Here is a 72,089-nt window from a genome sequence, read left to right on the forward strand (position 1 = left end):
AAGGAGAGGTATTAGAACTCTGTAAGGGCACTATAAGCCTATAAGGAAAAATGGTAAAGCCTTGCATCCGCAGTGACTGAATGGAAGACACCTGAACAACATGAAAAGACAAGGGTAGAAAGTACCCTAAACAAATCAAGATACTACATTATTAGAATCCATGGCCAGCACAGCAGAAGAAATTACAGAGAAGGTGCTCAGGCTGTACATAATTAGAATGTTTTGAAAATTAAAATGATATAAGATATGATATAAGGTGATATAAGAGAGCAAATACAGGCAGTAAAATGTTGTTTTGATAAAGAGCTACATGAGCAAATACAGGAAGCAAAAGATTACTTGAATAGAGAGATAGAGATTCTAAAACAAACAAACAAACAAACAGAAATCCTTGAAATAAAAGAAAAAATAAACCAAATTAGAAGTTCAATTGAAAGCATCACCAATATAGTAGACCACTTGGAAGACAGGACCTCAGAAGATGAAGACAAAATATATACTCTCGAAAAGAATGTAGACCAGTGAAATAGTAAGAAACCACAACAGAACATTCATGAAATATGAGAAAGCACAGAAAGACCAAACTACATAAATACAGAAGATAATTACAAATTATTTTGAAAGCTTGTACTCCAATAAAATAGAAAAAGTATCAAAGGCACCAACAAATTTCTAGAGTTATATGATTTGCCCAAATTGAATCAGGATGATATACACAATTTAAACAGATCAATTTCAAGCAATGAAATAGAAGATGCCATCAGAAGCTTACTAACCAAGAAAAGCCCAGGACCAGATGTATACACAGCTGAGTTCTAAAAGACCTCTAAACAGGAACTAATACCAATATTCTTAAAATCATTTCATGATATAGAAAAAGAGGGAACACTTCTAAACCCATTCTATGAGGCCAATATCACCCTTATTCCAAAACCAGGCAAAGGCATATGAAGGAAAGAAAACTTCAGACCAATATCTCTAATGAACATAGAGGCAAAAATTCTCAATAAAATTCAGGCACAACAAATACAAAAACATATCAAAAAGATAGTGCACCATGATCAAGTAGTGTTCACCCCAGGGAAGCAAAGTTGGTTCAACATTAGGAAATCAATAAATGTAATTCATCACATCAACAGCTTTAAAGATAAGAGTCATATGATCGGGGCTGGGGATGTGGCTCAAGTGGTAGCGTGCTCGCCTGCATGCGTGTGGCCTGGGTTCGATCCTCAGCACCACATACCAACAAAGATGTTGTGTCTGCCGAGAACTGAAAATAAATATTAAAAAAAAAATCTCTCTCTCTCTCTCTCCCCCTCTCCTCTTTCTAAAAAAAAAGAATCATATGATCATCTCAATAGATATACAAAAAACATTTGACAAAATACAGCACAGTTTCATGTTTAAAATGCTAGAAAAACTAGGGATAAAAGGAACATATCTCAACATTGTAAAGGCTATCTATTCTAAGCCCCAGACCAACATCATTCTAAATGGAGAAAAATTGAAATCTATCCTCTAAAAACTGGAACAAGATGGGGGTGCCTTCTTTCACAACTTCTATTTATCATAGTTCTTCAAACACTAGTCAAAGCAATTAGACAGATGAAATAATTTAAAGGGATATGGATAGGAAAAGAAGAACTTCAATTAGCACTATTTGATGATAATATGATTCTATACATAGAAGACCCAAAAAATTCCACCAGAAAACTTCTAGAACTAGTAAATGAATTCAGCAAATTAGCAGGATATAAAATCAACACCTATAAATCAAAGGTGTTTCTATACATCAGTGACAAATCCTCTGAAAGGGAAACCAGAAAACTATCCAATTTAAAATAGTCTCAAAACCAAACCAAACCAAAACAAAACAAAAAACAAATCTTGGGAATCAACTTAACAAAAGACGTGAAAGACCTCTACAACAAAATGCTAAAGAAAGAAATTAAAGAAGACCTTAGAAGACGGAAAGATCTCCCTTATTCTTTAATAGGCAGAATTAATATTGTCAAAATGACCATATTAACAAAAGCCAAATACAGATTTAATGCAATTCCAATCAAAATTCCAATGACATTCTTCATAGAAATAGAAAAAGCAGTCATGAAATTCATCTGGAAAAATAGCTTAAGCAATCCGTACAAGAAAAGTGAAGCAGGTGGCATCACTATACCAGAACTTAAACTGTACTAGAGAGCTATAGAAACAAGAACAATAATGTATTGTCCCCAAAACAGACCGGTTGACCAATGGTACAGAATAGAGAACACAGAGACTAACCCACAAAATTATAATTATCTTATATTACACGAAGGCACCAAAAACATGCATTGGAGAAAAAATAGCCTCTTCAACCAATGGTGCTTGAAAAACTGGAAATCCATATGCAACAAAATGAAATTAAACCCCTATCTCTCACCATGCACAAAACTCAACTCAAAGTGGATCAAGGACCTAGGAATTAATCAGAGACAGTGCACCTAATAGAAGAAAAAGTAGGCCCATATCTCAATCATTTCAGATTAGGCCCCGACTTCCTTAATAAGACTCCTATAGCACAAGAATTAAAATCAAGAATCAATAAATGGGATGATTTCAAACTAAAAACTTCTTATCAGCAAAAAAAAAAAAAAAAACAATCAGTGAGGAAAAGAGAGAGCCTACGTTTTGGGAGCAAAGTTTTACCACTCCCACATCAATCAGATAGAGCTATAATCTCTGGGATATATAAAAAACTAGAAAATCTTAACACCAAAAAAAAAAAAACCCCAAATAACCCAATCAATAAATGGGTAAAGGAACTGAACAGACAATTCTCAGAAGATGATATACAATCAATCAACAAATATATGAAAAAATATTCAACATCTCTAACAGTTAAAGATATGCAAATCGAAAGTACTCTAAGATTTCATTTCACTCCAGTCAGAATGGCAGCTATTAAGAATACAGAGGATAGTAAGTGTTGGAGAGGATATGGTGAAAAAGGTACACTCAGACATTGCTGGTGGGACTGCAAATTGGTGAAATTGGTATAGCCAATATGAAAAGCAGTATGGTGATTCCTTGGAAAACTGGGAATGGAACCACCTTTTGACTCAGCTATCCCAGTCCAAGGTCTATACCCAAAGGACTTAAACACAGCATGCTACAGGGACACAGCCACATCAATGTTTGTAGCAGCACAATTAACAATAGCTAAACAGTGAAGCCAAACTAAATGCCATTCAGTAGATTTTGAATGGAAAAAGAAAACGTGGTTTATATACACAATGCAATACTATTCATCATTAAAAGATAATAAAATCATTTGCAGGTAAATAGATGGAGTTGGAGAATATAATGCTAAGTGAAGTTAGCTAATCCCAAAAAACCAAATGCCGAAGGTTTTTCACTGATATAAAGTTTCTGATTCACAATGGGGTTGTGGGGGATCCTGGGAGGATCGGACAAACTCTAGATAGGATAAATGGGAGGGAAAAGGAATTTTCACCTCAGAAAATTTCTATATATATCTATATATTTGGCAATATACAGAAATAATTTTTAAAACTGGCCAACTAGCAGAAACACACTATTTTTTAATAGCTTTACTAATTTATTTATTTATTTTTAAAGAGAGAGAGAGAGAGAATTTTAATATTTATTTTTTAGTTTTCGGCAGACACAACATCTTTGTTTGTATGTGGTGCTGAGGATCGAACCCGGGCCGCACACATGCCAGGCGAGCGCGCTACCGCTTGAGCCACATCCCCAGCCCAGAAACACACTATTGATAACCACTGGATTAAGGCCACACACATTCTGATGGATGCATTTCACTACCAAGAAAACCTAATCTGGCCCATATGTCAACACCACCACAGCTGAAATCCCTATGTAACATAATGCTTGCCGGAAATACTGAAGTTACCGCAGTGCACAACTAAAAGCAAGCTTATCATTTTTCCCCCCTGCCCCATAACTCTATTCCCCTACAATAAAATATTTTACCTGTTTCTAATAGTACTTGCAATATCCACTAAGATTGAAAGCCACAGAATCATTGTGAGACCTGGATATCTGCTTCCTCTGAATACAAACTCCTTTTGGATCAGATTCACCCACAATAGCTCTCATATGCATCTTTCCTGTTTCTTCCTTTCAAAGAATCATTGTGTATTAGTGAACTTTGCCATAACTTTTACACTTTTATAGTTCATGTTCCAAATACCCCCACATATATTCTTATTTTTTTTTCCTTCATGTTTATGTCTGGGAAACCTTAAAATATTGTGAAAATTGTATCAGTCACATACCCAAGATTGTTCAACAGCTATATGTTATCTACATTACAAAAGATGAATCCTGAATTTTAATATTTTCTTCCCCCTTCAGTTTCAACATTCATTAGTTCTTCATCTGTAATATTCACTTTAGCTGAAGTAAAATATACTTTATTATATTCTTACTATAATTTTGTTAATGTTTTCCTCTTTCTGGACTTCTATTCTTTTCCAATTGACAAATTTCTCCCAAATTCAAAGACCATTACTCAATTGACATGAATAAAAAGAATTTTTTCTCTCATAACACTTTTATATCACTTTCTTATTCTTAATTATATATGTATCATCTTCCTTTAAGGATAGATTTTATAGATATAGTATTTTATAGATTTTATAAATACAGTATTATTTATCTCTTTTTGGAGGGGATGTACTGGAGATTGAACTCAGGATGTTCACTGCTGAGTCATATCCCCAGGCCTATAGGGTCTCACTGAGTTGCTTAGCGCCTTGCTGTTGCTGAGCTGGCTTTGAACTCAACTGTCCTCCTGTTTCAGCCTCCCAAACCCCTGGGATTACAGGTGTGCACTACCGTGACTGGCTTATTCATTTCTTATATGTCTTTTTATAGCATAATTTCCTTGAAGCTGATATTTTTTAATTAAATACTTTTTCTTGAGAAAACTATAGATTCATATGCAACTTTAATAATAAATACAAAGTGATTTCATGTACTGTCTATACAGTTGTGCAAATGATAACACTTCACAAAACGATAGTATAATATCACAACCAGGACATTGACATTAATACAATCCACCAGACGTATTTAGCTTGCCCCAATTTTTGTTATACTCCTTTTGCATACATTTATTTGTTTGAATGTTACCAAACATTTAGCCATGAATTTGCACCATAATCAAGATACACCACCATCCCAGACCAGAGGAACCCATTTTATTGTCCTTTCTCTCAGGCTTACTTCCTTTCTGCCCTTCCCTCTCTACTTACCACCCTCAAGAACACACTGTCCCTTGTCCTGACAGCCACTATTCTCCATTTCTTCAAGTTTTTCATTTCAGGAATGCTTTTAAAAATTCAATTGTAGAATACATAATCTTTGTGATTGTCTTTTCCACTTACTTTAATTATCTGGAGACTCATCCAAATTGTTAAATGTATCAATGGTCTACTCCTTTTTATTGCCTGGTAGTTTTCCATGATATGGGTGTACCAACAGTTTCTTTAACCATCTATCCATTGAAGAAAATTTGAGTGTTTTTCCAATTTAGAAGTAATATACATAAAGTTACCCTGAAAAAGAGTAAAGCATTGGTATATTGAAAAATTTAGATGAATCGCCAAATAAAGTTAAGTGGAAAAAACAATCAGAAAAAAATATATATTCTATAGTTGCCTGGTGTCTTTGGATGAAGAGGATGTACTCAGACTCACAAGAAAATAATGAGTCTGTGCTGGAAGCTTGCTTTTGGTAAAATGTATCCAGTTATGCTCCCTGGTCACCTGCATCTTCACTCCAAGAAGTCCCTGTCTTGGAGAGGCTGCTGACGGCTTATTCTCAGCATATCTTCTGGGTGATGCTCTTTGCTGATGTTGTCAGGCTCACCTGGTGCTGTTGACAGGACTCCTGTTTGATCCAGGGAGGATCAAGCCTGAGTTGCTTTATCTTTCTAGATGGAGGTCAGGAAAGGCTGAGCCTGAGTTGCTTTACTCTGTTGAGTTAGAAGGCACTTGCTGCTCTGTTGTCACTCTAGTCCAGGGTCCTTAGCCATTCCTACCTTCCTCTTCATAGGCTTCAAAAAGTTCATTTGGTTATCTCCTATATTGTGTCCATGATTTATATCTGTACTTAATGGGAAGGAGCAGGGAAGTCATATCTAGGTCATATTGTGTGGATCAAAAGTCTTGTGTATTATTTGGATGCCATTATGATGCCTTCCTTATTACACACACTGACTGTATTTTTAGAGTAAATATCTAAAAAAGTCAAACCATAATTTGTTAATATATAACCACAAATATTTTTTAAAAGTGGCTAAAAAATACCTTTTTTCTACAATACTAGCCCCCCTTTATCCATAGTTTGGCTTCCCACAGTTTATGTACTTGATTATTAGTTATTTAGTTGCTGTCTCAGTTACTAGATCAATTGTCAGGGTATCACAATACTGGTGTTCAAGTAACCCTTATTTAATCTAATGATGGATCTCAAACCACAAGAGCCATATGCTGGCAATTAGAATATGTCACAGAGAAACTGCAAAGCGTTTCCTTTAAGTGAAAGGTGAACATTCGTGACTTAATAAGAAAAGAGCATAAGCTGAGGTTTCTAAAATCTATGGTAAGGAAAAAAAACTGTGAAATTGTAAAGTTCATGTGAATTTTACTGTCACACTTTGAGATACAAAGTTATGGTCACACCATAAGTATTTCATTAAAATGGAAAATGCATTAAATTTGTGTATGTGTGTATTTGTAGGATAAAATCATACTATAATATAGGGCTCTATACTCAATGCCTGTAGTTTCAGGCATCCACTGGGTTCCTAAAATGTATTCCTTGTGGATATGTGGGTACTACTGTAATTGCTACTGTGGCTAGGAAAAAATAGAATAGATGTCTAGTTTCCCTGCTTTTCAAAAACTCTCTTGATGGACTCTAATTTCTGGCCACTTAACATTGATATTCCTTGGTTCACTACTTGGATCTTCTTATGTCTAGTTGCTAATCAAATGGCTATATTCCATTTACAAGAGCTTGATTTTCACACAAATCACCTTATACATAGATTGTATCATATCTATGACTCTGAATCTGATAGTAGAAATAGAAATTGTTATGGATTAGACATAAGGTCTCCCCCAAAACCTCACGTGTAAGACAATGTAAGAAAGTTTAGAGGTGAAATGTTTGGGTTATGACAACTTTAACCTAGTCAGTGCATTGATCTGCTGATGAGGATTAACTGATTGTAGCTATAGGCAGGTAGGGTGTCGCTGGTGGAGTGAATCATTGTGGGCATGCCTTTGGGGTATATATTTTGTTGGAGGATAATGGAATTCTCTCTTCTTCCTGTTGTCATACTCCTAGTTGCTTTTCTCCATCACATCTATCCTCCAGAATGTCCTGCCTTACCTTGGGCTCTAAGCAATGGAGTTGGCCATCTATGAAGTGAGACCTCTGAAACTGTGAGCCCCCAAATAATTTTTCCTCCTCTAAAATTGTTCTTGTCAGGTCTTTTGGTCACAGCAGTGAAATAGCTGACTAAAATACCAATAAAAGACAAATAAATCAAAATGAAGGAGGAGATCTCCAAATACATTATTTCTTTGAACTCCATTGTGGGTCCCATGCTCATGAGCATAAAAATTAGCCCTTTCAATTTATTAACAAGTGAAACATGTCAGCAAATATTATGGCTTGTTCAACATCTCACACTTAATATTGCAAACCTGCAGTGTCTGGTTTATATGTATTTTATTTGGATTTTCATTTGTCCCTAGGGATTAGGTGATTTTCACAATTTATAACAAAAGATAATGAACAAAACATAAATAACTTTGGACTCCCTATAAAGAAGATGTTAAATGATTTTAATAAGCATTTTTATCCTATCATTAGAAAGCAGGTTTTTGCCATAAAACCAAATGTATCCTGTGGTAGATTATATTTGTTTCAACTCTAAGAAAAATGTTTCCTTCATAAATCATAGAAGTATAAGTAAAAAGATTATGCAGATATTTGCTATCAGTCTCGAAGCCATCATATGATTCAGTGATTTGGATAACAATCCTTAAATATTACCTCATATTAGTGTGTTCATTTGACTACTCAAATCAAGCATATCAATAGGATACCTTTTACAGTGCCCAGAATTAAATGTTATTCATCATTAAATGCTTTAGCAAATCCATTTGATTCTAATTATACTTTAATTGTACTCAGTAGCAGGTAAAGTGTGTGGTTTTCATTCTTCCACAGCAAGAACTACATTAAAATCTTGCTGAAAAGGCACTCTCTTTCCATTTAACTTGTGTTTCAATAAAAATGTTGACTAGATATAACAAATAAATTGCCTAATGGCAGAATTTTTTTTTTCAACTAACAGGATTAAAAGAGGCTGAATTTAGTAAGTAGTACATATACAATATAATGAGGCATTATACTTGGTCTTTTCTATTATAATTGGTTCAACCACTCACTACAGACTTATTTCTCAATTTGGGGAAAGTAATTCTGCTCTCATTATTAGCATAATGCCCACCCAATAAAAATTGTCCTGAGTCAATTTATTGGTTCAACAATATTGGAGAAAGGAAGGATCCCTATAGAATTCCATGCCTTCAAAATTAATAACGTCTCTGAAAATGCCTCCTGATGACAGGAAATTCCATTTCCATAGATTTGAATTTCCATTTACAAACATTTTTAAGATACAAATCTGGAAAATAAGGTTTTATCTTTTAGATCATGAGATGTGTCTTTGTAACCACTAGCAGGCAAGCATGAACCAACATGTCCTTAATCACAAACTATTCTACAAAAGTTTCCCAAATAGCACTCTGATGGCAATTACCCAATAGTTTAAAATGGTGGAAGTAATTTTTAACAGTGCCTGAAGGGATTTTTACTCTGAAATTTTAAAGAACACAAATATAGAACACAATTATGAAGAGAAAAAGAAAAATATTATCAAATCTGTGAAATAAACTGTATAGGATACTAAATATGTGTTCAACGTATCTTATTTTTCTTCACTTTGTCTTATTTTGTCTTAAATGTCCTTTTGATCAGTTAATGTACCAGAGTTGATCTACAAGCTACAAAGCTACAGTTTTATATTTCTACAAATAAGTTCAAACTCCAGAATTTAGGGGCATAGTTCCTGCCAATCATAATGGCAGTGATAAGCATGCAATCCTTTGCAGCCAAATAATTAGTCCAGTGACAAAATCTAAGGAAATGGACTCTCCTAACTCTGCACTCTTGATGCAAAGCTTTCTGTAGTTATGTTGCTTAGGAATAGGTTTTGGAAATTGTTAGCCTAATGTGGTAGAAGAGGATAGGTTAGGTCTATCCTGATAGTTGGGGAAGGAAGCTTATATTTTTAGTACATTCTCTCTAGAAGACTTAGAAATTCCTTTTTCTTTTACAACATTTAAATTTTTCTATACTTACTTCCCCATTCTGTCCATTTACTCTTTGCTCTCATCATTTATCTCCCTTCTCTTCTAGTCTACTTAACTCCAAACACACTAGCCTCCATGCTGATCCCTTGCCTCAGGGCCTTTACACCAGATGGACATCTGTCTGACACTCTTCCTCAGATGGCCAGATAATTTGTGCTTTCGGACCTTTCAAGGTTTTGTTTAAATGCCTCAAAGTGGACTTCCCTGAGAACCCATTTGAAAGTATAAATTCTTCCTTTACTTAACAGTGCTCTTCATCCCATCCCTAGCTTCATTTTTATCCATTGTACACAATAGCTTCCTATGAGCAATTTAATTCAGAGCTATTTGCTTATTGTCTGTCACCCCCATGGTAAGCCAAGGCAATAATAACTATATTGTTTACTGTTATGTTCCTAGAATCCATAAAAAAAATCTAGAACATAATAGATATTAAATAAACATTTCTGGAATAAATGATGAAAGTTGAGACTGGATATGGACTATAGTGAATCAAGGAAAAAAATACTATTATTAATGTAATTTTGATACGCAAATATCCACAGATAGGAATTACTTCTATTAAATCTTCAAGAGCATTTAGACCTGGTATCACATGCTTGTTGCTATGGCTTAGATGGGATGTTCCCCATCTAAAATACAAAGTTTGGAGGAGAAATGATCAGGTTTATAGCCTAACCTCATTGGAGAATTAATCCCTGATAGGATTAACTGAGTGGTGACTGGAAGCAGGTGAGGCGTGGCTGGAGGAAATGGTTAATTGGGGGCGTGGCTATGGGATGTATATTTTGCATCTACAGAGTGGAGTTCCTCTCCTTGCTTTCCAATCATCAGGTGAGCTGCATCCCTTTGCCACTGTCTTCCACCATGATGTTCTGCCTCACCTGGGACCATGAGTAATGGAGCCAGATGTCTACTGAAGGAGACCTCTGACCATGAGCCTCCAAATAAACTTCCTCCTCTACAATTGTTCTGGTCCAGTCTTTAAGTCACAGCTGTGGTGAAAGATTCCTGTTATTTTAGCTTCTTGGGAGGCTGGGGCAAAAGAATCATAAGTTCAAGGCCCATTTAGGCAACATAATGGAACTTTGTCTCATCAAAATTTAAAAAATAACCAAAAATCAAGTACTAGCAAAATTTCTGCTACCAGGATGTCACTTTTTAGTGACATTTTAACAAAGTTAAAAAAATTGGGAACATTTAGGTTTACATTTATTTTTATAATAAAGTACAAACATGAAAACTTCATGCTAATAAATCCAATCATCTGAGAACATTAAAATCAATGCCTTAATTTTTTGCCTCAAAATGGTAATTATAAGAACCACATTTCCAGCTGAAGATGAATAATCAGAAGGAAATTCTGCCTAATTTATATAATTTTATTAGAAAAAAATCACCTATTTAATATCAGGGAAATTCTCAACATCCTCAGAAATTTTCCTTCCTTTTTTCATTCTTCACTGTTATATTATGTGTTCAAAGTCAAAATAAGAAAAGTTAATTTCTTGTAGGTTTTGATTTTGCTGTTTTAAGTCATTTATTCAGATAGTGACTATTTTTCATGAATTTTGATTCTTCAGTATATTGCATTTGGAAGACTTTTTCTCATAATTCCTACTAGCATTGCTATATTAGACAGCATTTCCTATTTTCCAAAGTATAAATGCCTTGTTATTAAATAAGCAATAACAAAACACATATCATGCAGAAAGCTAATTTAGGTACTAGTATTGCATATTGAATTGTGTCCCCTTGAAAATTCATATATTGACGTCCTAACCCTCAGGATGTGAAAATTGATCCTATTTGGAGACAAGGTCCTTATAGCAAATATAAAGCTAAGATGAGATCAGTATAAAAAGAGGAAATTTGAATACGGACTCACATGCAGATAGAACACTACATGAATCTGGAACTGTGATCTGTAATCCAACTAGAGAGGCCTAGAACAGATCCTTTCCCTGTGGCACTCAGAAGAAACCAAGTCTGAGGACACCTTAATTTCAGACTATGGACTGGAAATCTGTGAGACAATGAATTCTGTTATTTAAAACACCCAGTTTGTGATATTTTGAAATGACTACTTTTAATATAAAATATTTACTTACATACAAAAATAATCATGTCATTTAGATAGGTTTATATTTAGTTCAAGGTCAAATAGTATCTGAAAGATGTATGTATTTTTGATTTGCTAAGTGAAGCTAGCCAATCCTTAAAAAACAAATGTCAAATGTCTTCTTTGATATAAGGGGAGTGACCAAGGACAGGGTAGAGACGAAGAGCTGGAGAAGAAGATTAACATTAAACAGGGATGATAGGCGGGAGGGAAAGTGAAAGTTAAGGGAAATTGCATGGAATTGGAAGGTGAGCCTCAGGGTTATACACAATTACATATAAGAGGAAAGGAGGAGTAGGAGGAAAATTATATAAGTGGAAGAAACGATTTATAGTAGAGGGGATGGAGAGAGAGAAGGGGAGGGGAGGGGAGGGGAGGGGTGAGGGGACAGTGGAGAATGGGATAGACAGCAGAATACATCAGTCACTAGAAAGGCAATTTGTAAATCAATGGAAATGTAACTGATGTGACACAGCAATCTGTATACGGGGTAAAAATGGGAGTTCATAACCCACTTGAATCAATCTGTGAAATATGGTATATTAAGAACTATGTAATGTTTTGAACAACCAACAATAAAATAATTTAAAAAAATAAAATAAATATTATCACAATTTGTATATACTAAATGTTTATATCTAAAGTGTGTACCAATAGGGCATTATGTAAAATTGTGGATGTGTAACCAACGTGACTCTGCAATCTGCATTTGGGGTAAAATTGGGGGTTCATAACCCACTTCAATCTAATGTATGAAATGTGATATGTCAAGAGCTTTGTAATGTTGTGAAATACCAATAAAAAAAGAAAAATAAAGAAAAAAAATAGAAAAAAAAGAATGGCAATTAAGTGATATTCCAAGCTTTTCTTTTTTTCTCAATAAATTGATAAAAGATCAAAAGACTACCAACCAAGAAAAGCCCAGGACTGGATGGGTATACAGCGGAGTTTTACAAAACTTTTAAAGAAGAATTAATACCAATACTTTTCAAGTTATTTCAGGAAATAGAAAAAGAGGGAGCTCTTCCAAATTCATTCTATGAGGCCAACATCACCCTGATTCCGAAACCAGACAAAGATACCTCAAAGAAAGAAAACTACAGACAATATCTCTAATGAACCTAGATGCAAAAATCCTCAATAAAATTCTGGCGAATCGAATACAAAAACACATCAAAAAAATTGTGCACCATGATCAAGTAGGATTCATCCCTGGGATGCAAGGATGATAAAAGAATTCTTAACCAGAACAATAAAAAAAGTACAGAACTTAAAAACTGTTATCATTTTAGAAAACTGATATTGCCATAGGAGGTAATCTTTTTCAGAAAGGCCTGTAACATTAGTTAATTCCCAAAACAAACACGGAAGCACTTGACTTCTGATGGTTTGCAGTTGTGAGTTGCAGTAACTGCCTTCCCTAGCAGATCAGATACTCATAAGGAACCCAACCCCATCAACATCGTAGAAATGTGCACTATGCAAAGTTGTCATTGTTCAGAAATTTAAGAGAAAATGAAAACGAAAGAGACATATAAGCACCTGTCAGTAGATCCTATGGGCTTGATGTAATGGCTGTTCTTCAGAGCATTATTCTCATCCTTCATCTTCATACTGTAGACTGACTGGTCTCCAGGGTTCTCTTTCTTCTTCCTGGTAGCCAGTGCTGAATCTGACATGGGAGCATAAACAGGAAGTTGAAGCAGGATAAAAAAAGATCATTGTGGTTTTTCCCTCATTTTTTTCTGAAGTTGGAAGGTTTCTAAGTAGATTGAGTACTTATAGTTTCTAAATGTGTGAAATAATAGAATGTGCATATAAAAGATTCAAACAGAACAGGTCAATTTCTTACCCTCTTTGTGAGACAGTCTAACACATTTATTTACAAATTGTAAGTAAAATAATTCCTTTCTCCACATATTTGTTTTGAGATTCATATCATATCTTTATAAAGTGACATAGCTGTAAAAAGCTCAGTAAATATTACTTACGAACATACAGATTTCACTAAAATTCTATTTGGCATCAAATTTAATTCTAATTAGAGTATCATATTTAATTATAATTGAGTTGATTTTCTTAGGGCTTATTGTAGGCCACTCATATTGCCATAACAAAATATGATAGACTGAGAGGCTTTTTTAAAAAATACACAACAGCGGAATGCATTACAATATTTATTACGCATATAGAGCACAATTTTCCATATCCTTGTAAATAAAGTATGTTCATGCTATTTCATGTCTTTATACATGTACATTTTTTTGCATTACAATTCTATGACACATATGTACCACAATTTTTCATATCTCTTATATAAAGTATTTTTACACCCAATTCAAGTCTTCCTACATGTACTTTGGATAATGATGTCCATCGCATTCTACCATCCTTGCTAATTCCCTGCCCACTCCCTTTCCCTCCCACCCCTCTTCCCTATCTAGAATTCATCTAATCCTCCCATGCTCCCCCTCCCTACTCCACTATGAGTCAGCCTCTTTATAGCAGAGAAAACATTCAGCATTTGGTTTTTTTTTTTGGGGGGGGGGATTGGCTAACTTCACTTAGCATTATCTTCTCCAGTGCCATCCACTTACCTGCAAATGCCATGATTTTATTCTCTTCTAATGCTGAGTAAAATTTCATTGTGTATATATGCCACTTTTTTTTTTATCCATTCATCCACTAAAGGCAGCTAGGTTGGTTCCACAGTTTAGCTATTGTGAATTGTGCTGCTATAAACATTGATGTGGCTGTGTCCCTGTAGTATGCTGTTTTTAAGTCCTTTGGGTATATTCTGAGGAGAGGGATAGCTGGGTCAAATGGTGGTTCTATTCCCAGATTTCTAAGGAATCTCCATACTGCTTTCCATATTGGCTGAACCAATTTGCAGTCCCACCAGCAATGTATGAGTGTGCCTTTTCCCCCACATACTCACCAACACTTATTGTTTTGTCTTCATAATAGCTGCCATTCTGACTGGATGGAGTGAGATGATATCTTAGAGTAGTTTTGATTTGCATTTCTCTGATTGCTAGAGATGATGAGCATGTTTTCATGTTTTTGTTGGTTGATTATATATCCTCTTCTGAGAAATATCTGTTCAGGTTCTTAGTCCATTTGTTGATTGGGTTATTTAATTTTTTGGGTGCTTAGCTTTTTGAGTTCTTTATATACCCTAGAGATTAGTGCTCTATCTGATGTGTGAGGGGTAAAAATTTGCTCCCAGGATGTAGGCTTTCTGTTCACCTCACAGATTGTTTCTTCTGCTGAGAAGAAACTTTTTAGTTTGATTCCATCCCATTTATTGATTCTTCATTTTAATTCTTGTGTTATAGGAGTCTTATTAAGGAAGTTGGAGCCTAATCCCACATGATGAATATTAGGGCCTACTTTTTCTACTATTAGATGCAAAGTCTCTGGTTTAATTCCTGGGTCCTTGATCCATTAAGAACAGAAATTTATTTCTTACAGTTCTTGAGGCTAGGAAGTCCAAAAGCAAGTTTTGACAAGTGTACTGTATCCTCACAAGGCAGAGAGGACTAGGGGCCACCATGGGGCTACTTTTATAAAGGCACTCATCCCAAGAAGCACCCTCATGACCTAATCACTTCCTAAAGGTCTTATGTGCTAATGCCATAACTCTGGATGTTAGAATTACACATATGAATTTTGAGAGACCACAATCATTTGGTCTATGGTGCGGTTCTTCATTGAATTTGTCTAAATTACATTAATAATAATCAGCACTGCCCTGATGGTCCAAAATGTGAACAATGGTTCATACAATTTTACTGATGTAGTAGAGAGAAGGCTCTGGATATAGACTCTTGGTTCAAATACCATATCTTCTACCTATCACTTGAGTGAACTTTCTCATCAGAATGGAGATGTCATGTATGACAAGTGAAGGTTAAATGAGGCAGTAAATCTGATATTTTGCAGTAGAATATGTTGGATAATAAAGACTAAATATACTTGTCAGTTTATTATGATGTTATCATCATGTCCTCAAATGAATTTTATCACAAAATAAAATGTCCCTATCAAAATGTTAGAGTTGCCTTTTAAACCAAGCCCTTAATATAATGAGACCTACTACTTTCTCATTTCGTGGAACAAATATAGGTAAGCTTATATAAGTATTAGGAGGATGAATGTTTCTGAGGTATTAAAGTAAGAATATGACTTAAAGGAAAGTTGGCCAGGCATAGGAAAGGTCCAGGGGTGTTGGTTAGGCATCCAAGAAAGAGAGAAGAGTTTATGAACATGAATAGAGAACTACTAGATTTTTGTTTTCAATGAAGCACTAAACAAGAAAGATGCATCAATGGAAGACAGTATATCCAAGTCAGACACCTTACCACAAATCCAAACTGGCCTTTCATGCAACAAAAACACATTGAAACTTTATTTTGATGCTAAAATTAAGAAGCTGTAAACAACACCACATATTCATTATACCTGAACTTTAAAAAGGCGGGGACCTCTGGAAGCAATAAGAATATAACATTTGCATACTGTATGGAAAACAGTGTTGGAAGAAGGAGGGTGAAGACAGAAATGGAAGAGGCTGAAAACATGAAAAACAATAAAGATACTGTACCTAAGGTAGAGACTGGGCATAGTGGATTGAATGGTGCCACCATCAATTCCTAATCCTGGGACCTATGAAGATTACCTTTTGTGATGAAGGTTTATAGATTTAAGTTAAAGATTTCAAGATGAGATTATCTTGAGTATTCTGGATGAACACCCGAGATCTCGCAAATGCATTCATATGCAAGAAAGACAGAGGATATGATGAACTCAGAAGAAGCAGAGGCAGAGAGACCATGGAGGCAAAGATTGTAGCGACCGGGCCAAAAGACAAGGAATGCTGGCAGACATGCGAAGCTGGAGGAGGGCAAGAGCACATTCTCTTCTAGAGCTTCTGGAAAGAGTACAGCCCACTGACACCATAATTTTAGCTGAAACTTGTCAGATATTTGGATTCCATTCCTATGAGAGAATAAGTTTCAGTTGTTGTAAACTACCAAGTTTGAGGTGATTTATGGCAGTGGCCATAGAAAAGTAATGCAAATACACAAACAGAAATTAATACAAATATACATGTTGTCTGATGACATGGTTTTGGCTCTTTCATTTCCTGAGTTGAGAAAGTTTTGGAGTCTGAGAAAACTAAACAAACTATGTGTGATTTTAATACTCATTTCAAATAAAATTTGAAAACTGAATGAGGTGAGTTGAATATGTGGACTATGAGTCAATTTAATTTACCATGATGCAAATTACTATAATACTGGTAAATGAAGAATACCATCAGTCAGTCATTTTTCTTCACTATTAAAGGATTTTGCTGACTAGCTTCTTATGGCGATCGAAGAAATTGTCTAGTAAATTATTCATTCAGTTCACACATAAGAAGAAACAATCAATTTCATATCAAAAAGGTGTATATGCTGGAGTGCTCTGCAAAATATTTACGCCTCCTCTTTTGGAATTATTCTGCCCTTTTCCCTTTAGCAATGACCCTTACAGAGTTGTTTACTTGTTTTTGATCATCCTGTGTATCTACATATCTATATGCTTAGGAAGCTGAATTCTGAGATACTGACAGGTATAGACAGATATTTAGTGGCAACACTCTTCAAACATCAAAAAGAGAGATTTCAACACAACTGTCTTTCACCAACCCCCAGCTAGCTATGAAGAGGAACTGTCTGTCTAGTAATGGAAGTAGTGCAATTTAAGGCCAATCCCTAACCTATGTTCTAAATTAAATCATCTCATCTTTCTCAGGGATTATCCAGTGTACATTATGGTTTACATATCATGAATCTTCAGTGTAAATATCTCTATAGGATTCTTTCAATTAACAGTTAACCTTGCTGAAATTTTCCCAATTTAAAGACATTTGTTCCATCCTGACATATCTAATTAAAATCATAACTAACATCAGCAAAGAAATCTCACTGTCACCATCATTGCGTTCTCTCATGCACATACTACTCAGTGAATTCCAATAATACCTTTTCCACCATTATTGCCACTCATTGAAGGAATAATGACTATTTAGTTACTCAGTACAAGAGACATATTTTTTACCACATCCTGTGTGACTCTTAAATTCATCCAAAATTATTTACACATACTCTTTCTTAAAATGTTCTTTATTGGATTCCTTAAACCATAACTCCATATATTCTGGGGTTTTTTTTGTTTTGTTTTTCATGTTGCATAACTGTTCCTCGATTTCTCAAACTGAATTTCTCTCATCTATTTGCCCTCCTATATTAGTATATTTTAAAGTTGGGTCCTTATCTTATTATATTTCCTCAATCCTACTCACAACCTCCATTATAATGTATTCACAAATTAATCCAAATAAATTTTTACATAAAAGACTTTTCTCTAAATCCCAATTGTTGAAATGCTCACAGGTCCCTCAATTTTTCAATATCTTTATTAAGATATGATTTACATATCATATAATTTACTTAGTCACAGGGCTTTAGTATATTCATGATAAGTGCAACCGTCACCACAAACTAATTTTAGAATATTTTTCATCTTAAAAAAATCATATACCCTGCTATCATTTAGATTTGAAATGCCCCCCCCCCACAAAGCCCCATGTGTTAAAGAATAGCCCATAGCACTACTGGGAGATGGTAGAACCTTGAAGAGATGGGGCCTCGTGAGAGGAAGTTGGTTCAATGGGAGTGCAACTTTAAAAGGGATTTGGGGATCCCAGCTTCTTCCCTCTCTGTTTCCTGGCCATCTTTAGTTGAACAGCTTCTTTTGCCATATAGTCCCACTATGATATTCCATGATGCCACTGGCTCAAAAGCAATAACCAATGGATGATGGACTAAAACCAACAAAACTGTGAACATCATATCCCTTTATTCCTTCTCCAATGATTATCTCAAGATTTTATTATAGTAACAGAAAGCTGACTAACTCATACTTTAGCCATTTAGCTGTCATTTCACTACCTACCATTCACATTCTATGCTGTACAAAATTATTGATCTTTCCATTTCTATAAATTTCACTGTTCTGGATATTTCATATGTTTGTAATCACATAGTATGTGATTTTAGTGACTGGGTTCTTTAATCAGTTACATTAAGCCCAAGTAATATTATATTGCATAGACAAACCATATTTGTTTCCCATTTGTCACTTTATGGACACTTAGTTGTTTCTATCTTTGGACTTTTATGAATGATGCTGCCATCAACATTATTATGCTTTTGTATGGACATGAGTTTTAATTACTGTGGGGTATATACCTTGGAGAATTGTTGTTGACAAATAATAACACCATGTGAAATCATTTGAGCAACTGCCAGACTACTTCCAAAACTGGTTTTACCATTTTACCTTCCCACCAACAGTGTATGAATGTTCTGATTTCCCCACATCTTCACTACCATTTGTTAATATCTAACTTTTAAATTTTACCCATCCTAGAGGACATGAAGCACTCCCTCTAATTTATTATGCCTCATTCCAAATTCATCATCTTCCACATTTATAGCTCATCTATTGAATTCACTTTTCTCCTTCTCTCCTGTGTGTAACTTAGTTCAAGCTACCATCATGATTTACCCGTAATAGCAATGACTGTCTTAATATGTCTTCTTTGTTCCATTATTGCCTTCTTTTAATCCATTTTCTGCTATAAAGATATATTTTTCAAAGAAAATATGAGTATGATACTCTGCTGTAAAAAGTTTTCATCATCCCCCATTGTTTCTTAAATAATGAATAAAATACTTATATCAACCTATAAGTATTAGCATGATCTAACCAGCTAATCAGATGGTCTCAAATCAACCTACTAGCCCCTAACCACATGATTCTGGATTGATATTTTTCATCATACCATGCTCGTATCTATCTCAGGGCATTTGTATAAGTCAGTTTCCTGTGACTTACAAGTTTTCGTCTGCTACTCATTCTTTTTTACAATTTCAGTTAAATCCTGATTTCCCCCCAAACAGCTTCCCATTCTATACATTTATAGCAATATTTTCTTATGTGGAGCAATTACCATAATTGAAATCACATGATTAATTGTACCACAAATGCTTGTTAATTTTAGGACTGGAATATAAGTTCCATGAGGGCAAATGTGGGAGGAGGATATTTATCTTATTCCAGTTGCTAATTTAGAATGTGTGTTTAAGTCTGTGTGTGTTGAATGATTTAGTAAATAAATGAATAATGTTTTATATAAAACAAACATACTTTTATAAGTTTACATGCTGCAAAGAAGCATGTTGTATGCTTGACAGTATGCTCAGTAATATTCTAAGTACGGAAATCAAGGCTATCTGTGTAATTCACTGTAATCACATGGTTAAATATGATTCTGCACGCTGATAATTGTATCTAGGCTTTTATTTTAATTTACTTAAAACCAAGAGTTTTTAAAACAGCTCAGCATTTTCTCAATAAATATATATTTATCTAAGCTATGTACCTAAGAATGGAGATTATACATTCATGAATACTTTTTTACCAATAGTTTTAAGTCCAATTCATTCCAGAAGCAACTATCTGTATTTATGAATCACTGAAATAACTGAAGAGGTTATTTAATTTATTTAACCTGAACACATTTTCATTTTAGCTATTTTATTAACAATTATTCATTTAAATTACAAAGAAACCATTTTAATAAAAAAAGTTCAATATATTATCCCATCCCTCAAGGGTCATTATAATCAAATTTCCCAATTAATTTAGACTTGCATCTTGACTAAGCCATTCAGACCACTCTGATTTTGAATGTCAAAGCTTTCTGGGTCAAACCAGAATATAGTTCATGATTCCAAGCTTTTTATTAGAAATCATGCTGTGAGGGGTTGAAAGGCTGTCTTGGCTATATGAAAATGTAGGGCAACACTGTGAAAAGATTCTCATAAAGAATCTTAGAAAAAGATAATAAACATTCAGAGTAAAAAGGAAAAGATTTTCTATCTATCTATCTATCTATACACACACATTTACACATGTATGTATATATAAAAGGTTTTTTTAATTTCAAACATCAACACAAAACTGATCTCCCTCTCTGACTGTAACACACACACACACACATACACACACATTAGATATGGAAAACATTCTAAATCAATACACAATTAATGTAAAAAATCCTTTTGCATTCAAAGTACGGACATAATGCTTAACTTTCCCCCCCCCCCCTGTGTGTGTGTGAGTGTGTGTGTGTGTGTATGTGTGTGTGTGTTTGTCATAGAACATTAGATATTTGTGGAAAAGGAATTTCCAAAATACAGTGTTTGGGGCCAGTAAAATATATTGAATTAAATGACAAATAATAGTCCATCAATTCAGGTATTTTGCCATGAAGCAAAACATTTTATCACCACAATTTAAAAGAAAAAATTCATTTAATTCCTAAATGAATTATTTTAAGTTTTATGGTGTACTTTGGAGAACAGAACAACTATTGATATTGACATCTTTAAATATTTTTGATTCATTAGGCATTTCTTCTACCATATATGTAATAGGACCAGTAGAAAAAAGGTAGAGAGAATAGAAAAGATAATTTTTGGAGATGCAGTTACTAACTGAAGAAAGGGCAGAATTTTCTATACCAGGTAGTATACACAAAACTGTCCAAATATATAACAATCACACAATCCTTGCCTAGACTTACATAATGAAATTGTAGAATATTGAAAACAGAGTATGCTAAAAGTAACTAAGGAGAAAAAACCCAATAACTTACAAAGTGATAGTAATGAAATTTCTAAGAAACAGAGTGCGTGCAAAACTATCTTCAAATACAGAAAGATAGAGTTTTATACCTTGCTCATTTTTTTTTTCTCCTCACTGTTTACATAACTACGTAACTTATGATGGGAACTTCTGAATAATGTGCTTTAGAAAGAAGAAAATGAGTCCATAAGGATTTCTGTGTATATTTTTAAAGGAAGAGTAACCAAAGAAATCACTCTTCCAAAATGTCCTGTCTAATCTATTTTACAAAAATAGATTTCCCTTTCCTTTTTCATCACTTAAAATGCTATGAAGCCCTGGAAGACTGCAGCAACACTTACTAGACTCCACATGTAAAATGAAATTTGCCAGGTGCACTGTATAACCCCATCAGTTCAATGATTCATATACCATACTTACTAAATCCACACCCACACCGTTTTTATCCTGTTACCTCTCCCTTTGTGTCAGCATCCTTCTCTACACCATTGTCTAACGTACCTAGTCTCATCTGAGGAACATAGCTCATGTACCTGTTGAGTTCCTTTCTTTCTCGTGTGCCAAAATTCACTTTGATTCCTACTACCAGACATTTTCCCCCTCAGCTTTACCATTTAAGCCTTCTCCTAAGATTCTTTTCCCAAATTCCTTTAAAAAATATTGTTTTATTCTTGATTCTTTTTATTACTTTCTTAATTTTACTTATTTATTATTATTATTTTTGCAGCCAAACTTCTCAAATGTTTCTTATTCCTTACTTCACTTTTCTACACACTAACGTTCACACACATGCACACACATACATACACACACACACTCACATGTGCACAAGCATGCATACACACATACACAAGCACAAGTACTGCTTCAATCCTTGTAAGACATCCTTTGTTCCTGCCACAAACGTGTAACTGTTCAAGGTCACCACCCAAGCCTGTTCACCAAATCTAATAACACTTAAAGTGGCATTCCTTGTTCTCTATTTCATTCAGTTGGTGACCCTTCCCTGTCATAAAAGCAAAACAAAACACTTTTATTACTTTTCTCAGTGGGGTCTATTCTTGGTGTTTTACCTCCTCTTTCTGCAGGTTCTCAACTATCTGTTTATGGTGAGGGTTTTAAAAGAGTGCCTTCACCTTGAGGAACACTGGATTAAGTAATCCATTAAATTCTTTTTAGAATCCTGACTTCTCTCTCTCTTTGTGTTCCTCTACATGTCTGAGACTAGGAAATACTTGATAACTTCATCGGCATGTCATGTCTGCTTTCAGAGAGATAAGATGCATTCAAAGCACCTGGCTCATCTTAAGCACTCAATAAATGCCAGGTGAGATTGTTGTTGTGGCTGTCAGATTTACAAATGGATATAAACTAGCTCCTTTTTTTGGTTGTTTATCACTTCTATCATGCCAAAATGTCATGTGACCACTTTTCAGAACACTAATTATCTTTATCCACTGTTGTGTTACCCAATAAACCCAATTAATTGTGTCATTTTCCAATGTATAAAATGGCATCATTTAAAGATCTTTTGAAATAAATAAATCCCAGCAGCAAAGTAAAATATTTATGGATAGTTATTTATGTTAATGCTGGTATGTAATATTGGTAGGGCAGACATTGATCCTCATTTGCTTTCTATTTTATTCATGTATATTTATATTGTGGCATTGGCTGCCTATGAGTTCATGTATTCTATAACTCCAAACATATTGAGCTATTATTAGCAATATTCTGAGTGCCTTTCTCTGATGGATGAGATGGACCAGATGTTGATCCACTTAATAGCAGTGAGGCCTTCAGCACACTTTTGCCCATTTCTTGATTAATACTTCATACCAGACAGAATCAAACTCTCTCTGAAGTCAAGATAAATTGCAACTAATGCTTTTCGATGATTTACTATCCCATTATTCTGTCAATAGAAAGATATCTGCCACTACTGTGACAGAACTTGCTCTTCATAAAATCCTGTGTATTTCCTAGTACATCATTCCAGTCTGCTTGAAAACATGATTTTTAACTCATTTCTTTCAGATGGTGTTAGGAGTTGTAGTTTTCAGTGTGATACCATTTTGCTTTTTGATGAATTGGCATCATATTAACCCCAAAAGCTCTCAGAAATCTAAAGACTAAATTTATACCAGACTTACTTTTGATCCTCAGTAGTTTAAATATTAACAACTTAATTGCCTGATTTCTCTAAATTCCTCCTTTGTGTACATTTTTTTTCTTTTGCCTTTACAAATTCTGTCACACTTTCAAATTGGCTTTTTCTGGAAAAACATAATAAAAGTATTATTTTTAAAAAACATTTTTAAGTAAGCATAGTCATACTTTTCTCTGCCTAAGTGACACTACCTTTCATGGTTAATATGGTAACAGAACTTCTTCCACACATGACACTTCTTTCCTTTTGTGAATTTTTAATTTTTTACCTGTAAAATACCCTTGATATTTTTGTATATTGTGACTTGGGCTTTCCAGGAAAATTCCATTTCATACCTGGCATATTAAAGAGGTTAAATTTCTTCCATGCCATCCATTTTTGGCAAAAATTCTTTCACTACAGTGATTCAAATTTTACTATCAAAAGATAATGAAGTAGTGAATTTTGTCACGGGAAACACCAGAAAATGATCTTTCAATTGAATTGAATCCATGCAATGTCAATTCCTACCCTGGCCTTCATTTTCTCCCTTTTTATTTATGTGTGTTATACACTTGATATTTACATATATTTTGTTTTGGCTTTTTTTCCAAGATGACTCACAGAAGTGCATAAATTATGAAGAAAGTTTTTAAAAAAATGCTTAAAAGTGAGACAAAAGGAAAAACAAGATGAAAATGAGTAATAGTGACAGAATAGCCTGAGAGTAAAATGCTGCACTGATGTAAGTCTCAGATCTGAAGACGAGCTTCTTTCTAAGCAGCAAACTGAGAAGTCCAATCGATCACAAAATATAAAAGCACATATTGATTTTTCGGGACAATGCTAATATTGTTAAAGTAGTATCAGAGAAGAACTTCTATTGTTCAATGTCAACCTCAGGGCCTGGACTCTTCAACTTTTCAAAGATATGAAATGAATGGATGCATGGATAGATAAATAAATGATTAATTATTGATATATTTGTACAATGATTACAATAAATGCAGAAATGAGTTTTAAAGAGCTATTTCTTCTAGAGACTTCAACATGAGCTAACACTCTTACCCCAAACTCTAATAGCATTTCCACAGGGAGATCAGCTCATTCCGTGTAGTACCTCCCCAGGGAAGGCAAGACACATCCTTCAGGTGTATCTTCCTAACTATTGACTTAGTGAGTGTAAGATCACTGCTCACCTCCAGCTGGTAAAAGCCATGTGGCAAACAGCCAGATAGAAATGGGAAAACTGACCCTTCTTGAAACTAATCAAGGAATCTGCCACAAACATAAATGTGAAGAAAGAAGAAAGACCACTTCATTCAAAAGGACAATGAAATATGAACTGTGATGTGTTAGTGTGCCAGGCTGCCATGAGAAAATACCTTAGATGGAATGGCTTAAGCAACAGACATTTTTTCTCATACTTCTAGAGGCTAGGAAGTCCAAAGTCAAGGTGTTGGCATGTTTGATTTCTAAGACGAGCACTCTTCCTGGCTTGCAAACAGCTATGTTCTCACTCTGTCCACACATAGTGGAGAGACAGCAAGTCTGATTTCTCTTTCAATTCTTACAGAATACTAATCCACCCTCATGACATCATCTAACTATTGTTACTTTCTCAGTGCTTTATCTTCAAATAATATCACATTGGTGGTTAGAGCTCCAACATATGGATTTGGGGGTTGGGAGGAAGATAAAAACATTGTCTATAATGCATACCAAGTTTGTGTTCTCCACAGCTTTGACAAAAGTAATTGAAATGGTATTTCCTCTGTTTAAGTACTATTGGTTGGATATTTTCTCTACTTCAGCTATCAAATTACCAATTTTGATCTTGCTATCATGATCACCATAGAGAGTACACATTCAATTGGTATGTAGCATTGTGAAACTTGAAATTTTATTTTCAAACATCCTGAAATTTCAGTATTCTTGCTCACCTGACATCCATAGGCTACCAGAAATCACTAGGTGGTCTCTGATAATCTAGAACTGAAGAATAAGCATTTGACTAAACAATTGAGTGGTCCAGAACTCTTGTGTAGAGTAATAATTGGCTATTATTATTATTATCCTCTTTTGTAATTAGGATTACAATAAAAATATTTCACAACAAGCAAGGAAGCACAAATCTGACCTTAGCTATCAGGTCAATAAATAACATTAATTCTTCTCAATTATGCCCATAATCATCATCACTATCTTCAATATCATCATCAATTATTTATCTTACTTTATGCTGTATCATTCCTTAAGACCTTCACAATTGATTATCTAAACTTTGCAAAAACATTTGTAAAGTAGATATTATTATTCTTGTTTTACAAATAAGTTGAAACAGATATTAACTATATGCTAATATGATAGAACTTGGATTAGAATTTGAATCTTTCTTGTTCAAAGGATGGGACTCTTTACCATGTACCTTGAATACATCTGAAATGAGAATCCAGTGAAAAAGAGGCTAACACCTCTTTCTTCTTCACACATTGGTGGAAAATGCCCACAAGTCCATTTGGGTTAGTATTTGAGACAACAAGAAACTGACCAGCTCTTCCTCTAAAATTATGAAAAACAGCAAATTCTTGAAATATTTACTTGGTTTAGAATAACTGAAAGAAATTATCTGAACAGCTGAATGGGATTGATGGGTATGAAATTTTATCCTCATGTAGGCATATATGTGAAAATGATAGGTGTAGAAAGCCACTTAGTGGCAGATTTTGGAGAAAACAGCAGTGTTATGTAGCATACTTCAAAAAAATAGTCCCATGCAATCAACAGAGGATAGGAGTTACTGTTAAAGTAACATTATTTCTGGGTATAACCAAGTCATTCAGACACCAGTGTTGTAAATCTGGCCCTTGTCAGGTACAATAAATTTACCTTCAAATATCGTTTCAACAGGGAAAAATCTGAACTTACGGTGCATTGATATTAAATGTAAAATCTTTATCTTAAAAGAGGACACATTGAGAATCACTACTGAAAATGCTTATCCTGGAGATAGCTATAAATTTCAGAAAAATTCCATAAGTTAAAATGTAGACCTCGTAATAGTATTTTGTGGCACTCACATATCTTGTGATAGCAGCTTTTAACCCAACTATCAAGCCTTTTATGACCATTACAAATCTCTGCCTTTCTATTTGCTTGGTTAAGGTTTTAATCTTGTCAACTTCCTATCCTTCATCTTCAGTGAAAGATTTTGCTTTTGAGTATGTTCAAGTTATAGATTTATTGTGCCAGATGTTGACACAAAGAATGTTTCAGTGGCCTCTTTCTGAGTTCAGAACAATTCATTCATGCATTCTTTATATAGCAATATTTAATGAGCATCGAAAGCTTCAATTACTCTATGAAGTGGCTCCATAAATAAAAAGAAAAACACATGGGTATATAAGTTGCTTCTCTTTAGTATTCTTTTGGTTCACTTTCTTCTGTTTCAATTATGTTCATAGGAATTCATTCATAATTTGCAAATTGAGCAAATTTTATTTTTCTATTAATCAAATTCTCTTTCCCCCCATTGTTAAGAAAAATATTAAAAACAAGTAAATTTGTCTGATAATATTTATTTCCAGAGGAGGAAGATGCCATTGATAACATGTTTCACCAAAATCCAGAAGGAAGAGAGAGAGAGAGAGAGAGAAAGAGCTTAGCTCAAATATAATCTGAATAACCATCTTCAGTTAATGTGTTTATTGCTATCTCTATATTCATGAAATTTCTTTGGAATTATACTTTAACATAGAAATAATAGTCTTCTTCTGAATTTGATCACTGAATGACAAGGGTTTAGGAATAGAAATTAAATGTTTGTGCTGTTTGAATTTTTTATCATTATCTTGACTTACTACTCAAAATACGAGAGTATTGATTACATAATTTTATTTCCTATTTAAATTGACAGAAATTTTCCTCTAAAATCTTCAACAAACTAATCAAATTTTTTGCATAATCCAAATACAAAATTTTATTTTCAAATTTTAATAGTTTGTAATCAGAATAAGATAAAAATCTGCTAATCCTAACAACATATGAAAATGAAGATCACTTAAAATGACTTTTGTAACCACAGGTAACTATTTATTTAAATTTTCAAATATTATATTTTTATTTAGAAATTTTGATAGTTTTTCTTTTTTAAAACTATGCTCTAATTCCATTGATGTAAAGAGATTGAACATAGCATAGGCAAGTCCTCTACAGCTTGACAACCGGACTATGTAAAGATTTGGAAAGCAATAAATGTTGCCTAGATCTTAAATATATATATTACAGATGAGGTGAGTAATTACAGATTTATAAAAAGAAACAGTTTTGATATTTTTTCAGAATGTCAAAATAAGTAAACTCATTTAAATTTAAAATTTTTCTTTTGGAAGTCTATTTGAAATTACACACATTCATGCCATATGTCCATTGTTATTCAATTGTTTTGAAACATGATGCATATGATTTGTTATGTTACCTGTGGGTCTTTAATCTGAGGGAAGTATCTAGCATTTAAATGGCAGACCAGCAATTATTTCCCAGTACCTAATTTGCTCTATAAAGAAGCAGCTAATAGTGTTTCAAGTACCAAACACTAGATGATATCTAGTACACTGTGTTGCTATTGGGAACTCAGATAACATAAGAGGAACGTTTGAGTTTATAGGCAACTTGTTTTGTTTGTTTCCTTGTTTGGGCTGTATCCACAAGATCACACTTGCCAACAGATACAGAATTTGAGCAGTGTCCCTCACTCATTGATATTTTTCTCACTAGCACTATATTCTATATTAACGGAACAGGATTTTCTCCACCAATCTTTTATATTATTTTTAAGGTGGCAGAAACTTACTTTCAGTTAATAATAGATATACAGGATTACCTTTACTCTAACTGGAGTAATATGATGTGCTTCCTCTTTCTCCTTAGTGTTATTTTTTAAATTTCTAGTCATATCTTTTTTTTCTGTCATGATCATTAGGCCAACACTGCTGACATGGGCAAGGGCAGGTGGGAAGAACCCTAGATGTCTGTATTGTTCAGGACAGTGCCATGTAGTGACAAATTTCAGGTGGTTTATCAAGGTGCACCCGAGTCACTCTTAAAATATCAAAATCTCTCTTACAGATGCATAAATATCAGCTTCTTTGAGCTTACTAAGTGCAGTCCCCTATCTGGTGCCAAGATCCTGCAGCATGTAACAGTCTAGCTATGTAATAAAATTACATGACCTTACAGATACCTCTTGTCTCCAGGTCCAATAATTTCTAAAAGATACTAAACAAATATGTGTGTTAGAATTCTGGCACTATAGTAAATACCAGAGATAATCAACTTGTAAAATGGAAAGGTTTATTTTGTTCCACACTTTTGGAGTTTCCAGTTGATGATCAGTTGGTCTCATTACATTTAGGGGTCTATAGTGAGGTGGCACATCATTGTAGGGGTGCATGATGAAGGAAATTAACTTACTTCGTGGCCAGAGGACAAAAGAGAAAATGAGGAAGGGGCTGGGTTCCACCATCCCCATCAAATGCATGTCCTCAAAAACTTGAAGACCTTCTGATAGGCCCTATCTCTTAAAGGTTCCAACACCACCCAATTTCAAAGCTGGAGATCAAGACTTTGGGGGATTCTTCAGAAACAAACTGCAACAACATACACATACTGCCTGGCACATTTTCACAAGTATAGTACCTCATTATTGTTTTCTGTTTCAATAGTAATATGTCTTTGAAATGTAAGTTCTGCTTTGATTAGAATTATGCTTATCTTCTGTAATAATGTACAATGTCATTACTAGCTTTATTCCAATATCATATGCCACCACATTTTTTCTTACTCTGTATTCATTAATGAAGAGAGTTTGATCCTCTTCTTTTAAGCCCAGAAATACCCTCTGTAAGTATATGAGAACATCTGACTGTACTTTTTTTTTCATGTACTCATGCCAAATTACATTTATATTGAAATTCACATTAATTTATCACAAATCACTTCTCTTTTATTTTATATTTGTATTTAATTTAGAGTATTATAACTTTTTTCTATGATTGCATTTAGATGTAAATTATATTATTTATGTATTTCATTTCAAGTGAGTAAATGGGTCGTTAAAATTGATTCCTACAAGAGTGGGGACAGCAAGTCTAATATGGTTAAAAACTATCAGGAAAATCTAATTTATTAAAATCAAAAGCTCTTTCAAATTAGTATATTAAATAAAAATAATTAGGTATGCACAAGAACAATCTGATTTCCCATCTTGTGAAGTCATCAGTAATAATTGAAAATAGCTCTTGACCTTTCTTTACTACATACAAAGCACTAGTGTGAACATTTCATATATATCCCTTCCAATTCTCCCCAATAGTTTTATGAGTCAGGTATTCTAATTAGCCTTATGTAATATATATATATATATATATATATATATATATATATATATATACACACACACACACACACACACACACACACACAGAGATATCCATTTAATTTACATATATATTTAATCATATATATATATATATATATATATATATATAAAAACAAACTAAGCTATAGAGACAATCAAAATACTTGGCCAAAATACATCTCTGTTAACTTAAAACAATTAAATTTAGTAGATTGGTTAGAGTTGGTAGGCAGATGCTCTAAGAACAACAGAGGCCATGGAAAGAATAACTAGAGGAAGTAACATTGCAGAGAAGCACTTACCTGAGGACTCCTAGCTTTCCCATGGGTCATTTTCTAATTCTAAGCCAGGATAACAACTGAGAATCTAGATTTCCAGGGAAGACAGGGTTTCAAGCAGCAAAACCATTGGCTAACCCAGCCAAGTGGGTGACAGTGGGGAAATTGATGGCATTCAGAAGCATGACTGTGTTCCCCCTCAGGACATTTGATGAATTCTGAAAGTGCATAGAGCAGGAGACTTGAGAGGTAGAATAAAAATCACAGAGAAGCAGAATGGAATTTCCTAAAGTTATTGGGGAAACAAATTCTGCCAGGAAGACCTGAAAGGACACTGAAATAAATAACCATCACAGAAATGGTGAATCACTACTGAGCGTTTGCAGTGACTCTCACCTGGGCATACTTGCCAGCCAAGCCACAGATAGAAGCTACAAATCCCAACTTTGTCCTGGTAGAGAACCACTTCTGGAAGATAAGGACACTTTGAAAAAAGAAACAATTATTCAGCAACAACAGCAGCAAATTTACAAGTGGCATGTGTACTGATGGTAGCATTTATATAGCCTGTGCAAGGCCCTGGGCTTCATCCACAGCACCAGCAAAAAAATAAATAAAATCTGTGGCTTTGTGGTCCCCCTGAAGGATTGTATTTTTCTGTTACAACTTCCTGTTCAATTTTTGCTTATTCTTTTCCTTTTTCATTCTCCATCTTTTCTTTCTCCCACACAGCTATACATAGTTAAAAATAGGACTTGGTTATTTGGGGATAAAAACAAAAAAGAGTTTAGATTTGTTGAATTTTTTAATGGCAATGTTATAAGGGTTTTACATGTAGAAACTAAATTAATCTCAAAAAATTACAAGGTGGATAATACTGTTACTCTTTTTACATAGATATGGGTAACGAGGCATACACAGGTAAAGCAACTTGCCCAAAGACAAAAGTTAATGTCTAGCAAAATAGAGATACAAGCCAGGAGGAAATCTCACTCCATGATCCATATTTATAGTTAATAGCAACTAAAATAAAACCCTATAAAAGTATTAAGAGAGATGTGACCAAAGGGAAAATGTTTAATATGTAGAATAAATAAGAAAATGCATACATAATATTACAACCTTATCAATGACTTACTTAAAACTTTCATCCCATGCAACTAAAATAAAGATTTTCACTCCACATACTACAGATTTGGTCTATTAACCATAGTTCATTCAGCAGTGCCCTTAAGTCTGAATGTGTGCTGGACATTCATTCAAAGTATTTTAGACAAATGCAGAGTTGTCTGTAAAGGTATTTGAATTTGACATTGTGCATTTGGAACCCTTGTTTTACTATTTTATTTATCCTTGTGGCATTGGGTAACTTGTTCTCTCTGCACTTTGACTTTCTCATCTATAAAATGAGAAAAGAAACAATTCTACTTGATAGATTTGTATTGGGAATCTGATGGAGTCATATAAAAACCATTTAGCCTAGTGTCTATTGTAAGTACTCAATATGGAGAAGCTATTACATGCATGTAAAGATAGATACATAGATAAAACAATAAAATGTATTTTGCATGTTTATTCCTCTGGAAAAATAAGGAAAAATCTCTAGAGGTATGCATTATAGCAATTCCTGTATGAACAGTAAAATTCAGAACTACGATGTCCTTATAACATGATAATCATACTTTCCAAGAGGAGTGGGGACCCTTTTATGTTGGCTAATCAAGCTGCCACTAACAATTTAATGAGTTTGAAAGAAGCAAAACTGCTAAGTAGAAATATAATGGTGAAAGCATAATTTCTTAAATAATGAATTTAGAATTCTCTCCTAAATACTCCTGCTTTGTTTATAATTGCCTCTTTTTACATGCTTTTTCTTAAGAAGTGGAAAAATGCATTTCAAGAGGTTAGATGACTATTTTGAGAGAATGCTAATGACTGAAAATAAAATTTATTCCATGCTTACAGTATTTCAAAATTTGCTTTTATAGTTTTAATATATTTATTTTGTCAGATAGAGAAATTAAGGAATCGAGGGCTTGCTCTATGTCAAATCTGTGCTAGGGAAGATAAAAGAAGCAAACTTGAATTTGCCAAAACTCGGTCTTCAAGAAGATCTTATTTTAGCAAGGTAGCAATAAAGACAGGCACATACATGAAATGATAATAAAGCCAAGCATCTGATGAGAATAAAGACACAAGCAGACAGGTCTTAGATATTCCAAAGAAAAGGCTCTAAAGTTATTGCTGTGGCTTGAATAGGGTAGTGCCCCATGTGTGAGTCAGCATTGCACTTTGTAAACAAAATACCTGAGAAAAACAACTTAAAGGAGGAAAGATTTATTTTGGCTTATGGTTCTAGATATTTCAGTTCATGGTCTCCTGGATCCATTGTTTCTGGGTCTGTGGTGAGGCAGAACCATGGCAGAGGAAATGGCAGGGGAAAACTGGTCAGTTTATGAGAGCTGGGAAGCAGACAGAGAGAGGGAGGAAGTGGCAGGGAACAAAATATAGTCACCAAAGACCTGCCTCCAGGGACTCACCTCCTACAGTTTCTACCACTTCACAATAAAGCTAACAACTGACTTCCCCAGTGGATTAATCCATTGAAGAGGGCATTTTCTTTGTGATCCACTCATTTCCTCATATTCCCACTTCTGAACATTGCTTTACTGGGGACCAAGACTTCAACACATGAGTCTTTAGGGAATACTTCATATGCAAAGCTAAGAATATAAATATAAAGCTTTGGTCTCTGGGTTGGTGGTAGTAAGAGATCCTGGGGAACTAGAAAAGAGGAGTTTAATGGGAAGTCCTTAGGTTATGAGGATCCTCAGTGCCCTTGGAGAAGACTGGGGGCTCCTTTTCTCTTCATTTCTCTTTCTCTGGTTGCTGGCTTGAGATGTGACCAGTCACTATAGCATATGCCCCCACCATTGCTGTCTGATATCCTCATTAAGAGAACCTAAGCAATAGATCTCTCCAATCTTGGACTTGAACCTTGAGAACCTTGAAGCAAAATATTTTTTTTTTTATTTCATAAGTAGCTTATGTTAGATATTTTGTTACAGTAACACAAAGCTGACTAAAGCAGTCATCATGGCAAGATCAGAAAATGTAAGTTAGTAGACAGGAAAAGCACTTTTTATTTTACATCCTCCCTGGAAGAAATTTTCAGAAGCCTTTAACCCTGAATATCTTTATATACAGCATTACTGCTATTATAAAAAAACTCTTTTGGATTTTTTTTAGTCAGTGTGGCTCAGAAGACTGAATCAAAGTTTCTTCTAAGATATTTCTTCCTTCTTGGTTCTCAAAGACATACTTTGAAGATTATAACCAGTTCTTTTCTCAAGCTGTTTATTTTCTAATTAGGGAACTTATGTTAATAAATAAATAGGATAAAATTATTTTGTATCTGTTGGGATGTCTTATTAAATTTAACTATTCAGTATATGAAAAAAACTCTTACATAGTATATTTCATCATATAAAATATTGAATATTTCATATTCCAAATAAAAGTATAAACAAAATAAAATGGAGAAAGGCCAATATCTAGTCTAGAGTCCTCTGTTCTACCTGCTGAGAAACCAAAGTTTAGAGGCGAGGAAAAGGAAAGCGATGAATAGGTGGAACACAGGGGATTTTCCACGCTGTGAAACTATTCGGTATGGTATGATAGTAGTGAACACATGACATTAAGTAGTTGGCAAAACTTATTGAGCCCCAAGGTAAACTACACACCTTAGTTGATAATGATGTTTTTATAGTGGTTCATCAATTGAAACAAATGTGCCACATCAATGCAAAATGATAAAATACGGAAAACTGAGGGTGGCAGGGATGAGGGAATACAAGGGAATTCTGTATGTTTTCTGCTAAAATTTTCTATAAACTTAAAACTGCTCTAAAATAAAATCTATTCAAAAAAATAAAAATAAGCTGTGTGAAATTTTCTTAAGAAATTGATAATGAAAAGATGATAATCTTAACAAGTAGACATAAAATCATTTGATGATTAAAATTTCAAACACACTATGGACATAAACAGATAAATTAATAACAAGCATATGAAAAATATCAATACCATTAATGATAAAGGAAATTGAGAATGTAGATGTTTTTAACTTATCTTAAGCTATATCAAATTCAATTGATTCCATAAATAAAAATTCTATAAGAATATAAACATAGTCAATGAAGTTAAGTGTACAAGTTAATGGAGATTTCCAATTATGTAAGCAAAGTATAAATCGAGTTTTAAGAAGTTTAGAAAGCAAAGTGGCAATACACATCAAGAATATTTTAATCAGTCTTCTCCACATCCATTCATTCCTTTATTCATTCAACCACTGCTTATAAATACCCAAAGGGTAGATAGGACAAAAAGAATGTGTCTGTGAGTATGGTAAATGTTTATCCCTTATCAGTAAGAAGTTTAAAATTAAGTGGAGAAGACAAATGTTTTAGAAATGTAGAAACAGCAATTCTTAGGATTGTTGTGAGGATGCAGGAAAGGGCTCCCCTTGTCTGGTTTGTGAAAGAAAGGGAAGTCATGTTCAAGCTAAGACCAGAAAGATAAGCAGGAGTTCACTTGATGAAGAAAGCCACTCATTCTGTAAAAAGCAAGAGCATCATGCATCATTGAAATCACAGAGCCCAGGAGAACTTGGTGAGCTCAAGGAAGGGGCAGAACCACAGGAGGAAAAACAGGTGCCCTGGGGAGCTGGCCACTGTGAAACTGTCCTGCACCAAGGCAAAGAGGGCACTGGAATGAGAGAAGGTAAGGAACTGTGGAAACAGGGGTGCTTGGCAGGTATAGAACCATGTGGCTCTCACAACAAAAAGTCGGGGTGGGGGGGACATTGAGGACTATTTCAAAGAAATTTTATAATGTTGGGCTCCGCATTGTAAACAGCAGTGATTTGGAATTGGGATGCACAAATTGATGGCAATGAGGCCAGTCATGAGCTGTTTGTACAATATTATTAAAGAGGGTTTATAGGTAACTGGGCCTTACTAAATGTCTCCGAAAAGTACAGTAGGAGCCTGGGGAAATGGTGCTGTGACCCAGACTCACCCTGCTGGAGGACTTTTTTCCTCTTTATCTTATGATGCAGTCTGTGTCTTGATCCTGTAAATAATTTAGTGGAAAAATCATCGTAGAAAATGCTCCATACCTGTAATTAACAAATTAAGATTTAACTGGGTCAAGGGCTTCTAAAATGGGAAATAGGAGAGGGTGGTAGAATGTTTATGTGCTGCCAACTGTTCCTTCTTAGAGCTATTGTACTTTTTTAGAGATATTGTACTTTCCCCTAATATATTATCTTGAAAAGGAAACATTCTGAACTACTTTGCTTATTCGTGTCCAGATGGCCTGTTACCTCGCATCTATTGGCTACAAGCAATGTCTGATTCACGAATGTTCTATTTTTGCTCTATCATGAGGGCATTTGTAGATAAGTTCAGATCCAAATTACCATTTATAATATTTCCCAACTAATCTTTACTTCAACTCATGAGAAAAAGATCTGGAGGCTCTAATCCCAGGTTCTAAATATGTAGTTGAGGATGGAGACTGCCTAGGGTTGACTGCTTTCCTAGGCTCACTGATGAGTAATGAAGAAAGAAAGAAGGAAGAAAGAAAGGTAGAGAAAAGTATAAAGAAGTCAAAATCACACAATCTAATACAAAGAAAATGTACAGCAAAAAGTTTTAAAATATAATAATTAACAGTGTACAGTCCATCATACATACAACTTAATTTCTTCAAAAATATAGCTGCATACTTCTTACAAAAATCTGGCAACTTTTTTTTTGGAAGTTTGCTCTCAAATCATTTAGGGAAGAGTGATCCATATTACTCAGTGTGCAGATAAGTTTTTAACAAAGTAAGTTCTCTATTCAAGGTCAGTAATGAAAGTGTAGATATTTTCACATGATGGTTGTACAATACAATATACTTTGTTTGAATTGAGTGGTATTTTTTTATCTCAGAATATGTGTGTGTGTGTGTGTGTGTGTGTGTAGTTTTTTGTACTTATTTTTAAAATGTGTTTTCCTAATTGTTAGAGATGGTGAACATTAGACAAAGGGGAATAAAGGGAAGGGAGTGGAGATAGAAAAAGGAAAGATAATGGAATGAATTTGATATAACTTGCCTAGGTACATATATGAATATACCACAGTAAAGCTTACCATTGTGTACAGCCACAGAAATTAATTTTAAAAAATAACTGGGTAAATGGCAGAAAGATCAATAGAGGGAGTGGGGCATGGAGTGAGTGGCAGCGGGGAGGCGAGGTACTGGGGACTGAATGAGAACAAGATATATTCCATGCTTTTATAATCATGTCCAAATGGATTTTACTGTCATGTATAACTAAAAAGAACCAATAAATTTTAAAAATGTGTTTTCCTTATAATTATACATAAAAAGAAATCTAGAACTGTGGGCATTTAATGACTAAGATAAAGTCAGTATTTATTTGTTAGGTAAGTTTGATATCAATTGTCACAGAGCAATTAACTCCCTCCTTTTATCCTCGTCTGCTTGTAGTGTAGTAGTGGGCTGCCAGCATTCTACACAAAAGGATGCCAGGATGGATGTAAGGCAATTATTCCTTTCAAGCAAAGCCAACCTCCAGACCTTCTTGAACTGAAATCACAAACTCCATCTTCGATTTCCAGACCCACTCTCATTGTTTGCTGAAGCGACACAGCTGAGTTCTCTCAACCCATTGCATTCAGGCTTCTAGCTTGCATTCCAGCCGAGAAAATCAGAGATGTGAAGGTGTGACAGTTCATTTAAATAGTAGTCCTGAAAGTAACATTTTTGACATAGTATTCAGATATGGCCTTAAGAAATTATTGAAAAGACAAAATGCTAAAGGTCTTGAGGTTAACAGTCCCATCTAAATGGGAGCAGATACTGAATGTAAGAGCTTTCACTTGAAAGGAATTGATGGTTCAGAAATATGATCTGTATGCCTCCTAAGTGACAACTTAAACAAAGAAAGCTGCTGTGCTTAATTTGAATAGATTCCATGAATGTGTTGTGGTATTATGAACTGTTTATAGTAATAACACTGATGCACCTGCTCTGTCTTTGTGCCATTACCTGTATTACATTGTTTGACACCATCTTTCTGTATTAACCTCCATCTGCTGGGCTATGTCTATCATTTTTTTTCACTATAACATAATGTGACTGAAGCTTCATTTACCTAAACTTATTTTGGCAACTTGTACTTCATTAAAGAGAATCCAGCAAGCATCAGTTAAAGCTTTCTTATCTGGCGATGCATAGCCAAGCTTCATAAATCATTCTTTCACTTTCCATTTTGCAGCTTCTAGAAAGGTAACATTATTGAATTCAGATCACTGGAAAAGAGCAGTACTAAAATGTTTATTGACCAGCTTTTAGACACTGAGTTCTGCTTTGAATATAGACAGTTATATTAACCAAAGCTTTTGGATTTTAAAACTAAATTCACTAATATGCCTATATGGTGCTATAAATACTCTTGATAAGGGCCACTTTAGAAATCTATTGAAGACTATTTTTGGCCCATGGGTGCCCATATCATGCAGCTTAACATTTTTTTATGTTTTATTTATGCTACTTTAAGGAGATATTTCCATTATTACACTCATATCAGTACCTACTCTGAACGCTCTATTAGGTAGGTAATAGAAACCACATATGAAGTATCTTTAGTGTACTTTGCATTCTACTTTACAGATCTTCATGCATCCACTTGGTTCAAGTGAGAATCAGCATCTGAAGTTGCCTTGGCAGCACATTCTGGACAAATTGGCCTTTGACTAAAAACCTTTTCTCATAGGCTTGCAGACACACTGTGGAAGCATTAACGTGTTTCTGTTCACAAATTTATGAACTTGTTAGCACTTAAGATTTGACATCATAGAAACAGGAAAGAACTTTGACATCTGAAATCATGTGTGGCTTGGGGAAAATAATTATTGAATGTGTTTAATATATGACTCTGGCCAGACAAGAAGTGCTTTTTCACAGCTTTCACTTCTTGCCCAAAATCTCCTGATATCAATTGTTTTAGATGAGTACATAACAAGTGACTATGGCTTATTTACTTTAGGTAACATAGGTGGAATTATTTTCTTTTCTTTTTTTTTTTTTTTTGAGAGACAGAGAGAGAGAGAGAGAGAGAGAATTTTATTATTATTTATTTTTTAGGTTTTTTTCGGCGGACACAACATCTTTGTTTGTATGTGGTGCTGAGGATCGAACCCGGGCCACACACATGCCAGGCGAGCACGCTATCGCTTGAGCCACATCCCCAGCCCGGTGGAATTATTTTCTGCTTCATATGTGTCAGGTGAGCTATAATAGAAACATTTTTATTGACAAAATGAATGATATGTAATTTTTACTGTTCATTCTTCTTAAACCAAATGATTCTAATATGATTCTAAAGGAAATTCTTAAAATGATAGACTGGAACCACTTAATATTTTTATCTAAATAATGTAATTTTTAAATCAGAGAACTCTTTTTAAATAAAAGAACTGGATATTTTTTAAATAAAAAAACTGTATCAGTTGAATCACTTAATTAATATCAAATAAGTCCTTAGGTTTGTTGTTGTTGTTGTTGTTATTGTTTGTTTATTATTAGGTCCTTTGTTTTAAATAATTTTTCCAATCTCTTAGAGCCAGAGAATAAGAAAAAAAATGTAAACTTATAGAGTTCCAATGACAATGGCAGTCCTGATCTAGCTTATTTCTAGGTGCAATCATATCACTATAAATAATAATTTTCATTGCTTACAATAAGGCTTTATAGTGAATATCAACTGTATACATGTGTATTTATGATAGAAGGTTTATTATATATTGATGGAATCTCAATTGTTACAGCAAAACGAAGTCAGCATTCATGAAGAAAATTATTCTTCTTTTCCTATATTTGGAGACATTTGATTTTTATCATGATAGAGAAGACATGAGTTCTTATGTTGTTTGATGCAGTGGAAATACAAGAAATGAGGAAATACAGTAAAAAGTCTTATCTAAGTTGATCCTATATATGCTTCCTACTGACAGTAAAAACACAACCCTTAGGTCTATCAGACAAATAGATTTAGAAAAAGAAAATATTGAAAGTTACCTAGGCCAACATTCTCAATCTACGGAATTGAAAATAGGGGTTCAGTTAAATGACTCACACATTATAGCATTTTCTCCTTTCTAAAACACTACCTCTTTGGTCTGTATAAATGAGAGGTATTTGTCACCTACGTATTAACACACCCACCATGAGCAACAATTGTTAAAGGCACTGAGGAGCTCCTAAAGGAACTCACATTCCAGTAGGGAAAATGAACATTTAAATAAGGAACAATAATGTATTGATTTTCTAACAGATACAACTTCAAGGAGAACATAATAGGAACATTTAAGTATTCAAGCATTAAAAGAAAGAGTGAAGAAACAAACAAACAAACAAACAAAAATGTGGGAGTTTACCAGGAAAAGAAGGGAAAGCATTTCAGATAAGAAAATACACAAGCAAAGTCATTGCATGGGAAAAGTTGGTAGTGTTACCAAATAAGGAATGATACAAAGGAATGCTTTAGATTGCTCAGTTCTTAACATCAAAGAGTTTGATTCTCAGCCCTCAATAAGTAGAACCATGTTTGTTTGACTTCAACTTCTTTGTTGCTTCTAATATTTTAAGTTGGTGGTAATATCTTTTTGTTTTGTTGGTATGTTAGACTGAGAAAGAAATGTGGAGTGAGACAGACATGGAATTTAACCCCTTTCTGATTAATTTATTTTTTGGACGTTAGCAAATAGATTTTCAGTTCCTCATTTCTCATAAAGTTGAACTAAATAGTCCTTAATCCCTAAGGTTATCTGTGCCTAGTTTTTGGTACTGTGCTTACTTGCAGTTCTCAAAACATGGTAGCTGCAAACATTAACTTCAATGACATGTTAATCTATAGTTAGAAACATGCTGTTTTTAATATAGAGTATAACCAGATCCTAGGCTATACATCTATTCCTAAAATCAATATTCAAGAGTGTAGAACAGAAAGAATTTCCAGAGGCTAGAGAGAACATCTATGCCTGTGTCCTACAAAAAAATTATTAAGCAACTGATTACTATTAGCAAATGACTTGAAATATCTCAAATGAAATCTCTAAGTTCTATATGAGTTTTAAATAAAATATTTATCGTATCTTATTTTGTAATTAAATCTCATCACTAGTATTTCTAATTATAACAATCTGAAGACATATTACTAAAATTATAAGATGAACTGCTCCCTCTAGCCATCATTGCCTAAAGAGATATGCCAAAGGTGATTTTTTTTCGAAATGGATCTGTGCACTGTATTTAAAATTAATATGGATCCTAGGCAAATAGCAATTCACAGAGAATACCCTCACATTTCCTTACAAGCATTCCTGAATTCTTTAACTGTAACCTCAAGATATGTTTTAGTATACTCAGTGACAATCGAAGCCCTGTCCCTTCTGTAGCAAAGTCTGTTACAATCAAAAGAGAGCAAATACTAGAGAATACCCATTTTCTTATCACTTCCCTACAGGAAGATGATTCTCACACTGTCTTTGAAACCAGATAAAGTTTTTCATATAGCATTACTCAAATAACATTTATTAAATACAGTGTTCCCATATTCTGATGCTCATTCATTAGAAATGAAATAAAAGCTTTGTTCCTGCTTTGCTGAGATTACAAAAGTCTAGAGAACTATTTAACAAAATGGCTTTCCTATTTATCTGCATTCTCACCCTCTGCACAAAGGGAACATATATTGCTTTTTCCCTTAAAATTAATATTCTCCTTCTGAGTCAAAAAGTCTTCTGTAGTAGACAATGAAGTTTACTTAAAATGAAAATAGAATACTTCAGGAAACAAAAGAATGTTCTTTTTTTGCACATACTTGGGTTATCAGGCAGATTTGGAGCTGAGAGAGAAAATACTTTTCAATGGATTCAAAAACAATAAGCTGATAATTCACTTTTAGCTAATTCATGTTGACTTCTTAAACAGAAGGTTGAGAGTTTTATTTGATTTTTCTAGAGGAAATGGCCAATGACCCGTTTGTCTCTATTAAAAACCTACATTTATGAATTCAGAAGGAAATTATTGTTAGGTGTTTTGCTGAGGGACTTTAAAGAATGGGACTCTTCCAATCTGCAAATGGTAAACTCAAACTGTTTATTGTTTCTCCCTGGACACAATTGGAGAATTTTCTCATCCTGTATTAGATGTAACCAAATGACTACACATTAGCAAGTGGAAAATAAGTGGAAGAGATTCTAGCAGAAGAGATATTAACACTTCCAAAAGTAGGCCACAGATCTTTCTAAGTGTGATTTTTGTACTTTCTCCTGATCCAACACCTGAGTGAAGATTTTGCAGTACGATGGAGACAATAGTTACCAAAGGACTGAGTTCACAAATGATGATGTACAATGAATAACTCCAGAACACACACACACGCATACACACACAGGCACACACACACACACGCATACATATACATGCACACACACATACAGACCCATGCACATCATGTGCTTCCAAACCTATCTTCTATAGTCACTGAAATATTAGAGTTGCTTCTAGGAAACATCATACTGCTGCTTACAAATATTTCTATTCTTTTCCTGGTCACACAGGGAAAATGTTCTTCTCGTTCTCCTTGAAGTTTGTTAAATTCTGGGAAGACACAATTTAATCTATCACAGGGATCAACACATTGAGTCTAATGGAACATTAGTAAACTTTTTATCAAGTGATACTTAAGTCAGGTATGTATTAGATACTGTTGTATATCACAAAAGTTAACATAAAAACTCTGATACCAGAATACAAGACTTTAGACAATGAAGAAAATAGTCTTTAGCAGGTGTTTTTAGCTTTTGTTTTGTTTTTTTTTCTTTTTTTTTATTGGTTGTTCACAACATTACAAAGCTCTTGACATCTCATATTTCATACATTAGATTTGAAGTGGGTTATGAACCCCAAATTTTACCCCAAATGCAGATTGCAGAATCACATCGGTTACACATCCACAATTTTACATAATGCCCTATTAGTAATTGTTGTATTCTGCTACCTTTCCTATCCCCTACTATCCCCTCTCCCCTCCCCTCCCATCTTCTCTCTCTACCCCATCTACTGTAATTCATTTCTCTCCTTGTTTATTTTCCCATTCCCCTCACAACCTCTTATATGTAATTTTGTATAGCAATGACTATCTCCCTTCATTTCCATGCAATTTCCCTTTTCTCTCCCTTTCCCTCCCATCTCATGTCTCTGTTTAATGTTACTCTTTTCTTCCTACTCTTCCTCCCTGCTCTGTTCGTAGTTGCTCTCATTATATCAAAGAAGACATTTGGTATTTGTATTTTAGGGATTGGCTAGCTTCATTAAGCATAATCTGCTCTAGTGCCATCCATTTCCCTGCAAATTCTATGATTTTGTCATTTTTTATTGCTGCATAGTACTCCATTGTGTATAGATGCCACATTTTTTGTATCCATTCATCAATTGAAGGGCATCTGGGTTGGTTCCATAGTCTAGCCATTGTGAATTGTGCTGCTATGAACATCGATGTGGCAGTATCCCTGTAGCATGCTCTTTTAAGGTCTTTAGGGAATAGTCCGAGAAGGGCAATAGCAGGATCAAATGGTGGTTCCATTCCCAGCTTTCCCAGGAATCTCCAAACTGCTTTCCAAATTGGCTGCACCAATTTGCAGTCCCACCAGCAATGTACAAGTGTACCCTTTTCTCCACATCCTCGCCAGCACTTGTTGTTGTTTGACTTCATAGTGGCTGCCAATCTTACTGGAGTGAAATGGTATCTTAGCGTGGTTTTGATTTGCATTTCTCTGACTGCTAGAGATGGTGAGCATTTTTTCATGTACTTGTTGATTGATTGTATATCCTCCTCTGAGAAGTGTCTGTTCAGGTCCTTGGCCCATTTGTTGATTGGGTTATTTGTTATCTTATTGTCTAATTTTTTGAGGTCTTTGTATACTCTGGATATTAGGTCTCTATCTGAAGTGTGAGGAGTAAAAATTTGTTCCCAGGATGTAGGCTCCCTATTTACCTCTCTTATTGTTTCTCTTGCTGAGAAAAAACTTTTAAGTTTAAGTCCCATTTGTTGATTCTTGTTATTAACTCTTGTGCTATGGGTGTCCTATTAAGGAATTTGGAGCCGGACCCCACAATCTGTAGATCGGAGCCAACTTTTTCTTCTATCAGACACAGAGTCTCTGATTTGATATCAAGCTCCTTGATCCATTTTGAGTTAACTTTTGTGCATGGCGAGAGAAAGGGATTCAGTTTCATTTTGTTGCATATGGATTTCCAGTTTTCCCAACACCATTTGTTGAAGATGCTATCCTTCCTCCATTGCATGCTTTTAGCCCCTTTATCAAATATAAGATAGTTGTAACTTTGTGGATTAGTCTCTGTGTCCTCTATTCTATACCATTGGTCCACCTGCCTGTTTTGGTACCAGTACCATGCTGTTTTTGTCACTATTGCTCCGTAATATAGTTTGAAATCTGGTATCGCTATACTGCCTGATTCACACTTCCTGCTTAGAATTGCTTTTGCTATTCTGGGTCTTTTATTTTTCCATATGAATTTTATGATTGCTTTATCTATTTCTACAAGAAATGCCATTGGGATTTTGATTGGCATTGCATTAAACCTATAGAGAACTTTTGGTAATATCGCCATTTTGATGATGTTAGTTCTGCCTATCCATGAACAGGGTATATTTTTCCATCTTCTAAGATCTTCTTCTACTTCTCTCTTTAGGGTTCTGTAGTTTTCATTGTATAAATCTTTCACCTCTTTTGTTAGGTTGATTCCCAAGTATTTTATTTTTTTTGAGGATATTGTGAATGGAGTGTTTTTCCTCATTTCCGTTTCAGAAGTTTTGTCGCTGATATACAGAAATGCCTTTGATTTATGCATGTTGATTTTATATCCTGCCACTTTGCTGAATTCATTTATTAGTTCTAGTAGTTTCTTTGTAGACCCTTTTGGGTCTTCTAGGTATAGAATCATGTCATCTGCAAATAGTGATAATTTAAGTTCTTCTTTTCCAATTTTTATGCCTTTAATTTCTTTCGTCTGTCTAACTGCTCTGGCCAATGTTTCGAGAACTATATTGAATAGAAGTGGTGATAGAGGGCATCCCTGTCTTGTTCCGGATTTTAGAGGGAATGCCTTCAAATTTTGTCCATTCAGAATGATGCTAGCCTGAGGCTGAGCATAGATAGCTTTTACAATGTCAAGGTAAGTTCCTGTTATCCCTAGTTTTTCTAATGTTTTGAACATAAAGGGATGCTGTACTTTGTCAAATGCTTTCTCTGCATCTATCGAGATGATCATATGGTTCTTATCTTTAAGTCTATTGATGTGGTGAATAACATTTATTGATTTCCGTATGTTGAACCATCCTTGCATCCCAGGGATGAATCCTACTTGATCATGGTGCACAATTTTTTTGATGTGTTTTTGTATTCGATTCGCCAGAATTTTATTGAGGATTTTTGCATCTAGGTTCATTAGAGATATTAGTCTGTAGTTTTCTTTCTCTGAGGTGTCTTTGTCTGGTTTCAGAATCAGGGTGATGTTGGCCTCATAGAATGAATTTGGAAGAGCTCCCTCTTTTTCTATTTCCTGAAATAACTTGAAAAGTATTGGTATTAATTCTTCTTTAAAGGTTTTGTAAAACTCCGCTGTATACCCATCCAGTCCTGGGCTTTTCTTGGTTGGTAGTTTTTGATGGCTTCTTCAATTTCATCCATTGATATTGGCCTGTTCAAATTGTGTGTATCCTCCTGACTCAGTCTGGGCAAATCATATGACTTAAGAAATTTATCGATGTCTTCACTATCTTCTATTTTGTTGGAATATATGTTTTCAAAATAATTTCTAATTGTCTTCTGTATTTCTGTAGCATCTGTTGTGATATTGCCTTTTTCATCCCGTATGTTAGTAATTTGAGTTATCTCTCTTCTTCTCTTCGTTAGCATGGCTAAAGGTCTGTCGATCTTATTTATTTTTTCGAAGAACCAACTTTTAGTTTTGTTAATTTTTTCAATAGTTTCTTTTGTTTCAATTTCATTGATTTCCGCTCTGATTTTAATTATTTCTTGCCTTCTGCTACATTGGCTGTTGTTTTGCTCTTCCTTTTCTAGGGCTTTGAGATGAAGTGTGAGCCCATTTATTTGTTGGTTTTTTCTTTTTTTGAGGAATGACCACCAGGCGATGAATTTTCTCTTAAAACTGCTTTCATTGTGTCCCATAGATTCCAATATGTTGTGTCTGTATTTTCATTTATCTCTAAAAATTTTTTGATTTCCTCCTTTATGTCTTCTGTAACCCATTGATCATTCAGTAACATATTGTTCATTTTCCATGTGATGTAGGATTTTTCCTTCCTTCTTTTATCATTGATTTCCAGTTTCATTCCATTATGATCAGATAAAATGCATGGTATTATCTCCACCCCTTTATATTTACTGAGGGTTGCCCTATGGCATAATATATGGTCTATTTTTGAGAAGGATCCATGTGCTGCTGAGAAAAAAGTATATCCATTTGATGACGGTTGATATATTTTATATATGTCAGTTAAGTCTAGGTTATTGATTGTGATATTGAGTTCTATAGTTTCTTTATTCAATTTTTGTTTGGAGGATCTGTCCAATGGTGAGAGAGGTGTGTTGAAGTCACCCATAATTATTGTGTTGTGGTCTATTTGATTCTTGAACTTGAGGAGAATTTGTTTTATGAATGTCGCAGCACCATTATTTGATGCATAAATATTGATAATTGTTATGTCTTGTTGGTGAATGGTTCCTTTTAACAGTATATAATGACCTTCTTTATCCCTTTTGATTAACTTAGTCTTGAAGTTGATTTTATTCGATATGAGGATGGCCACCCCTGCTTGCTTACGAGGACCGTGTGCGTGGTATATTTTTTCCCATCCTTTCACCTTCAGCCTGTGTATGTCTTTTCCAATCAGATGTGTCTCCTGGAGGCAGCATATTGTTGGATTTGTTTTTTAAATCCATGTTACCAGCCTATGTCACTTTATTGGAGAGTTTAAGCCATTAACATTCAGAGTTACTATTGATATATGGTTTGTACTTCCATCCATGTTTGATTGTTTATCCTTTTAAAAAAAAAAATTTAGTTTGTTTCTCCATGATTATCTTTCCCCTCACCCTCTGTCTTAACTGAGGCACTTCCCACTGATGGTTTTGGTTATTGTTTTTCATTTCTTCCTCTTGTAGTGTTTTGCTCAAAATACTTTGCAATGCAGGTTTTCTGGCTGCAAATTCTTTTAACTTTTGTTTATCATGAAAGATTTTTATTTCGTTGTCATACCTGAAGCTTAATTTTGCTGGATACAGAATTCTTGGTTGGCATCCATTGTCTTTCAGTGTTTGAAATACATTGTTCCATGACCTTCTTGCTTTCAGTGTCTGTGATGAAAAATCCGTTGTTAACCTTATTGGTTTACCCCTGAATGTAATCTGTCTCCTTTCTCTTGTAGCTTTTAATAATTTCTCTTTGTTCTGTATATTGGATATCTTCATAACAATGTGTCTTGGCGTTGGTCTACTGTGATTTTGTGTGCTCGGTGTCCTGTATGCATCTTCAATTTGTATATCTGTTTCCTTTTTTATTTCTGGAAAGTTTTCTGTCATTATTTCATTCAGCAGGTTACTCATTCCCTTGGTTTGAAACTCTGTACCTTCTTCTATCCCGATGACTCGTAAGTTTGGTTTTTTTATGTTATCCCATAACTCTTGGATGTTTTTCTCGTGATTTTTTACCAGCCTTTCTGAGTTGGCTAGACTCTTTTCAAGATGGTATATTTTGTCTTCATTATCTGACGTTCTGGCTTCTACTTGCTCCACTCTGTTAGTGATACTCTCAATTGAGTTTTTAATTTGGTTTATCGTTTCCTTCATTTCTAGAATTATTGTTTGATTATTTTTTATAATCTCTATCTCCTGATAAAGATGCTTAACTTCTTCTTTTATCTGTTTATGTAATTCATTCTCAATGTGTTCTTTCGCTGCTTGAATTTGCTGTCTTGTATCCTCTTTAAGGTTCCATTCCATCTGTCTAAGGTGTTCCTTGAGGTCTTTATATGACCATTTTTCTGATGACACTAGGTCCTCCTGAATATTAGGGTGTCCTGCATTGTTTGTACTCCTTTTCTTCCTTGCTTTTTGAAGCTGCTCATGGTACTTCTTGTTCTGTTTGACTGCTGAGTTACTGTTTACTCCTATAAATTTATTTGATGCTTGGGAGGAAAGGTATTAGAAGGGAAGGGAAGAAGTCAATAAAGAGAATGAGAGTAAGCAGGTAGAATTCTAGGAAGGGGGATAAGAAAAATGAAAAGACAAAAGAAGAAAAAAATAGGAAATGAAAAAAGAAAAAAATTTTAAAAAATAATAATAATAATTTTAAAAATTATAATTAAAATTAGAAGAAAAAAAATTAAAAAATTGTAAAAAAAATAAAAAAACAACAAGAAAGAACAATGAAAATGAAAGAAAAACCCAAATCAAAAAAAAAAGAGAGAAAAGAAAAAAGAAAAAAAACTAATAAATGCAGTCTTAGAGTTTGATTAACTTCTCTTCCAGTAGGTGGCGCTGTGCCCACCAGGTCAAGTTTTTCCTGTCAATACGCGGGAACCAATCACTGTGCAGCAGCTCCTCCCAGACTGGGTGAGTCTCCAATCCTGAGTGTCTAGGGCCTCCTCTTGTGTCTAGTCACTTCCCACTTTTCCTCTAGCCAGGCCTCTCTCACGGGTGCCGCTCATCACAATACTGGCTACACGCCAGGTCTGCTGCTCCCGGGAGCCCTGTTTTCATGAACGACTGGGCACACTCTTCCAGTTTGCCATTCCCTCAGACCCTAAGTTTGTAGAGCTTGGGGCTGAGAATCCTCAGCGAATTTTACTTGCCCTCCAGTAGCCACTCCCCCGTAGGTGGTGCAAGAGACCTCAATAGTCAGCCCTGGTGGGCGCGGTAGTCCCGCACCGCGGGTCCCAAGCCACCTCTGATTCCCTCGGGCTGGCTGTAGCACTCACGGGAGAGCTGGGAGGGGCCCTTACGGGAGAGCTGGGAGGGGCCCTTAAGGTTTCCCCATGTGTGGAGAGGGAAGGCTAGGGGATTACACACCTGTAGCCGCAGGTTTCAATGAAGTTATCTCCTCCTCCACAGTCTGATGACATCAGTTCTCTGCCATAGTGGTGTCTCTTTCAAATGGCGACAGTTCGTTTCCCTTTGCCGGGCGACCAATGCAACGGGTGGGTCCTTACTGTCTCTCCCAAGCCCCGTTTCAAACCTGTGGCCACTACTTATGAAGGCTCGGTAGGCATTTACCTCCGTAGGATGAGAAGGGCTGACCAGTTGTTTCAGCCGGATGGATTAATGCTGAGTCACAGCTGTTTGTCTGTGGGAAGCAGGCAAACGGGAGCTTGAATTCAGCCGATCAGGGCTCAGTGTGTGTTCTGAGAGGCCCAGACTGTTCGCCCCAGATCCACGTCAGCTCAGCATTGCCTAGTGATCCTGAGCAAACAGATTTAGGTTGTTTACGACTCCCTATGCCCGCACAGCTGAAGAGGTCAGAGACTTGATCTCTCCGCGCCCGCCGCCATGTTGGAATCCTGTTTTTAGCTTTTGGATATAACCTCTTAGGCTGCATAGATCCAGTTTATGAAACTATTTATTTCTCCCTCATCTAGGGCTTCTGTACCCTGTTAATGTTTATCCTATTCTTCATTTAGTCGACATTTTAGTTTTTGAAACTACACTGGATTGTTAGTACACCACAGAGAAGAAAATTCAATACTCTGTCCACTCAGCAAGCCCATCTCTATGGAATAATGGTATTCATATAAGAAAACAACACTTAGACAAATTATGGTTTGCCATAGGTTTGCAAAACTCATGAAGCCTCTGGGAATCAAGATATATTGAAAAATCCATCCTGCCAGCTACATAAAAACACTTAAAAGCATTGAGATTCTATGTGCCAAGTGGAGAAATTGCAAGTAAACGTGAAAGGATATTACTATCTACTAAGGTATTTGCCTTCACAGGTTTTCCTTTATTTTTATTAAATGTCTATGGTTCCAGCATAGCGGTTTTACTTTGTATAAAAGCCTAATGTGTCACAGCATTATATATAAGAAAATCATTACTGGATTTTGAGACAGGATTCAATTTTGCTGCACATTTCCCTTCTCATCTAATAGGTTACAAATAATTTAAGACTAGATCATTACATTAAAGATATATATGAATATTATTAGAATTTTGAGTTGAAAATGCAATATATGGTGGGTCTTAAACACTTGAGAAAAGCATTTGAGTAGTATAATCATTTGTTTCCTTTGATGTAGATTATGGGAAAAAATATCAACACTTGTGGTATTAAGTACATTAAAATGCTCTTATTTCATTGTCAAAAATGCAAGTGGGGTGGTGGATTTAATTGTTTAATATGTGAGCACATTTATAGTGCATAACTATGTTTTTAGATATGAATTCAAAAACACAGATTAAATATGTTAGAGGTCTGAGGAAATCAAGTTAGAATGACTTTAAGAGTATTCCATAAGAGGGCCAATCACCCTAACTGTTTTTTTTTTGTTTGTTTGTTTGTTTTTTTTAGGCTGGAATTTCACATGGAAGGAAGGAGAAAACCGTGTCCAGGATGAATAGGGTATAAATGTAAGACCAATGACATCACTCCTACTGCCACCTAAGTGCTACCATGATACCCAACAGGTTTTCTATTCATGCACAGAAACAAATACATTTTGAAAGTCTACAAGAATGATGATCATGCTTAACCAGCATAAGCAAGGAAAGAATTAGTCTATGCAACACACTGCATAGCCGCAAAATGTGTGATAGCAATAAGCTAATCAAACTCAGGTCTTCTCTGCATTTGGCTCCAGAAGTCCAGATTGTCCCTTGTCAAAATGTGTAAGTGTTTGCAAGAAAAAAGTAATAAATTTACCATTTATTACAAGTAAAATTGCTCAAGCAATTAAGTAAAGTGTAGAAGAGGTGTGAGTGTATTTGTTTGAACTTTGAGAGTCCATGACAGTTGTACATGTATTCACAAGTCACACTCAAGTAGTTATATACTCACACATATTTTCCCACAATCTGGCTTTTTTCTGCCCTAGATAGTCAGTCACCCAAACCTAAAACAAGAAAAAAAAAAAACCTCAAGTCTAAACAAGAATTAGAAACATAAACAATATAATTAGCATCAGATGGTGGTATACAATGTAAAAAATTAGAGTAGATCCCCAGCATCAGCAGAATAGTCTCTGCTTGCACTTTAGTCAGAGAGACAGGTGGATATTTTGAGCTCTGTTAAGCAGTAAAGTTTTTACATGCCTCTCTGGAAATGAATTTGGATTGATGACTGGTCAGTCATCAGCTGTTTGGAAATACTGAACCATTTGGTAAATAATGTGGACAGATTCCCACTCACCTTTTCTTCTACTTTGCTGTCTCTGTTGCTCATCTACCACAAAGACTTGTCTCTAATTAACCTAGAGTTTTGGAAGAAGACAAGTTGAGGAGTGGATATAAATTACTGTAATCATGGAGTGGGAATACCAACCAAATAGAAAAGCTTCCAATGTCAGGAGACAAAGAACAGAACATAACCCATATTAGGAAGAATTGCCCTGTATAGTGCCATAAGGAAGCAGAAAAGAAAGCTGTATTCTTTGGCCATTTCTAGAGCAAAGTGGAATATAATCTATGTTTAAAAGGAGTTTCCCTTTCTTCTGCACAGTCCAATTTGGCAAATCCAGATGGGATCATTTGAATCTGAACTGGCCGAATTGTTACAATTAATGTAAGAATTGCTTTTAGCAAATTTCAACATTTTGCAAGCTAAGGAGGACTGACTCACCAGAGTAATGTGCTGTCGTTAATGTACTGACCTTGAAATAGAGGACATGCCTTGGTAAAGGGACTCCCTGAAGAAACAGAAATATATTGATACTAGTTATAGTATAATTTACTTTAGTGGACATTAGCAGAAAGTAGAGACTGGAAATATAAAATGTGACTGTAGACAAACGTGACTTCTTCATTTGACAAACGATCTCAAGATTTAACCTAAATAGTAGCAAAAAAGCACAGCCCCATACCTATATGTCTTTGTATAAATAATAAAGAGGTTCATGATTTGCTTATGAATTTAATAACTTGTATCAATTTCCTGCAAGTTATTATCAAACTGGGAAAGAATTAGCATTGCTTTTCTAGCATTACTTACTATTAGTATGCTAATTTTATGACAATTCTAGAAGGTAATAAAGAGAGCACCACTTGTATAGTACATTTTTATTCTAAAAGTCCACAATATATTATAAATTACACTTTGAAAAGAGTGACAATCACATTTTCCAACGTCCATGTAAAATCATATATGAGTATTTAATTTAAATTCTTTCCTTTTATTTATGTAGTATACTTATCAAAATAAAGAGATTTGAAGAAGGGGATAAAGGATATACTCTGAAGTTACTATTTTATTGCTTTAGGAAAATTCTAAGATATCCATAATTACCAGTACTTAGAGATAAAGGAAAATGGGATCTAGTAGCAATAATGCTTGATCCCTCCTTCCCAATGTCCCCATGGGTATTCCTGTCCTTCCATGACACTTTCAATCTGAAAAAATGAATAAAAAGGACAGAGCTTTGAGACAGCAATAAATATGGCAATATTGGCTAATCTATGATAGACTCTAGGAAGTTGGTGATTTCTCACGTCTTCTTTTCAAAAATTAGGAAAAATTCATGAGGGGGTCAAATCCTCTTATTTAGCACTGTGGTTTTCCATTTGTAAAAGCATAAACTTATTTTAATAATGAAAAATTATAGGTCCACTACCTTCAGGCATTGTTCTCTTAGAACTCACTGTTTAAGACAATTTATAATGATATGATACTCTATAAAATCAGTATGCATCTAAAGAATATAGATATTGTTAATATCTATGCATCCATATTCATTATTCATGCTGCATGTTTTATTATAGCTAAATTAAGACCATGCTGACAGTGCTTTGTGTGCATATGAATTGTTGGACGCTTTTCTTCTGGGACTATACCCCAGGCATTGGGATCTTTTGCTCCAGCCCTTTTACTTTGCGGTAAGATTTCTTCCCTTCTAGAATTGCCTCCACTGACTACCTTTCTCTCTGCTCATCATAATCCATCCTAAAACAGAAATGTCCTATTCAACTGTAAGCCCAATCTTGGCACTCCTCATGACCTTCCAGTTCCTTCTATTTACTAATAATTGAGCCTTAATATTTTCCATGGTCTGCAAAGCCTATACGATCCTGTTATCCACTTTATGGCATTTCCTAGTGCTCTCTCCCTCTGTCACTTACAACCATGGACACTGCCTTCATTGCTCCTGCCTGGACAACTAGTCGGGCCACATATACCTCAAAGCTATAATATTTGCTGTCTCATGGTCTAAAATATTCTTTCCTTGACATCTAATATAATATAACTGTGATTGATCTGTATTTTACTGTTCAACTTTCCCCACTTCAATTAATTCTCCATAAGGCAGAGAGGCATGAATTTATGTGTATTTTTTTACTACTGAACCTCTCCTGCTTAGAACAGTGTTCGGCACATGCTAGGCAAATGCTGTACTACTGAACTACATTCCCAGCCCAGAAAAGACATTTTCTAAGGCCATTTCTCTTCTGTTAAAGATAACTACAACTCTGAATTAAGAAATATTTTATAATTTTTGGACTTGAATAGAGAACTATATTAAGAATAAAAAGTATAGTCTTGCATTTAATAATAATAATTACAATGATATCTAATGATACTATAATCCAGACATATTGTAACTGCTTTTTCTATGTTAACACATTTAATAAAAAATTTATTCTCTGAGACAAAACATTTTAAACAAAAATTATTATATGATGCATGACTATTATTTTTACCTAAATTTTAAAGAAGAGGAAACAGAGGCATGAATTTGACTTTCTCAAATTCACAGTGATTATAAGACTTGACACTGCAAAGACACAGTATGGCTCCTGGATTTTACTCTTGTATTAGTCAGGATTCTCTAAAGAAACAGAAGAAAAAAAAGATGTACAGACGTTTACAGGAGAAAACTTACTATGGGAATAGGCTAATATGATTGCAAACGTCCAGAAGTCTCAAAATATGTCATCTGTAAATTGGAGACTCAAGGAATCAGTCTAAGTCCAAAAACCTTTAAAACAGAGTTGGGGTGGCGGCCCCTGGTCTCAGAGAACCAGGACTTCCAATGTCTCAGCTAAATTAGAAAGAATTTATCCTTTCTCTGCCTTTCTCTGTTGCCTTTCTCTGCCAACAAATTAGATGATGCCCCCACACATTAGTGAGAGGGCGTTTTCTTAACTTCGTCTACTGATTCAAATATTAATCTCTTCTGGAAATAGTCACGTCCACACAGCCAGAAATAATGTTTTGCCAGGTATTTTGACATCCCTAAGCCCAGTCAAGTTGACACATAAAAGCAAACTTCACAATTCTTAACCACCACTTTACAATGCTGATCTTTTTAGTTTTAATATGTTGGCCTTCCTTCCTTTCTTTCTCTCTCTCTTCTTTTCCTCCCTCCTTCCTTGTCTTTATTTCTTTCTATTTCTCCAAGTTCCATTGTACATATTTAGGCAAAGCACAATGTATTTTATTAGAACTCTCTGTATATTTATAAATCTATAGAATAAACTTTGGGAATCATTATTTTTATAAAGTTGAATATTACATTTACAATTCTAAGTTACTTATAAATTTAATTCTAAAAACAAACTGTAAGAGGAAAAAAACTATGTATCAAGTGTAGATATCCTATAATCAGTGTCTTTCACTAAAGGTATAAGTTTGCCGCAGTCTGACTGGGCACAAAATCACGAGCCACTCAAGCAGGAACAAACTTTATTTTTTGAAACTGCCGCCAATGCCCTGTACGCCCCGGGAAGAATCCAGATCCACCCACGCGGGGTTCTCCTGGAACCCCAGAGGAAGTTCCTCCCCCGGAATTCCCTCCTACTGTACTTCCCCAACCAATGGGAACTCTCCAGGAGTCCAGTAGCAGGCCGAGGTGAACAGCAGGAGTCCAATATCCATATGAATGCAAATCTTAACATAATCATATCATTTCAATGGCTAGCTGGCGTCACCTTTCAACCAAAAGTGCCATGCATCATATTACTTGGCTGTGGCTCTTAGCATAAGTTGTGCTTTGTCTCGTATTTTTACTGGTGCATTATAATTGTACAGAATGGTGGGATTTATTGTTACATATTCATTCATGCACACAACGTAACAACATAATTTGACCAGATCCACTTCCCAATAATTGCACTTTTAAAATTTCTTATTATGGTAGTGTATAACAATATTTAAATGTAAGGTTTCATTTCCTTGTACCATTTAATTTTATATTTACCAATAAATAAGTACTATATTTTCTACTACTTCCAAATAGGTTAAATATTGAAATATGTCTATTTTTTCAAGTCCAACAAAAAATATACATCTCTGAACAATAAGAATACCACATTGAGTAAAATTAAAATGGAAATCAGGATGGTATTTCACCATGAGAAAGGAGGCAGCACAAAAATATCTAATGAGATGGAATGAAGATAAAGTCTGAGAGAGCACCTAAGATGGGCAGTCTTCACCAAATGGTCAAATCCATCTGAATTAGAAAACCTGGAACAGATTAACTGTGGATCATTCTACTCTAATCACTATAGGAAAGCATGGTAGGATATAAGAAAGGAGATAAGTAGATGAATATAAGTGTGTGTGTGTGTGTGTGTGTGTGTGTGTGTGTGTGTGTGTATCTTGTAGAATGATTACAACTGAAATGGTTACAACTGAAAGGGGGATAGCACAGTGCTTTAAAATCATACTCTAATGATCCCCCAATGATAACTTTTCCTTTTTGTCTCCTAAAATACTGTCATCTATCATTAACATTTACCTATTATTCCCAAATAAATTATACTTTTGTTGTGATTTTTCTTATTTATTAGATCCATAAACCTTGTTTAATATCAAAAATAGAAATATGTTGTTGTTCTATGAGTTCAGAGAGACTGATACCAGTGCCTGAATGTACTGGTCAATAAACAAGTATATATGTATCTTGCAGAGGGATAGAGGTTGTTTGTACATTAATGTGAAAGATATCATTTGCAAAGATTTCCTGAGCAAGCCAATGACTAATTTGGACTTCAAAGACCCAAGAATACCAGGATATTCTATATCCTAAGTAAGAAAGGTTAAAAACAATCTGAAAAGACGTGGGAAATACTGAAAAAATATGAAAGTGTAAAAGGAACATAATGGATGAGACACTTGAAAAAATGCACATTTTTCTGAAGTGCAAGTAGGGTATGAAGCATTGAGGTTATACCCAAGCTGCAGATGTCATAACAGGATGAAGTTTTCTCCAGCAGTCAGGAGGTAGAAGCTAGATGTAGGTTTTATAGAGGTTTGTATGGAAAGAGGATGAATTAAAGAGATTTCTCAGTAAAGAAATTGCAGAGTGAATAGGATGTAACAGCATGCAATTGTATGTAGTAGAGATTTGCTGAACAGTTAGCCATGAGGTGGGAAGAATAGAATAGTTCTCAGTTTTCTTGTTTGAGAACTAGACTATATCTACATACCATCTGCCAGCAAAGTGAAATGAGATTAAAATACTGTAAGAAGAAAGGCTATTCGTAGTGAAGACATTTTGAATTTGTAAGACATCCATGTGACAATTCATTTGGATATACAATTCATTTTTTAAAAATTGTGTTTTAAAAAATCTTCAATTTTGAGGGTAAAAGAGTAATTCAAACTAAAGAGTTTTAAGTCTTGACAGTAATTTTACTTTTTGAAGTAGTAATTTTAAATATGAAAACCTTTTGTTCATTTCTTTAGAGTTTTTATTATTTAATGGTTATAAGTACATTAGCTCTAAAATGTAAACTTCCTTATGCAAATCTTGTTTTGGAGACTTTCAAGTTGGCAAAATCTTTTTTCTTTTGTCTCTAGGATTGTCATGAATAAATAGCACAATTTCTTTCATGTTCTTCACCTTTGTTACAGATGATCATGAAAAATAAAAGTCTCTCAAAAATTCAGCCGACTGTCAGCACAAAGGCATTTGTATTTTTAGAAAAAAGTGCTAGTTTCTAATTTTCTGACAAAAATTATAAAACGTAATGTCATCTGTTGAATTTTGGGATATCTAATGTATCTGTCTGAGTGGCTGCATCCTTGCAAATACCTGAATGGAACTGAAACCTGGAAAGAAGGTATGGATTCAGGACATAGATTCATGTGGGATCAGATTCACAAACATCTTTGCAGGCAGAAGGAGACAATAATGCATATTGAATTAGCCCAAGGCAAGTCAGCAAAAAAAAAAAAAAAAAAAAAAAAAAAAAAAGCAGAGATGTGTGAGAAAAGCCTAGAATAATAAAACGCTGGTATTGTTGCATGTTTCTTAAATACAGTAAATTTTTAAAATGAGGAAGAGAACAAAAGATAAAATCACCCACTATGTGTGTCTCTGGGTTTTATGAATACCAATATTATTTATGAATAAAATCAGAAAATTATTTGCTTTTATTGAACCCTTTTGGTGTCTCCTGATATTCTCTTTTAAGTTTGGCTTCAGTTTTCTTTTGTATTTTAATATCCCTCTTCCCTGTGGATGCATGATTCTGAGTTTGATATGTGGGAGGAAGAATCATGCAGATGTCGAGAATTCTTATCTCTTCTCCCAGTAGGTTTGTTTTTAATTCACTCTCCCACACTTGTACCTCTAACCTTCTTAATAAAAATGAAATCCCTTTATATTCATTAGCATTTTAATAGAAAAAGCAGACTACAATAATTGTATATACTATGTCCATATGCTATGTTAAATAGGACAGAGCATTCTGTGATTCCCAGAAGAAAGTTGCATGCAGCCTAAATACAGCATTTTGATTGTATCAGACCTGGATATAGTATTATTTTCTTTTCCCACATAGCAATTATGGTTAAAAGCACCTAAATGTCTAGACATTTAGGAATTTTCCCCATGTTATGAGACTGTACGGTATTTCCAAAATTCTGCACAATTATGAGACATGATTAAAGTAAAACAATTTTAGATCTCATAAAATCCTCAGGTAAAACAATCATTTTCATTCTCCATCAGGCTGTACAGGACTGTGTCAGCTATCTGAACAATGCTCCAAATTTATTACTTTGGAAACATGAATATATTAACGTATTTCAAAATTTTTCTTTCGGAAAAGTATATTTATTGGAAGCTTCTTGTCAAACACATTATAGTTTACAATGGCCACCATCAGTCAAAGAAATTGCTCAACTATGATCCTATCAGTGGTTCTCCAAGTATGAAAGTGGGATATTCTTGGCATTGCAATGGGTGAATCATCAATGAAAATATAGATAAGAGATAAAGAATAATTTCTGTAATTTACAGGCTCTATTAACATGAAAAAGTTAAACAAATAGGAAATGAAAAAAAATTAGGTCTGTTGCTCAGTCTATTTTTATTTCATATTTTAACTTATTATTTTAAATCATGTTAGGGATTGCAAGAGTTTTCAGGTCTTAGTCAATATGATAACTGCCTTATGATTAATATTTGAAGCAGCCAGGCATGTATTCCCAATTTAGAAATACCTCTCCATCTTTAAAATATCAGCATCTCATATTTTCATGGGTCTCTATAGACCAGCTTAAAATAAGTGAAGGGGACAAGTATGTATGCAAAGACAGGTGTCTCTTTAATTAGACTTTTCTTATTTTCAAGATATCTTTATCTGTTGCCCTATAATTACCTCTTAACAACAATGATAAACACAAAAATAATTTTCTTCTTAGTAATGTTTTATAGTTAATAATGGGCCACATAAATTTTGCCATTTTGATCTCTGGCAAGTAGATGGCACACATTTAATTATTGTCATATTATAGATAATTAAACGGAGGCTCAATTACCTGTCTACATTTTCTCAGCAATTAATGGCAAAGGTCAAAGATGAATCCAAATCTTCCAATTTCTAATTCATATCTTTTCTCTCTATTTGTCACATTTTAAATGTCACAGACATCTACAAAGAATCAACTGAAAGCTTACTAGTTGAATGGAGTTGATCTTCTTGAAAAAGATTCTCACCTTTTTTCCTTTTCTCCTGAGGTCATTTTTAGTTACAATTCTTCCTATGACTCCTCAACTTTTATCTGAGTCTCTTGTTCACATAATAGGCATCCATAATCCCCCCCACCCCCAATTAGGTGCTGTAGAAATTTCTAAACTATAATATGCATGTTCTGTGTCATTCATTTTGTTTTTCTCTTAGGGACAAATTCCCCATATGTGTTATAAAATATGTATTCTTTGGGATGCTATATATCAGAAGAATATATCTTGTAATTGTTTAGATTTGGGGTGTCCTATAAAGACAATGCAAGAAAATTTAGACGTTAAGTGCTTAGGTGATGAGAGCCTTAACCTAATCAGTACATTAATCCATTTGAATAGATTCACTCAGTGGTCATAGGCAAGTGGGATATGGCAGGAGGAGGTGGGTTGTTGGGGGTATGATTTTGGGGTATGTATTGTCTCTCTGCTTCTTAGTGTCATGTTCTGAGCTGCATTCCTTCACCACACTCTCCCACCATGATGTTCTGCCTCACCTCAGGCCCAGAGCAATGGAGTTGGCCATCTATTAACTGAGACCTCTGAAACCATGATCCCCCAAATAAACTTTTTCTTCTCTAATTGTTTTTGTCAGTTATTTTGGTTACAGCAGCAAAAAAAGCTGATTAAACATATCTGTACCAAAAATAACAGGTCAGGTGACATAGAAAGTAGATACTTAATGAATATTCAGTGATGAACTAGGTCATAATCTTTCAGGTAACCTTCACCAACGATATTTTTAGAAAAGGCAAATTTCAGCCTCTTCTGTTATTTGATTTTGGCTTTTCTATTGGATATGGATTATTATGGTTACTATGATAAAAAGGAAATTTGCAGACAAGGGTCAAGAAAACTAAGGAGAGTTCCTGAGATGCCTTGTGAAGTTCTTTAAATGAAGCTTGAGAAGTGGCAGGCTTTGTCTTTTGGGGAGCACAGGTATCATGTGGTAAACAACATCAATAACAAAACTCAAAAGGCAGTATTGTCTAGTTAGACTCATTAATATCTGCCAAATGTTACCCACACTCTAGTTACTACAAACTGGGAAGGAAGGGAAAACATTGCAGAAGGAATGCTGAGGTATCAGAAGAATATAAAAATGCCCAAAGGTGTTGGCTGCAACTGTGATACTTTGATGTAAGTCCTAAGTAGTTATCCAGTAAAGTCGAATGCTGATCTTCCTTTCCCAGTCATGATCTATCAACTTTGAACCTGGCATTGCAAATCCCCAACAGGTCTTTAGGGTACATAAATCCTCACTCCCTGCTGACACCATCTTCCATAACACAAAGCTGAGAATCACCTCTCTCTGGCATCTGCCACTGCATCTTCTGCAGAAACTTTTTACCAATCTGCCCCCAGTGACCTTGCAGTTCCCAATATCCAACCCCTGCTCTGTCTCATACAGGAGTCTGGCCGTTTGACTTTCCTTTCTTTCTAGTTCTCTGCTCACTTATCTCCTCTCTTTATATCTTCAAGCTTTTCTATCTGTTTCTTTCTCTCAGCACTGAAATATAGTAAATCTTTCCATCTGAAGTTAACACCCAGCACTACAAATTCCCTTTCAGCTTTCACTCTTTTCCCTTTCATAGCCAAATTTATGAAATAATTGCCCTTGCTCTCTTGCTGTGTTGCTTCACAATCCTCTTTCAACTGACAACCACTAATATGCATTCAATAACTGTAGATTTGATTACCCTTTCTAAAATTTTATATAAACTGAATAATACAATATGTTCTTTTTGCCATCTGGCTACATTCGAACATCATAATTAACTTGTGATTTGCCCTTATTGTTGCATGTATCAATAATTCATTCTTGCTAAAGGACCACATTTGTTTATCTTTTTTTTTTAACCTGTCAAGTAACAGTTGGGTTGTTTCCATTTTTGAGCTATTACAGATAAGTCTATTAAGAATATAGGGGCTGGGGATGTGGCTCAAGCGGTAGCGTGCTCGCCTGGCATGCGTGCGGCCCGGGTTCGATCCTCAGCACCACATACCAACAAAGATGTTGTGTCCGCCGAGAACTAAAAAATAAATATTAAAAAAAAATTCTCTCTCTCTCTCTCACTCTCTCTCCTCTCTCACTCTCTCTTTAAAAAAAAAAGAATATATGTGGGCAGACTTGGGTTGTGGCTCAGTGGTAGAGTGCTTGCCTAATATATCTGAGGCACCAGGTTCAATTCTCAGTACCACATATAAATAAATGAATAAAATAAAGGTCCATCAACATCTTTTAAAACATTTTTAAAAGAATATTTGTGTGCAAATTTTTGTATATATCTGTGATTTCATTTCTACTATGTAAATACTAAGAAATGAAATGGGTGAAATTGTGGATTATGTCTTGTTTATATATTTAAAATTCACAGAAGTTGCTAAACTTTTTTTTAAGTTGCTGTACTATTTTAAATTTCCAACAGGAATATATCACCATTCCTTTGTTTCCTACCCACACTTGGTATGATCAGCCTTTAATTTTAGACATTTTAATAAGTATGTAGGCATAGCTTAATTATTATTGCATTTCACTAAAGGTGAATAATGTTATGATATTAAAACTTTTCATGAATATTCAGGATCAAAACAGAAAAAAAACATATTATGTACTTACTCGAATCTGGATGTCATGTTTTGTGAAGCACGTGTTCAAGTCAGTAGTTCTTTTAATTTATGTTGTTTTCTTGTTATTAATTTGTGAGAAAACTTTATTTCTATAATACAAATCATTCATCAGATGTTTGATTTGCAATTATTTTCTCCCAACCAATATTTTGTGTTTTCATTCTTCAAACAGTATCTTTCAAAAAGCAGAAGTTTTAAATATTGAAATACAATTTATGAATCCTTTGTCTTATGGATTATTCTTTTGGTGCTATATATAAGAAATCTTAGTCTGAGTCAATATTGTAAAATTTTTCTCTAATGCTTTTTCCTAGAAAGTATAGTCTGTTAGGTTTAAATTTCAGGTCCATGATTCACTTTGATATTTTTCTCTATAGTGTGTTAGGTGTGGATTGAAGTTTGCTTTGTTGTTGTTGATATCTTTCATGTCCTTTTTTAAATAGTTTTGGCAATGTGCACTGAAAAAACAATCTGTCCATTTCCTTGGATCTTTTTTTATTTATCTCAATGATGTTTTGTAGTTCTCAATCGATAGCAGTTAGACTTCTTTTTTTTTTTTTCGGTCTAAGTCCTTCATATAGGTTGATAGCTTTTAAAATTATATTCTTTTTCAAAATTGTTTTCCATTATGAATATATATAAATACAGTTGAATTTTGCACCTTGATACTGTATGCAACAATCTTGTTAATCTCATTCATTTATTCCAGTAGCTATTTTCATAGGACTTTCAACAAAGATGATTGTGTCTTCTGCAAGCAAAGACAATTTTACTTCTTTCCAACCAGAATTCTATCTACCTTTATCTATACCTATCTATGCATATGTCTAATTTTCATGCACTGGCTAGGACTTTACATACAATGGTGAATAAAAATGGTAAAGCAAAGATCTATTATTTGTTTTAATATAAGGTAAAAACACTTTCAACATTAAGTAGAATGTCTCTTAGAATGTCCTGTTGGGTTGAAGAAGTTCCATTCTATTCATAGTTCACTGAAAGTTTTTGTCATGAATAGATGTTGAGTAAGTATCTTCAAATGTTTTTTTTCCCTCTCTATGGAGATAATCATAGAGTTTTTATTGTTAAGTCTATTAATATGACTGTGGTAGTATGGTTCCCCTCAGGAGACAGAAGTCACAGATAGGTTAAAGAAGGGGTTTAAAATAAAATTAATTATGATAAGAAAGAATACCAAAAAGATGCAAAGAAACTGGATATTGTATTATGGGTCTGATAGGGAGCACTAGAAGGTAGACAAATTCAGAAGGTATTTAGACAATAAGAAGGTATATTAGCACACCAGAGAATAGAGAAGTTTCCTCCTAAGGCCAAGTTTCTGGGACTGGTCTTCAGTTATGAAGCAAGCAACCAGAGAGGTTCTACATATAGGTTGGAAGCAGGAAATAAGTAACAAGTTATGAGCATGCAGAGAACACATAGAAGAAATAGGATCCTTTTAAACCACAGGTGGGCTGTGCAGGGGCCTAAAGAAGGAGCAGTATTTTTGACTGATGTCAATCTTTTGATGCAGGCTACATGGGGGCCATACAGGGACTAGAAAAGGGAGTCAGGATAGACAAGTGGACTGAAGATCTTTGGTTGTCAATGTCCATGGCTGAAAGGTAGCAGAGGGACAAAAATCTGGGCTCATGACTCATAAGGTTTATCAGATATTCTCATACCCACACAGCTGATGCTCAGGTTGTTGCCAAAAACAACGGAAAGCTTCTTCCTCCTACAGTGTCCCTCCAGTGCCCTTTACCAAGCTTAATATTTTGTTCACTTTCAAAAATACTAAAACAAATTTCCTTGATCATCACAGAGGATGTATTGAAAGGTTCACTGAGAGCCAAAAAGCAATAAATTGATAATTCACACAGTCCACCTGTTCACTCTTCATTTAACTCTTTTGCAATAGTAAAGCAACATAAGCTATTCCAACCTAACAAGATATGTATGTCCTTCTTATAGGTAAATTCCTTACTCTGCTACAAAATGAGAAAGCATAAAGTCTCTACTATAAAATGAGAAAAAAAAGTCCCAACAGATTTTGTTACCATTGCAAATAATAAATATTTAATTACCCTTCATATTCAGTTATGTTCTTGCTAAATGTTCTCTTACATAAAGACTAAATTGTAAAGTTAATCTCTAATAACTCGTGCAGAAGATAAAGATTTTTTAAAAGAAATAGAGAGTAGGGAATGATTAAGGTGTAAAAATAAGATATATATGGCAGACATAGAGAATATGCATAAAGTGTCCAACTCCTAATGTTTCTAATTGGCCACATGGTTGTAGTTGATCTCTATGGCTTTCTTCTTTAACTACTCATTCAATATTTTTTTCTCATTTTAGCCAGAACCTCAGCTCCTTTAGTTTGTTTTACACAATAGAGTAACCTAAATATAAACTCTCAAACAAATGGTTGAAATCTTCAGTCAGCTACAGATTTTTATCTGTTTACTTATTTACTTATTCATTTTGGTGGTTGAATACATGGCAGTCTAGAGGCATCCTAGAGAATCTCCTTCACTCCGACAAAATCTTCTTTTCCTTCATCAACTTCAATTCCCTTCCATAACTGGTGTCAATCATTTCAATCATTTCAGCTACTAAATTATCTCCATCTTTTTTAACTCCTGAAATAACTGAAAGATACCAAAATTGTGAAATGGAAATCTCAACTTTGATTCAGTGAAACCATTTTTGTTTCCGTATTGGAAGTATCTTACTCTTGGAAACAAACATCTTCAAGTCAGCAGAAGTCAAAACTGCTTAAGTAAAGAAGCAAAATTCCATTCCTTGGGGGTAATTAGTTTTAATAGTAAAAGTAGCAATATCCACATTCATTGCTTGATTCCTGGACTTACAGATTCTGTTCATGAGGGGAGAAGCACCATACAATGATCTCTGATTCAAAGCATGAAATACATCCTATGAAAGAGAAGGCAACATTTCAGAGTGCTATTGTTCAAATGGAGCATAACTGTGTCTCTAATAAGTCATTATACCCTCCAATAGGACAGCTACTTCTAAATTTTGACTTAAATAATAAGATAGTTGATTCCATGGACTTGAGCCCATTTCTGCACTTTTTCTTAGCAAGAAGTTATTTTATTTGACATAATGATAGATGGAATGCTATGATGATAAACAAGGCATTCTATGACTCTGTGTGATGGGGCTTGTAAAAGCATTATGGGTTTGAGAGAAAAGTCCATGTCCAGAATATGTATCCACTCCACTGAGGTTAAATCTTTGCCTTCTTAATGATGGAAGAATGAAAATCTAATCAATCTTCTATCAGAAGATAACTTTAAACTCTCTTCATCCCTCAAAATGGCATTGTGTCAGAGATTCACCGTTGGATTCTGCTGTTGGCAGATAAATCACTTGGCAATTAACAGCAGCCAGGTCAGTCTTGTTCAGGAGAAACCCATGTTGTTTGGCCCATGCATAGACCCTGTTCATACCACTATGATCACTTTGTTTATGAGTACATTGACCAAGAGCTTCAGAGGCAGGGGAGAAAAGCTGATTGAGTTCAATAGAAGTGTAATTTCACCCCTAATTATTTTGTCCATTTGATTACATTTCCTCAATAAAGAATGCCCTTTGATGAGCACTCACCCAAGGCACAAATATTTTTTTGTCTATGTCTATCCTGAGTAGTCTGTCCACATACTTTTTTTTGCCAAACTTTCTGTCCATCAATTTTCTAATCTTATTCCTCAAGTCCCTTATCATTCCACCCAAACCACCATCAACCCATAAATAATTATACATCTATCCTCAGGACAATTCTCACTCAATACATAGTGGACAATAAAATTTATCATTCCATATTTTCTCTATAGGGAATATTTTCCTCTCCCAATGATCTTAGGGTTATTCCTGATACAGGCAATAGTGCTGTAGCATTTCCTTTTAAGGGAGTAGCAACATATAATATGACCCACTTCTAAATAAGATTCGGGATTGTTCTTCATCAGTTATTTGTTTATGAAAAACACTCCAAATTCCAAAGGCTTGGACTGAGAAGAAAATGAGCATGAATTGGTATTAATGAAATCATAACCACCTGTTCATGTAAATTACTTATACCTCACTCATCAAATACAGTCAATAACATGTTTATGTATATACATATGCACATATATATATATATACACATATAATATCAGACAAGTAAAAATGGTTTGTGAAATGTGAGGATGGTCAAGTTCTCATGAGATAATATTGTGAACAGTAATCTAATTGATGTAGCTCTGAAGCAATACTGATAGACAAAAGTATATTGCTTTTAATCATACATAAAAATTGATAAGAAGAAAAAGGCATGAGTTAGCTTCATAGCACCATAAGTACCAAGGCTGTCTTGATTTGCTCCAGCAAATCTGGTACAGCAGAAGCTACTATTGTAATCGCCATCTGATTAAGTTTATGATAATCCATTAATTCTTCATTTGATTTCTATACAAGTCAAACTAGGAAATTAAATGGGTATGTGATAGGTAGGACCATCCCTATATCTTTGGACCATTCCTATACCTATAATTTAGGACATCCCTAAGTCTTCATGATGGCATTAATCTCTGTAATCCTCCCCAAGGTCTGGTATTGCTTCTGATTTATAATTCTAATTTGGCATAGAGAAAGTCCAAAGAGCTTCAATTCAGCCCTTCCCACTATTATGGACGTTGCCACAAGTTAAATGACCTGTGCAAGTACTCTAAAAATTATTGATTTTGTCTACTGAAGTTATATGTTGAAGGGCTGGGAAATATCCAGGATTTGTCTAAAAACCTACTAAAATGGCTATAATTCAGATTTAAGATTCCACCTGACATTCATAATCCCCTACTTTGATTGGTGGGCCACTATGGCATTTCAAGTTACCAGAAATAAATTTTATTCGAAGCCAGTATCTAGCAATTCCTGAAATGTCTGGGAATATCATTTTTCCCAATGCATAGGCACTTTGGTAAACAGATGATTTAGAAAAAGATTTACAATTTAAACCTGCTGCAGTAGTGCTCTGTCCTTCCTTGAAGACCTGGGACTTCTCTATGGCCAATGGGCTCTGAGTCGTCTATGAGTCTCACATATTGAAACTGGCTGAGAGGCTATAATTCTGTACCTTGGAAACCCAAGTCAGGTTTCTTGCTACCAAGCTTAGAGTATGTTTTTCTTATGTAAATCCAGCAATATGCTAGTAACCTGTCCATCTATTTCATTCCTAGGGACACTGTGATCAATTATCCTCTACTAAAGATCTCTGCAGGTCAATGCATTCTAATTACTGGCATATCCCTGCTTCCCTTTATGGCTGATTTGCCCACCTTGACTTTGATGATTAAGTACTGCTGCTTGGCCTCTGCTATGCTGGACTCTTGTCATTTGTTTTTGAAATACAGAATCCCATCTTAATGGTGGCATTCCCCATGGTCATATCTGGCTTAAAATTGAGTCAATCATAGAGATGCTCTCGTCACTGATGTATTTATGAACACCTTAGGAAAAGAGCATTTTCTAGATCTTTTTTTATAAAACATAATTGTGGGATTGGTGTGCATATAACATATGATCAATTCAGTCAAACATTACTACCTCCCTAAGCCTTTGGGTTTTCTTTTAATACAATGCCAAGGAAACTCTGGAATCCCACTATCAATCAGTTGATATTGAATTCATATACACTCAAACATCCAAGTAATGTTTAGTGATATATGTTCAGCTGCAAAAGTTAATAGGCTCTAGAAAGACTATTAACTATATCTTTATCAATACATTTAGCCCAATATAATATAAATATTTTGTTTTTCATGATCTAACATCCTTACACATATTCCTACACATTTCCCCTATTTCTGGTGATACATATATTAGCATAAGCTATTTCTATTTCCTCCTGGAGTATTGCAGACCAGAGTAATCATCCTCCTAGAGTATGCTTGAGATTTGACCCTATTTTTTATTTTGTTGGCAACTTGGTGATTACAGTGGATCTTAAAGAAATTGTGCCTTCCCTTTTTATGGTAACCACAGAATTTTCAGTCGGAGGGAATCTGGGTTTTTTTGGTCCTTAAAGGGCTTCTTCTACTTCTAAAGGAGTCTAAGAATGACAAAGAGATTAAACATTGTCGTTTTTGTTTGAGTCCAATAAAATGTCTACATTTGGAATATCAGTATTTAATTCTTTCTTCATTAATGCCTTAACTTTCATATGAGAAACTAGGAGAGATGAAATTCAATTATCATTGTAACATAGCAACTTATCCTTAAAAAGATTGTTTGATTTTCAGCAATATCCACCCTGCGGCTACTAGAAATAAGAGATCTTTTAAGGACTGCCATGGATGCTGTCTGGTTACCACAGTCACAATTCAAATTGTATTATATCAATTTCAGTATAACACAAGAATGTCACTATAGTAGACATTCATTTCTTCTGTATTGGCCTTTGTGCTATTTTTGCCTTATAACATCTTTCTGAATAGTTATTTTTGTCTGTAGAATGGTGTTATTAATTTCATTTAAGTAAATGTAAAGAAAAATAATATAGACAGAGAGACAAAGTGCAGAGGCAGGAAAGGTGGCAGAGTGGCTCTTTGTCCAAGGGGCCACGTTTATTTATAACAATAGGTTACATTAGGTCATTAGTCCATAACCACATTATTGTTTAGAGTATCAGTAAGGTTGCTTATTCTGCAGTTACAGTTCATAGTTACAATATGCAATGTTAGGAGATTTGTGCAGTTCTCAAGAAAGTCTGTTGTCTGAAGTTACTGTTAGGTGGGCAGCTCCAGGAGCAAAGGAGCTTGGTGAAACATTGTAGTTATCAAGCAAGCCAGTTCCTTTATTCCCAGGAGTTTTGTGCCTAAGAATAAGGTCGAAGCTGATAAGATTCTAGCATGGAGGGCATTAACATAGCAACCGGGCATCCTATGCCTTTGCACAAAAACTATCCCAGGCATCAAGCATGTCACATCCATGAAGTCATCATGGATCCCAATCCCAAACACAGAACCCCTACAAGTAAACATTACATTTTCAAAAATTCAGATAAAAATTAGTGTTCATATTTATGCACATAAATACCATGTCCAATAGTCATTTCTTCATGCCAATCCCATTTCCATCAGATATTGTTTTCCTTCTTGAAAGACTTCATTCATTTGTTTTTTAGCAGTGCTCATTGGGTATTAATGAATTCTTTAAGCTTTGGTGTGTCTAAAGATATCTCTATTTCTCCTTCAGATTTTGAAAATAATTTTCTCTAGGTATACATTTATATATAGTCAGTTTTGTTTTGATTTGACTTTTCTTTTAGCAGTTTAAATACCTGATGGCTTTTGGCTTGCTTTACTTCTGATTCAAATTCTGCCCTGATTTTAAATTTTGCTTCTAAGTATGCAATGTGGCCTTTTGTTCTGAATGTTTTAGGATTTTATTGTTGGCTTAAAGCACTTTAGCTATAATGTCCCTTAGTATAGTATTATTCAGATTCTTGAATTAGGAGTTTGTTTGAGATGGATTTAAAAATTGGAATGTCTCTGGACCACAAGGTTTCATCAAATTTGGGAAATGTTCATTTAAATTTATTTATTGGGGGTTGGAACATGGCCGCCGAGGAGGAAGCAGCGATTCTAATGTCTTCACATTAATGGGATCAAAAAGACCCTTTGGAACAGCGGCAGTCTACATACCGAGGAACTTCTAGCAAAATTCCGTGAAGAGGGGTCCCGCCGGGAATTGGTAGGTCTATTAGAAGTGTCAGTTTGTGGCCGCCGGGACTCGGGGCCCCGGGGACTGTGGTACTTGCCGGAGAGGGGCTGTCGCCTCCCCGGCCCCGGGCGCCGCTGGAGCCGCGAGCCAGAAAGACACGGACCGGGCCGCAGTGCGGCTAGAAGCCAGGAACGCCGGGGGCGGAGAGAGCGACTGGGGCAGCGCTGGCTGTGGAGGCCGCGCGGAGAGAGGCGTGGGAGCCCGAGGCTGAGACACACCGGAGAGAGCAAACTAGCGCCCCGCCATCATCCCAAAATAGCAAGAAGAGGAAGATGGCGGCGGGAAGTGAGTAAGCCTCTCCGAGCTCCGCGCCCCGTGCCGCCGCGTCTGAAAAGCTGAGACAGACAGCTGCGACTCGGCATTAATCCATCCGGCTGAGGCGGCTGGTCAGCCCTTCACATCCTACGGAGGTGGATGCCTGCCGGGCCTTCGAGGGTAGTGGCCGCAGGGTCCAGGCGGGGCTTGGGAAAGACAGTGGGGACCCGCCCGTTGCGTTGGACACCCGGCAGGGGGAGGCGAACTGTCGCCGTTTGCGGGGGACACCACTGTGGCGGAGGGCTGGCGTCGCGGGACTGCGGTGGTAGAGATAACTTCATTGAAGCCTGCTGCTACAGGTGTGTGGACCCCTGGCTTTCCCTCTCCACGCATTGGGGAAACCTTAAGGGCCCCTCCCAGCTCTCCCGTGAGTGCTACAGCCAGCCCGAGGGAGTCAGAGGTGGGGTGGGACCCACAGTGCGGAACTGCCGCTCCCGCCAGGGCTGACTGCTGAGGCCTCTTGCACCACCTACGGGGGAGTGGCTACTGGAGGGCAAGTAAAATTCGCTGAGGATTCTCAGCCCCAAGCTCTACAAACTTAGGGTCTGAGGGAATGGCAATCTGGAGGAGTGTGCCCAGTCGTTCATGAAAACAAGGCTCCCGGGAGCAGCAGACCTGGCCTGTAGCCAATATTGCAGTGAGAGGGGCCTGGCTAGAGGAAAAGTAGAAGTGATTGGACACAAGAGGAGGCCCTAGGCACTCAGGATTGGAGACTCGCCCAGTCTGGGAGGAGCTGCTACACACTGATTGGTTCCCGCGTACTGACAGGAGAGACTTGGCCTGGTGGGCACAGCGCCACCTAGTGGAAGAGAAGTTAATCAAACTCTAAGACGGCATTTATTAGTTTTTTTTGTTTGTTTTTTTTTGTTTTTTTTTTTTGATTTGGTTTTTTCTTTCATCTTCATTTTTATATCTTGTTTTTTTTCTTTCATCTTTCTCTTCTAATTTTAATTTTAATTTTTTTAAATTATTATTATTTTTTTTATTTTTTTAAAATTTTTTTTCTTTTTTAGTTCCTATTTCTTTCATCTTTTGTCTTTTCATTTTTCTTATCCCCCCTTCCTTGAATTCTACCTGCCTACTCTCATTCTCCTTAGTGACTTCTTCCCTTCCCTTCTAATACCTTTCCTCCCAAGCATCAAATAAATTTATAGGAATAAGCAGTAACTCAGCAGTCAAACAGAACAAGAAGCAACATGAGCAGCTTCAAGAAACAAGGAAGAAAAGGAGTACAAACAATGCAGGACAGCCTAAATATTCAGGAGGACCTAGAGTCATCAGAAAAATGGTCATATAAAGACCTCAAGGAACACCTTAGACAGATGGAATGGAACCTTAAAGAGGATACAAGACAGCAAATTCAAGCAGCAAAAGAACACATTGATAAGGAATTACATAAACAGCTAAAAGAAGAAGTTAAGCATCTTTATCAGGAGATAGAGATTATAAAAAATAATCAAACAATAATTCTAGAAATGAAGGAAACGATAAACCAAATTAAAAACTCAATTGAGAGTATCACTAACAGAGTGGAGCAAGTAGAAGCCAGAACATCAGATAATGAAGACAAAATATACCATCTTGAAAAGAGTCTAGCCAACTCAGAAAGGCTGGTAAAAAATCACGAGAAAAACATCCAAGAGTTATGGGATAACATGAAGAAACCAAACTTAGGAGTCATCGGGATAGAAGAAGGTACAGAGTTTCAAACCAAGGGAATGAGAAACCTGCTGAATGAAATAATTACAGAAAAGTTTCCAGAAAAAAAAAAGGAAACAGATATACAAATTGAAGATGCATACAGGACACCGAGCACACAAAATTACAGTAGACCAACGCCAAGACACATTGTTATGAAGATATCCAATATACAGAACAAAGAGAAAATATTATAAGCTACAAGAAAAAGGAGACAGATTACAATTAGGGGTAAACCAATACGGTTAACAACGGATTTTTCATCACAGACACTGAAAGCGAGAAGGTCATGGAACAATGTATTTCAAACACTGAAAGACAATGGATGCCAACCAAGAATTCTGTATCCAGCAAAATTAAGCTTCAGGTATGACAACGAAATAAAGATCTTTCATGATAAACAAAAGTTAAAAGAATTTGCAGCCAGAAAACCTGCATTGCAAAGCATTTTGAGCAAAACACTACACGAGGAAGAAATGAAAAACAATAACCAAAACCATCAGTGGGAAGTGCCTCAGTAAAGACAGAGGGTGAGGGGAAAGATAATCATGGAGAAACAAACTAAATTTTTCTTAAAAAAGGATAAACAATCAAACATGGATGGAAGTTCAAACCATATATCAATAGTAACTCTGAATGTTAATGGCCTAAACTCTCCAATAAAGCGACATAGGCTGGTATCATGGATTAAAAAAACAAATCCAACAATATGCTGCCTCCAGGAGACACATCTGATTGGAAAAGACATACACGGCTGAAGGTGAAAGGATGGGAAAAAATATACCACGCACACAGTTCTCGTAAGCAAGCAGGAGTGGCCATCCTCATATCGAATAAAATCGACTTCAAGACTAAGTTAATCAAAAGGGATAAAGGAGGTCATTATATACTGTTAAAAGGAACCATTCACCAACAAGACATAACAATTATCAATATTTATGCACCAAACAATGGTGCTGCGACATTCATAAAACAAATTCTCCTCAAGTTCAAGAATCAAATAGACCACAACACAATAATTATGGGTGACTTCAACACACCTCTCTCACCGTTGGACAGATCCTCCAAACA

The sequence above is a fragment of the Spermophilus citellus genome (assembly GCF_964194105.1).
Source record: "Spermophilus citellus genome assembly, chromosome: 8".
NCBI classification, from domain to species: Eukaryota; Metazoa; Chordata; class Mammalia; order Rodentia; family Sciuridae; genus Spermophilus; species Spermophilus citellus.